This window comes from Ixodes scapularis, unplaced genomic scaffold, assembly GCF_016920785.2.
Source record: "Ixodes scapularis isolate PalLabHiFi unplaced genomic scaffold, ASM1692078v2 PGA_scaffold10__122_contigs__length_95168666, whole genome shotgun sequence".
Taxonomy (NCBI): domain Eukaryota; kingdom Metazoa; phylum Arthropoda; class Arachnida; order Ixodida; family Ixodidae; genus Ixodes; species Ixodes scapularis.
Genome location: NW_024609836.1, coordinates 92,724,723 through 92,795,689, shown reverse-complemented (window position 1 = coordinate 92,795,689; position 70,967 = coordinate 92,724,723). Strand labels below are relative to the sequence as shown.

Below are 70,967 nucleotides of genomic sequence, written 5' to 3'. Positions count from 1 at the left end.
CAGGCCAAAGTTTCTGTTTATTCTTTCAGGGAACTCCTTCAATAGAAACACTTCTCGTTTCCTACCAACCACGTATAAAAAAAAAAAAAAATTCAAGGAGTGGGCACAATAGGCCTTCACAAATTTCGCGAGTTAATAATGATACCTACAAATACTCTTCTTTTTTGTTTTTTTGTTAGAGCACTAAAAACTTTGAACAAGGTTCCTGGAAATGTTGGAAATTGCGGTGCAATAAGATCATTCGAAAAATATCAATTTTTCGAATGATATTATTAATTTTTTTTGTATTAATTTTTTTTTTGGTTCTTACGTTCATGTACCCATTATAACATTGCCTACCTTTGCTGTTTTTGTGTGTGGTATGGTGCGAGCCAGTGCGGTTGTACTCTTTGTTTTTCCTCACTTGTGCTCCACTCCTGTATAATCCGCCCAATTCGGTTCACGGTATTTATAAATAAATAAAATGAATAAATAAATGAGTTCGTCGGACACTTGTGTAAACCCGTATGGCTAATATTGGTCTCATCGTTAAGCCCACACTCTCTGCTTGTATACATCATACAAAAGACACTGCGTTCGCTGCAAACATGATTATAACATTATCTTGGGAAACACGTCAAGCATTTTCCAAGCATGTTATACACGCTTCGAACATGTTTGCAGGTAGTTTCTGTATGATTAATGTTACAAGACCGTCACACATCGAAGAAACACGCCTGAATTAGTTTCTGCAGACTGTTTCTTTTTTTTTTTTTTTCGTTTTGTACGAAGTATTAGGGACTTTTAGGGGACCGTCTTTGCACGTCCGATAAGGTATACGATGGGCCCTGCAATATGAACTGCGCATGTGCTAGCGCAGAAAACTTACGCAATCGCAGTTCGTACGGGAGGGCCCATCCGTATCGAATGTGCGAAAACGGTCCCCTGAAACTCCCTGTAAGCAATTTAACCGCGGCTTCGCTCACATTGTCGGCGAGGGCCTTGAGTTGGCCCGTGTAACTTCCGTTGGCGAGCTTGACACCCCACTGCAGGTCCTCGGCAAACACGAGCCTGTACCTGCAATTTCATGTGACGTTGATAGCGCACCTATAGAAGATTCCATTCTGTTCACCGTTCCGTATACCTTGGGCCCTTGGCTTTCATCTGTTCGTTTATCGCGCGATATGGCGTGATAAATTGATTATTCATCCGACGTGTAACGTAAATCTGTATTTCAGTTGATTTTACGTGGGCGACTCGTTGAAAAATATAATGACGTAGATAGGCAAGGGAAAGTGAGTAAAAGCTGGCGAAAGGGCAGGAGCCAAAATTCCTGTCGCTTATGCCAGAAAGGTGCGTTGCTGGGCTAGTTGGTTAATCTTAAATAAACATATCAAATAGATTGAAAAAAAAAGACGGGGACACAAAGTAAACAGGACACGCGTTAATATAAAATATCTCTTGTCTTGTTTACTTCAAATCCTTGTCATTTTCTGCACTAATTTATATGTTTAGCTTCTCCTAGAAAAGCCAGCGTTTATCAGAACCGGCGTCTACAAATTGCTATCGCGTCTGGAGAAGAATACTTACAAGATATCATTAATAAAATCACATTAGACGCAAATTGATTAATTAATTAATTTATTGAACGACTAAATTTCCGATGTTTATTGTTTTCTACGAAAAAACAAGTTTTTTGACGTACGTATGTCGGTGTTTCGAGGTAAATACCGAAAATCGCCTCGCTAGACATTTCATAAAATGCTGTGAAGGTGCGAAGCACTTGAAGGAGGCTTTTAACGAGTAGCAATTTGAATTTGAAATGCCTCCGCGCCTGCTAGATTATTATATAATACGCATTCCCTACTCTACTGCGCAGTAGGGAAGGGGGGGGGGGGGTAGATGAGTGTGTTAGCTTGGCGCAGTGCTTAAAGGGGTACTCCGCCGATTTTTGAGCTACCTCAACTAACTATATTTTCTGACTCCCAGGCCTTTACCCTTTCTGGAATGCTATTTAATATCGTGAAATTCATAATAGTTATTGCGAAATCGGCAAATGAAAATGATGCAAAAACAGACATTCAAATATACCCGCCCTTTTCAGGGCCGTGACGTCAGTGGAAGTTCAGCTTGCCAGTCGGGCGAGCAGTCTAAAAAATAGAATATGCCAATTATTTGTTCCGTGCTGGAGCGCGGGGACTGGAGCGAGCTTTCAAGGCATTCATTTGACACCATAAAACTGCTTCGAATCAGTTGGGAACAAATTCTACAGTCCAAAGAGTGAACCCCGGCACTTCCAATGACGTCACTTTTTCATTGTTGCCAGTAGAGACTTTCAGTTTGACAAACACGGTGAGGACCAAAATTGTAAATTCAATAACTTCGTGAAAAAAAATTATTTCGACCTAATATTTGGGATACTATTTTGGCGATGTTGTTTGGCGAGTTTAGCAAAATTTCAAGCAAATCGGGGACCATGAAGAAATCGGCGGAGTACCCCTTTAACCCCCTCCCCCCTCTCCCCTCTGCTGGGTTCCGTTGCTGACTCTACCTGGCCTTGCTACATTGTGACCCCCCCCTTCACTCAAGCAAGCAATGTCCGCGGAGGGACATGGTCCGTTCAAGGAAAATACAGATCTGAGAGTTTTGAAACGTAATAACGCTTCATAATCATGGCTTTTGATAACAACTTCAGTAACGAAACCAAGCCATATAGTGTGCAATAACCAATTGTTTATGAAAGGTCACATTTTCCCACGGGAGCTGCGGGCACTGGCAGTGCCCGCAGCTCCCGTGGGAAAATGTGATCTGTGCATGCTGCATGCACAGAAAGTGGGTGTGTTGAAGGGCGATGTGTTTGCGCGTGTGGCGTTTGAAAGTCGGCGCCATCACTTTGACGAGCTGTCAGAAACAGATGCTGGTGCATATCGGCCTTTCTGTTCGTGCAAAAAATCTAGAGGGCTTGCGTCGGAAAGCTCTTGCTTGAACGCCTGTTTCCTATCAAGCATAACAGACTGAGCAGTCCACATGCTCATCCCACAGCATTGCAAGCCGACGTACTAGAACCCGAGACGGAGGCTAATAAGAAGGACAAACTCAACGTAACATCGCAAACGGCAACCTGAGTTTTTAGTTTGAAAAGCGATCAATCGCCGCCCGTACTACAGTATTGCCAATTTAGCGGTTTTCTGCTAAATTTAGCGGTTTTCTGAGTTGTCTAGAGGGAGAAATTACCATTTTGCGGGTGGCGAGATTTTTTTAGCGGTTGGAAGAAAGCACGAGAGAACCAATAAGTGGCACTGTTGTCGTGGCGTCCCAACTCTGGCTGCCGAAACTCCCGTGGACTGACAAGCTGAAGAGCGACCTGCAGTGGAACAGGCGTCTGCCACATCCACAACCGCTGCTGTCACACCGCCAGGATCGCGGCCGGTGACAGCATGACACTTGTATGACGTCATCAAGCTAAAATCGAGGGGCCATTTTGTTTTTTTGACACGGTAAGCACATCAAGCACGTAAGTCGGAGACGCACGTGGATAGGTGGATAGATGGTAATGGCTATACCCTTCATAACGGGCGGCAGCTTGCTCCACCTTGCCTAAAATTTCATCACCTCTTCGTCTTTTCAAGTTTGTATAAGTTTTGTTCGAACACAACCCTCCCCCCGCTTGTATATCTCACGTGATGTTCATGGCGGTAGTGATGTTGTCCAGAACTGATCCAGTAATGCCAAAGACATGCGTTTGGTTGTTCCGTTGTTCCTCAATGACGTAGAGGGGAAACTGGAATTGAGAAACATTTGATAAGAATGTAAAAATAGAAGATCAAGATTTTCAGAATGTTTTGTAGCACTAAAATAATGATCTAATTCATATGATGGATCAGACATGTCCACAGCAACATTGTCATGCTTGATGATCGTATCTCCTCTACTCTATGTTATTTTACATCTTTTTCAAAGATGTAATAAAAATAATACCAACCCGTTTATAAAAATCAGTAAAAAATAATATTCTTTTGCCGCTCGTTGGCTACCTTATAGGGTTGTTCTAATGTACGCTAGAGGTTCAACTGGCGCTAGTGTTTATGCGACTTTCGATATGCAAATTGAAGCAGGCAGCAACCGGTCTACTTTTGCGCTGCTCCTGTTCACTGGTGGAGCAAAATACTGTAACTAACGCAATTACACTTTTACAATCTCAATAAAGCTGCATAGTATTCGCTACGACCCATGAACAAAAATGATTCCTGTTGTTCTCCGGCATAGAGACAAAATGCACGCGTTTTCCCATAGGAACGCACACCCTGTGCTTAAGGGAAAACGCGTGCATTTTGTATTTTGCTCTGAATGAAGTTAAACTTCGCTCTAAGGCCCAAACCTCTATTCTATAGCAGATGTGTAGAAACGAGCGACGATTCAAAGCAAAATAACAATCGAAAGGAATGTAGACTCTGTTGAAGGTTCGTCAGCATTCCGATGATGCTTATACATTGCTATTATGCCCGTCCTATCACTATATGAAAATGATCCCGTCGTGCATCTTCACAAGCGGTTAGAACATTCAAAACGTAACGTAACGTAGCAGCCGAACGTTTTTCTACTAAGGCTCAATTGAGTTGAAAGCGATTTTAGTGGTTTTGCGCAGGGCACACCCTAATCCAGTGGCGACGGGCCCCTTTCAACGCAAGGTTTAAACCGGCATGTACACACTATACTCGGTTTCGTGCAACGCTGTCAGAGCTACTGGCGCGAGCGCGTGGCTTCATCTATGGGTTTGTTTGCGCGAGAACGCGTGCAAATAATCAACAAGGTCAAGCCCCATGCTCGTGCCACTAGCTTTGACAGCGTTGCACACTAAGCATGAAACAGAGTATAAATGCATTTCGAGGCAATAAGCTCGCAGGTGTGACTGCATATTCAATATTGCATGACCTTGGTAGAGTTGGCTACGCACGCGGTTCGAACAAGGTTCGAACCCCGCCGGACCCTGTTTTGCTTTCTTAACACGTATTTTTCTGCTAAGCTCCAGCCCATTCTCGGCTGTCATCGAGTGTTCTTGGTTCGGATCATTCCCGAACGTATCGCTCTTTGAGCGCCGACGCCAGAGAGGTTGTATACTTATTTCTTTAAGTCTGTATACGTTAGCCTAATTGTATATTTATATGAATCCATACATTCGTCTATCATTTTCCGTCGGTGACAAAAGATTACTGAAAAAAAATTGATTATCTATTTTTTAAATTATTTGGAGCTATTCCCCGGGACCGACCAGATTCCCTCTTCATACAACCACTTAATGAAAAGAGTTACGCTTAACATACTACAATCACTGACAGCCTACGAAACATAGGGCGTGGTTTCTTATGTTTACGACTTTTTGCTTCGCGATTCATCATTCGCACTCTTATCGGCTAAAAGTTGCAATCTTATTGGCCGCGGAACAATATTTAGACGCTCATGACTCGCACCGCCCTGCTTTTCTTAAACTGTCAGCGGCTATAACATTAGAGCAGCCTTCTAACACGCTGGTTGCTCGAAACAAAACGTACACTAAAATGAAAAAAAAAAAAAAAATTAAAGGGATTATAGTTATTTGCAAATTTTTTTTCACGAAATTTTTTTTTTCTTCAAAAAGCGGGTAACTGAATTGTTGTATAGGTCACTTGACGCGATTTTACCGCTAAATTTAGCGGGGAAACTGAATCGATGTTTTGGCAACAAGATGTGGATTTTCCCGTCAAACTTAACGGGGAAACTGACTTGACGTAAAGGTAACGTGCCGTCAATTTTCCCAAGGTGTATACGTCACGTGACGTCACTTTCCCGCCAAATTTAGGCGAAAAACTGAATTAATGTACCGGTCGCGTGGTGTCAACTTTTCCGATAAATTTAGCGGGGAAACGGAATTGGTCCGTATATCCCGTGACGTCAGGTCACGTGGCATACAATTTTCCCGCTAAATTTAGCTGAGAACCTGAATTCGTGTCTCGTGATATCAATTGAAAACGATAGGCCTCGTGATATCAATTTATCCGCTAAATTTAGCAGGAATTTCACGGACGGACGGACAAAATTTTAGAATTGGGAGATAGCGTTAAAAAACTTTTTATGCTTTATTACGTATACTATTTTAAGGAAAGAACACAAGCAAACTTACAGGCAGGTAAGCTACCCTGAGGATGAAGTCAGGGCTGTTGGTTGGAGACATGACGGACTGTCCTTCTGCTCTGGCAACTCTGTCGCGCTTGCTAATCCAAAGCCGGACTTTATAGAAAGTTTGCTGGATCAATTTGTCCCCTCTGTATACCTGGGAAACTCGGGCGTCTGTAGACAACATCGAACTACCAATAATGACGAAGTTGCATTAGGCGTCAGCGATCGCACCCTGATGTTTTACCTTAGCGGACAATCGGGGATCAGATACAGGTCTAAGTAAAAATAATGGTCCTCCAATGCAAATTCTGTCGGTGGACTTTATTATTTAAATAGGCCTATTATTTTCGGTTCTTCAGCGAAACACGAAAAGGAGAGAAGGCTAGCTGTTGTTCAACCTCGTGTTTTTGCGTATAGTGACCCTCTTTGGCGCCTAAAAGTTTTGTGCATCCTGACCTTTTTTTTTTCTTTCGGATTTTATCAGTTTCTGATGTATCATCGTGCCATTTTTAAAAAATAATATTTAACAAATCAACAGTTCAAAGTATACAGTTGCTTTCGGAGGTGGCAGTAACAGCAGAGTCACTGGGGAAACTGTTTGCCTTACACAACGTGGTAAGCAATTAAAATGGTAGCTTCGTGAAGTGATCATGAGTCACGGTTGTGCCTACTTTAAGCGTAGCTATAATCTACGCTTAGAGTATTGGTACTCCATTCCTAGATATCTTATCGGCGTCGCCATATTGGTGCTTAGCCGCTGAGCTTTAGACTCCATTGCAAGTATACAGACAATTCTAGGCATCGGCACAGTTTACACAGAAGGGAATATTTTTTATTCATGAAAACCCCGCAGCACCTATACAAGCATTATTGCAGGGGGACATAATGATAAAAAAAAGAAAAAAAAGATGCATAGCCTGGCGGCACACCACTTCCGCCGGTAATGAACTCAATTCTGCGATGTGCGATGGTTCGTGCAAAAAAAAAAGAAAAAAAAAAAGAACGAGTGTTTTCTAATGTTTTTCTTGGAGAAATACGGCTCAATCGTATAACAATGTCTGTACAATGGTCTGTACAAGGATGTGTGAGAAATGCTTGCTTAAAATATCGTTTGTTTTCCCTACAGCCATCAGAGAATGGAACAGACAGCCGAGTGACACTGTGGCTTCTACATCTTCTGTGGCCTTGCTGAAGAACATTGAAAGCGTTGTAATTTGTGCAAGTCATTAAACACTACTCTGTTTAATCACTACGTGCCGGCATGCGTGCACGGCTTTATTTTTTATTTCTTTGGGTGGACGTGTATGTATAAGTGTGTTTTATGAATTTTCCTTTCTTTAACAATACCTCCCACTCCTGTAATAGCCCTGTGATAAGGCTAATGGTATCAATAAAAATATCGCATGATGTTTACCATACTCAGTGCCACCGCGCGTACTGTTTCCTGGTAAGCTCTAAACTTATTTTCAACCCCGTCATGCATCCATCTCTCTCGGTACATAGCTGCGATTGGTTCTCCCAAGTGGACTGTCCAGATTTCTTGGAGTGCAGGCAACGCCTGCAGTGCGTTTAGCCAATGAACTTCCCCCGTTGTTCTTTCGGTCATTCCAACGAGTGTTCGGACTCTCGTCATCGCACGGTTCTGCATAATCTGATCATCTGTAAATGGATGTGCCCTTTAGTCATTCACACACGGCGGTCCGGCCTTGCGATGCGTTTTGGCTGATATCATCATTCCCGAAGTTTCAGTTTTTGCATCGACCTTCTGACAACGATGAAGTTGTCTGAAAAATGATGCAAGAAGGATTTGTTTTAGATTTTGTACGAAATAAAAATCGACGGGCGCGCTACGTGGCCGCCTATATTTTTCGCTGTCAGTCCAAAATAACACAATGCGGGGATCATTACAATGGCTTTCCTTCAAAGATACTTGAACGATACATTTAAATATGTGCATTCGATTTAATTCATGTTCGCGTATGTGAGGGGGCTCGGAAAGTCATAAATGTTGTTGTTCCCGGAATCTTTTTGATCGCACCTCGTACAGTTGTGCTAATCCGTAACAAAGATACCCCCATGTATACCAATCATTGCGTCGCCGGGAGTGGGCGGCTTGTGATTAGTCCCGAGTCCGAATCCGGACGGCGTCATACTCGGAACCAATCACAAGTCGCACACTTGAAGCGACGCTCACAGTACGGCCACCGCCTCAACGGATTGGCGGAGGCCATATTCGCTGGCAGCCTGATTCCGTGGTTGCTGAGCACGGCCAGCTTCTACATTGTTTTTGCGACGCGCTCCTGAAGCTCAAGATTGCCAGCCTTAGCAGACTGGTTCACACACTTCCGACTGCTTACAACCAAAGAGTCTAAACACCGGTTTCAAGCCTCTTGTGATTGCTTACCCTCCCTGCAGACGGTTGTCAGCAGTCACAAGAGGCTAAAGAACGGTTTTAAGTCGCTTACGCGCGCAGCAGTCACAAGAGGCTAAAGAACGGGAGGCTAAAAACCGGTTTTAAGTCGCTTGCGATTGTCAGCGCTGCCGGTCGTAAGCAGGTAGAAGTCTAAAGGCCCGTTCACACTCTTGCGACCGAGTAAGACCGAGAGAGACCAGACCGGTTTTTAAGCCTCTTGCGATCTCTTAGGACCAGCTCCGCCGCAGCGCATCCGGTCCTAAGAAGTCACAAAAGGCTTAAAAACCGGTCTGGTTGCCCTCGGTCTTACTCGGTCGCATATATGTGAACGGGCCTTAAGTGGAGAGAATTAAAACAAAATTGAAAATGAAAGTAAGAAAAAAAAAAAAAAGCAGTCATGCAAGGCTTAAAACCGGTTTTGACTCTTTCCTGACCGCGCCCATAGGCCATCGATCACCGGTGATCGATGGTTTCCCAACGCCGTGAAGAAATTAAATTGAATGCGGAGAATTGTGTTCCACAATCTCGTGGATGGCCGAAGAACTCTAGTTTCGGTTCCACGGTAGGTTTAAACTTTATCACAAGGTGGTGCTCTGTCAAAACATAGTCCTCGGAACGGCGGTTGCACTTGTCTAACATGGCTAACTGCTTGCACCAGTCGTTGTAACAAAGACAGCATTATTGACATACTTCAACTGTATTGTAGCATATTTTTTAGACCTCGAGAGCTCTGGGGGCACCTTAAATTATGCCAGAGGCGTTGCTTAACACATAATTGTCGGTAAGCATCACTGTAATTTCCAAGGCTGTCCTGAGTCTGAGTGCACGTTTTATGTTTCCAACAAGGCGCACAAAAATTCTAAATATAAAGAAACTGCAATCAAGGCTATGACAAAACGAAGGAAGACCAGAAAGAAAGCATTCTGCTGGGGATCTGAGGTGTGCTATCTGTGTTTCACCAATATAAGCAATTCCTTCGTTTAAGAACATACGTGCTACGGATTGTAACTCTCCGATGAACCAAAAACACACAACATTAGTTAAAGTACACTAACTTTCAGAAGCAATAGCCGTTTGTGTGGGACACATTTTATATATTCTGGAATTTTTCTTATTTGTCGTTTATTTTACATAGCTGTAGAAGTTTCGGTGTTTCTGCGCCTTCCGCGCGTACATTGCATTTTCAACAAATAAAATTTTAACATCTTTTTTCCACATCATATTAACCTCAGTTGCTCCGAAAAGAACAATTAATTGGGCACATTTTGATGTATGCCATATTGCTCCATACTTAAATTAGTTAGGAAAATATAAGCGTTTGCACGGATCCTTTAAAAATTGCTTCTTTTCTTGTTGTCAGGATAGTTAAGGACCGTTCACACACTTGCCACCGACTACGACCGACTGGGACAAGGCCGGTTTTTAGACTTGCGGCGACTTATCGACCAGCTGCATTGCTGCGCAGCCGGTCTTAAGCCGTCAAAAGACGCTTAAAACCTGTTTTGTCTCAGTCGGTCGGTCGTAGTCAAGCGCAAGTGTGTGAACGGACCTTTTGCGCCTCCGGTCGTAAGCAGTCGCAAGTGTGTGAACCAATGAAGTCCAAGATGGCGTCTGGTGAATATCCCACTATGCGGAGCGCAAGTTCGTCTGCTTCTTGCACAGGGGTTGCGATGATGTCAGAAGGCCGAGCTCTTATTGGTTGATTTAAAAAATCCTTTCAACCACAGCCAATCAGAACTCGGGGTCGTTCTGACGTCACCGCAAGAAGCAGACGAACTTGCCCTCCGCATAGGTCAGCAACCTCGTAGAGCGAGCAATCGGCCGAGATGATCTGCGATCGCGTCCCGACCTTCGATGCCGATTATCTCCTGTTGTTCGTGGGTGGAGGTCGACGCCAAACCGATGAGAGTCGCTCGCTCTCCAAGACCGAGAGACCTTCAATGAACGATAAGAGGAGAAAGCGACTCGATCAAGGTTTGACCGTTGGCGTGGAAGTCATATATATAAGACGACGACGAGGGCCGATCACTCGATTCGTGCGGTGACTATATAGGTTCCGCAGTGTCCCATCGCGACTGAGAGATGATGTCGATCAACAGCATCGTGCCCGCCGCTATCTTGTGCACCCTGGGTAAGAGAACCCTCTACGTCCATGTTACGCATACTTCTTTCGCTTTATTTTGTGTTACGAACACCTCTTTACTCCGCTTCAGCCATAGTAAGGGCTATATTCACAGACGGCGTAAAACCGCGGTCACACTGCTCGTACGAAAGACCATCTGCAGACACTGTCTGAGGCGTGTTTCTTCTTTCTGTCACATTGGTCATACAAAAAGCTGTTTGCAGACATGTTCGAAGCATACGTGTGCATGAAGCAAAGGTGCTTGGAACGTGCTAAAGGCGATGTCGAGTCCTCTCATTGCCGCTCCACAGTCAATAAGAGTGTGGCTTCAGCCAACAAGAGCGCCGAATGACCAATCACGAGGGAACAGGCGTGGACCCAAGTCGCTCCCCGCGTATCTTGGGCCGTCAGCGGCTATGGAGGGCATGCGTACAAATACAGACGCAAACACTAAAAGCGCAGGGACACGGTGCATTCACTGCGGTCCATTGGCTTAGCCCGAGAGCGCACACCCACACACACACGCCGAAAGATGGCGAACGCCGCGACGTTGCGACTTTGTCACTCGCCTTGATTGACCCAACTGAACTCTGTTTCACATCATGTCCGACCACCGCCAAAAGTGCGTCGCGTCGCTTGCCGTCTTTCTGGGTTTGCCGGCTACACCGGCTAAACCAACCACACGAAAAAGAAGAGCTCAGGCTTTCTTTTTTTTTTTTTTTGGCATTTACTGGGCGATGATTGGTTTATCCGCGGATAGCAAACGGCCAATAGCGACGAGCGCCGTGACGATGCAACTTTTGGGGCTGCTTGATCCAGCTGAAAAAATATTGTTCGCTTTCTTCCCATTCCATTGCACTACTTTGTGCCGCGGTTGCACGGAGTGGAGCAGTGAAAGGAGTAATATGGAAGTTTGAGCTGCGCACCTCGTACTTGAGGTGCACAGCTGAAGAGAAGACACTCCAGTTTCCCCCTGTACCCCTCCCCCCACCCCTCCCATAAACTCTAATGGCTCGTAGCTTTTCTCTCAGATGCACAAATAGTAGGGTCCAAACTAAATGCCGGAACAGTATAGCTCTTTTCTTTTTTCATGCTCCAGATCAGAAGTACAATGACCCGCGCTGTCCTGAATGAACCTTGACGGGATAAACGTAAACACCCTTTTTTCAATGATCCAAGATTTGAAAGGAAACTGGACTGCCTCTTTTCAGGACCTGGGACGCTTTTATTCCTTACAGAACACCGTCTTATTTATTTTTTTCCCTACACTGTGACTTCAAAAATCGACAAAAATATTTACCAGCGAGTGAAGTGATTTATCCGATAACACGGAAGAGTTTTGAAGCGCGAAGTTGCCACTATAGGTTAGCCATATTCGTTAAACCTCTGCACGCTTTGTCTTCGGAAGTGGAACATGATTTGTCAGAAAATAATCGCGTGTGTTGATGGGACGCCAGTGACCCCAAGTCCCGTGATTTTCACAGCCTGGGGACTAATGGCTGCTTCCGTAAAGCGTGTCAAAAAGGGCTGCGAGCGAGATCTTCTGGACAGGTGTTCCGTCAGCCTCTTCTTTTTCACTGGAAGCGCAAGGATACCCGGGAGTGCCCAAGAGCTGGCCAATACATGCGAGTGAGTTTTGTGCGCCTGAGCATCACGGAGCACGTATGTAAGTTACGGGATTAGTTTGGAATCTTAGTTTTTTCTATATGAAGTTTGCTTTTTTGGATATTGAGGGCCACCTTATACATAGACCATAGCAAAGACTATTCATTCTTTCATTCTGTGGGATATTATTTTATAATGTTACATTAATATACAATTCGTGGCTCGATCCACAGCCAAGGTCCGGTTTAGGTTCCAATAATGAATAAATTTTTTGACTGCCACAGGCAACACGCAGAACATAAAATAAATAACATTACAAAGTAGTACCGTAATAAATAAATCTACATCTTACTAATCTGAAACAAAGTAGGACACGTTTCTGATCTTAACTTTTATCTGGCAATTCAAGGGCAAAAAAAAAAAACATATTTTTTTGCTAAGCACAAGTTTTTGTTTTTTGTTTTATGCTCTGTTTCCTCATAGGGTGCGAACGAAGGCGGTGCAACAAGCATAAATATGTCTCGACTGACATCTCTACTCCATGAGCACTTACGCGTCGCAGATCCCCTCAAGATGCTGTACAATACTCTGAGCATTCCGTCAACGCTAACGTTGAAAATAATTGTCACCACTAATGGTGACGTGGGGGGGAGGGGGGGGGGGGAGGTTCGCTTGTATTTGCTGTACTCTTTTATTGTACCCTCTCCATTGCTCGCCCGTGCAACGAGAATATAAAGCCTACTATCTTCCCGCGCGCGTGTAGCATTTGCTGGGGATCACGTCAAGGTAATGTAGAATATTCGCTTCCTTGTAACCGAGCTGAGTACCTCCCTTTATCGACGGACCATCGCGCATTCCCGTTTTTTTTCATTCTTTTATTTTTTTTATTGTTTATTCCTTTTTTTTTTTCTGGCTTTAGAAACCTATTTAAGTTATTTGTTTCCCGAATAATTAATAATTTTTCCGTCCGCCTCGCACGCGCGTCTTGCCGCGTCTTACAATGAGGTCACAAGCAGGGCTTGTCTTCTAGGTGGTCTTGGTTTGAGTACGAACCTCCTATGTTCAAGTCCGAGTCTCTTGCCGTTAGCCAAGTAAGGGTAAAAACACAGGCAAGCGGGTGAATAACTTGCATTACAAACCCAAAACGAGGAGCAATTAAAAAAAAAAAAAGACGCAGCATACAAGGGTTTTTTGTTTTTGTTTTTCTTCCGGTGAAGAGAAGAGCAAAAAGACAGGCAGTGCGTCACAGACTACACCCAGACATGCCTGGAGGGCATCCCAAGGGGCATGGTGCAACTCGTGCTTGATGGCTCCAGCACCGTCGGCAGGGAGAAGTGCACGGTCGGCAGCCCTGGACACACACGTAAGCCGCTACCAGGTGGCGCATGCTAACGCCCGAAACGTAGAGGGTATTATTCACCCATGGCTCTGACACATGGTAGGATGTATTGTACTAAACTGAGGGCGCGCTGCGATCGAGGTCACATTCATATTTGCTATACTTCGTTTCAGCTTCGGTCCGAACGCGGCCGATGTTATGAGCCGAAGGGCCAATCAAACAGCGCAAAAAGCGCAGCGTCATGGCGTGCTCTCTGCGCTTGATAGGACTAGGCGGCGGAGGAGCGCGCACAGAGAGACGGCGCATACCGGCTTGTCCTATGAACTGCAGAGAGCACGCCATGACGTTGTGCGTCTTTCGCTTTTTGATTGGCCCTTCGGCTCATAACATCGGCCGCGCTCGGACCGAAGCTGAAACGAAGTATAGAGGTTGTTTATTAAGGACTGTCCTCCCAGATACGTACGCTTGCCTCTTTTTTTTATTATTATTTCGCGAACACGTTTTTTTTTTTTTTAATTAACGAAAATGACGTCGTTGAAATAATTTTGAGCTCCCGTCATGTGACCATAGCCAAGTGACTTTTGTCATGACTCACGTGCCGTTTTCAGCGGCAAGCACAGATTTCCACAAAATATTGTGCGCAGTGCTTGGAAGCGACCAAATGTGGCTAAAAAACGTAATTTCCGTCCACATAAAAAAATCCACAAAAAAAGAGAAGTAAAAAAAAACAAAAAAAAAAAACGACGGTACGTTTGCTGTGTGGTTGGTACGACTCCTTTTTCAGCGTACACCATAACCACGTGATGTAACACTATCTTCAACCATATTTCAAAGCCGTTTAAAAGTAAGTGACGTACGGTATACATGAAGCGAAATTGCGACAACGAGAGAGCCGCAAATCGAGCACACTGTGTTCGCGGCGATATATATACAGGGTGTCACAAAAGAAAATATACACGGTCTTTTTTACTGCAAAAATAAACTAGGCATTGCCGAACGCTCATTCTCCGCCCAAAGGTAGAGCTAGAGGTCACAACCAGATGCCAAAGTTTCAGCTCGATCAGATAACTTAATCAAAAGTTATTAGTGATTTTCTGAAAATTACAATGGGAAAATGGAGCCCATTTTAGTCTGTTTTCGGTTTCTGGTGCCATAGAGCCGCATGTGTTTGAAAACACCGTCGGCCGCCATTTTCCCAATGAAATTTTCAGAAAATCACTTATAACTTTTGATTAAGTTATCGGATCGGGCTGAAACTTTGGCATCTCGTTGTGACCTCTAGCGCTACATTTGGGCGGAGAATGAGCGTTCGGCGATGCCTAGTTTATTTTTGCGGTAAAAAAGACCGTTTAAATTTTCTTTTGTGACACCCTGTACAATATATGGAGTTTCGGAAACACTCGAGGCCTTATATACAGTTGCACCCATGTTTGGCCGTTCCTGGAACAGGGTACATGAAGCACGCCGAGTGCCTCAACACCGCCGGCGACAAGATCCATCGCTGCATGAAGCGGCTAACGGGGATTCTCGAGGCCAGCGCTGAACACCACGAGAGGAAGCACAAGATCGGACTGGCGTGCTGGTGAGTTCGTTAAAAGCCGGAGTCATATACTGCTAATGCATCATACAAGAGACAGCCTGAAGTGACATTGTCCGAGACGTTGTTCCTGCTAGTACGACGCTCACATCTCATACAAAAACTCTCTGCAGACCTGTTCGAAGGAGACGTATGTATATGAAGCAAAAATATGCTTCGAACATCTTTGAGGCCTGTTTGCAAATAATTAAGAGAACATCGTGATTTTTTTTTCGTTGTATAATCATAACTCTGCGGCTTACATAGGGTCGGACAGTCCCCGCAACACACTACAAGCGTAGACCCTTGCATACATAATTGTTGTATGAATGACGCATTACTTCTTACTCTTATTATTTTTTTTTGTAATGAACTAAGGCAGGACTAGTTTTACGCGGACGGGAAGGCCTAACGGATTTGAGTTAAAGGAATGGTGAACCGAAATTTGGATTTCAAAGAAACAATGCAGGAGCTGTAGGCGGGACGCTACAATCCCTACAACACTACTCGTAAGGCAATATCTCAAATGGACGGCCGCATTTTCGAAAAAAAAAAAAAAAAGAAAAAGGTCGAGATTGAATGAGGCCGACGAGGCGCATGACGTAAAGATATCTCGTTTCCTCCTCTCTTCACTTCGCCCCCTCAAGGCGGCGAGGCGAAGAAGACACGAGGCCGTTCCCTCTCCTTCTCGGAGAAATGTGACGTAAACATCTCTGTCAAATGCGCCTCCTTTTTTAAAAAAAAATACAGTCATCCGTTCGAGATATCGCTGTATGAGTGATGTTTTGGTGTTTGTAGCATCCCGTTGCATGTTTTTGCCGCCGTGTTTTGTGGAATCCAGATATCAGTTCAGCATCCCTTTAACGTTTTGACCGAGCAACAAGTATAGCTATTGGGACGCCTACAGCGTTAACCTTGTCCTTAAGTAATTCCAGAAGGGAGAATGAGGACGGGTATCTTTAGTGTTATACAATACGACGGCGCTTGTTCGGGACGCGTCATTTCGACCCCGTAGTTCCTAAAGGCCCGTTCACACGATGCATTTTTCTCGCGCATCTACCTTTTCGGACTCGTTCAGACGGCGCAACCATTTCGCGAAACTACGTTTCGCGACACTAGATGCGCGAGAAAAATGCATCGTGTGAACGGGCCCTAAGAGTGCATGGTACTTCGCGCTTGCAATCCTGGAGCACCGGACAAAATTTCCCAAATGAACGTGAAGCTGTTCAAAATCCAAGGCACCTACTGTGGATGCGTTCTATATATGTACACCTTTTCCACAAGGGCTCAGCTATCTTGAATGTCGTCACTTCTGGTATTCGGTAAAGCATCGTTTTTATCTCTCCACGCCGCTAAAAGGTGTTTACGAAAAACGCGTGAGTGTCACAGATTCTTGTTCTGCCTCACCTATATTTTCTCGCATATTACAGCTTGAAATATTTTATTATGTTTTCGTTTCACATACTAGATACGGAACCCACTTGACTGAGAACGGTAGGAAACGGAAGATGTCTATATTAGAAATTAGAGTTTTAAGAAAGCGACATCACCGCCGGAATGGTCTAACACTCTGGTTAGAGACACGAAGACTTGTCTCCATGGCTCTAACACATTTCTGCTATATCTTCGGTTTGCATAAATATATGCCAGAGTGTTATTACGCTTTAATTGTTTCCTGCACTAAAATTCACTCGCGCCCCTGCTAAGTGGGATTATGGCTCTTCACGTGGATGTTGCACTGGTTTTCACGCATGCGGCACAAGCCAGGAGGGCCACTTGCGCTTTGCCAGGGACCCTTTTTCAAACGTGCACATCATCTAGAAACTGCAGCGGCAATTATCTGAGCCCGCCATTGTTGGGGTGCGTACTCTGAACATGTATTGGACACGAATGCCGCGTCATCGTTCGGCAAAGACTCGGGATTCATTCGCACACTTCGTTCCCAAGAAACGGCGACCGCCAATGTCGCTCGATGGGGGTTTGAAAAAAGTGCCTAAATCTGTGGGCCCATATGTGACGCGAACGCGGACTTGGCACGCTGCGTCTGAAGTTGTGCCCTTGACTTCCGGCAGCTCGTTCGGCGGCTACCGACAGTGCATCGTGGACGCGGTGAAGGGCAGTTGCGACGACAGTCACGTGGCATACGCGCACGAGCTGATCGAGACCTACGCGGGAGTGCTCCTCGACACAGTGTGCATCAACTACAAGGCCGAGGACGAGTCGTGCAGAGGCCTTCCGACCCTGCTGCCCAAGGATGCGCCAAGGTCACTGTCGCCGATCCCACCGCTCACCGACGTGCTCCAGGTCTTCGTCTGAAAGGTGCTGGCGTCTTCTTGCATATCTCGCTGTTGTCGTTTGGCGTCACGTCATCTGTAATTCACTGTGTTGTGTGTATCATACACACTTGTAAGTAAGGCGTTGCTTGTACCTAGTTAATTTTTTCGGTGACCAAGTAAAACCTAGTCACCCTTTAAGAGAACGAACGATGTTACGTATTTTCGCTACTTTTTGATGAGGTAACGATTAACAGTATATTTTTACTCCTGGGTCTGAACGTGTAGAACAGAAGTGCCCAATCTAGTTCTCACGTCAGCTCGCGCCTGGAATTTGCTCTATGATAAAACTCTAGATAGACGATTTAAGGATGTGCACAAGGTATGTCCAGAGCCCTTCATACTTAGAGAGTGTTTGGCCATTGGGCAGAGCTTAATTGTTGCCCGCTATACACCGTTTCCCCTTGCGTCCTAGCGCAGTGGATGCTACGAGCCATCGGTGCCAATCCAAGGCCGTGCGACTTTCTTGTGACCTTGGAGAGGGTGCACAGCGACACGCGAAAAGCGTATCACGTGCTACTTCCACAGAGCGAGATTAGGGAGTTTTCGTAGATCGTTTTCGCCGTCCCGCAAGGCCCTCCGCAACCCACTAGGACAGCGGGAACTCCACAGTCAAGGCTATCGGCGCGCAGGCGCAGTAGCAACTTTTTCGTCGCGGAACGCTTAGCGGAGGGTGCAGCGCGGTCTACGAAAACTCCCTATTGGCTAAGATAGCTCGTAGCGTCCGCTGCGTCCAGACGCAGCGGATTTCGCGATAACACAAAATGGTGTTACTTCTTTGTCTCGTGTATTCCTGAGAAATCCCATAGGGCTTTTATGAGTCAGAGCCACAAAATGGCGGAAGGAAGTAGTCATCCCCCGGTTGTCAGACTACGCAGCTGTGGTTGCCAGGCTGTCAAAATATCCTTAAGGCCAAACTCTCTCGGTATAAATGGCTCTGGGTATGTCTGTATGGCCACAGTTATCCCTGAATGAATCCGTTGAAAAGAAAGCAATTATAAACGAAGATAAATATTGGAAGCTGCTACTGCTTCATAAAAACGACAGGTTCAGAGTAACGAGGAAATACCGCCTTACTTTTCAGGTGAAGTAACCCCGTTCTTTTTAAATCGTAGTAACGAGTAACGTATACTTAGTTACCTTTTGAGTGAGTAACAAGTTACGGTATTTAGTAGCTTTATTTCAGTAACGTGGACATCTCCGTGTGTATGTGCGAGAGGTCAGTCAGCCTCAATGGACCTTTTACTGAAACCCTAACACGCAGCAGGTCACGTACTGCACTCTCCTTCTTGCCGCCGCAGAATCTACCACGGTAGATACGTGACACACTGAAGAGAGCCAGAGGGTACCGGAGTTGGTGCTTGCCCTGGCCAGCTCCCCGTCGCTTCCAAGGTCGCCTCTGTCGTCTGCTAGAACCTTGAACATGGGTTGTGTTTTCGGGAGCGTCTGACTTGTTAAAGGGGCCCACCAACACTTTTTTGACCGGTTTGAAGTTGGCGCTGAAAAGGAGCTCCATGAAAGCAGGAACACCGAGGAAAAAAAATATTACAGAAATTCGCAATATTTTGTGAGTTATTAGAAAACTAAATATTGCAGAAAACAACTTTAAATAAGCAAAACATTGCGCTTCATGACGTAAAATTAAATAGTTTAGCGATTGGAGCAAAGCGGTTGGCCAATGGGAGCAAAGCATCGGCCCGGACGATTGGAGCAAAGCGTCGGGCCGGTCGGCTCGTCGGCCATTAGGCCTAGCCGCAACCATCGTAGCTTTGGGATCGGGTTGCGATCATCGATGAATTTACCGGGCTTATCGGATTTTGAGTGCGGAGCTGGGCGTCGCGCCGTACGAGGACACTCCACGCATGCGCCGCGACGCGTCTCTGCATCAGTCCGCTTCGACTGCCGCGGAAGACTCGTCTCCCGCAACTCCGCCACCGGAGCCACCTCGGCGAGTAGGAGCTACAAACTGGTGAGCGGTCCCGTTGGGCAAAAGCTGGATCCCGTCGCCGCACTTCACTCGAACAGTGAAAAGTCTGTCACAGCATTAAAAGAAAATAAGGGTTCCCCTGGCTCCTCTTACTGCTTTTAGTTGACCGGGACCGGGGGCGCACAAGTGAAAATACGATGCGCGTTGTGTGCACGGATCACTTGTCGTCTGCTCACGATGGTACGTCGCGGACGCCGCTGGGAGGCGCGCATGAGCAGAGCCAGAGTAGCGCGTTCCTTTTCCTTTCGCCGCCACCTCCGTATTGGCGGAGGAGTGGTCACGTGGGCAGAACTGGATCCGACCTCCGTGCGGGAAAGCGGCCTTCCAGAGCGCCGAGTTTCGGGGGAACATATTTTCCGCTTTGAGTTCGCAAGATATAGATTCTAGACTAAAATCGAACGAACCGAAAGCTTCCTAAGTCATTGAACATTATGTGTATGAACTGGCTACAGTACAGTCCCGTTTTTTTATAACGCGAGCGATGTTCTGGGACATTTGTTTTCAGGGTATGTGAAGCAGACGACACGGACGGCGATCGCGTTCCCCGCGTCTGCGGCTCTCGCGGAGTGATACGCGATACCGGTACGCGACCGGCACATCCGGCCATCTTGGCGAGTCGGCGAGCTCTCGTTTGAAAGCGTGGGGACCGCGTTTTTGTCGGCTGCTACGTCGTTTGCAGTATTAAATTTTGCATGCGCGTAGAAAGAGCCTCGTGAAAATGACAGGCTGTAGTGTTACCAAGTGCACAATACGCGCAGACAGTGGCAAAAGCTTGTACCGGATTCCGACGACGAGACACGATGTGAGACGCCGCCTCGTCTGGCTTTCTCGTATGGGAAGGAGATCATTTTTAATTATTGTCTGCCCTTTTACAATACCCCAAAAGATTTCTGCAGGCAATTGTATGGATAAACGTGTTTTAGAGACTGTTAGTGCTGTGCCTGTTCGCAATTTCTTCAATGGACCATGTCGGTGGTAGTAAAACAGTTTAACAGGTTCAGCAAAATGTTCAAAATAGAAGAGAAACCGAGATGCATGTTGGTGTCACACACTGAAAGTAGACAGAGCTCTATCGCCCTATTCTCGGGGCGGAATAAACTGGTCAATAGGAAAACAGTCAATCTCGGCATCATTCTGGTCCCCGCAACGAATTGGACTGCGTTTTCAAAGCCTTATCCGCAATGAAAGTGGAACGTAGGTGGACTTTTTTTATATTACGCAGTTTGCACCTTGCGGCATCTCCCAGAGTTCGGAGCACCATCTAACATTTATTATTCGCGAGCCCCTAATGTTTGCGATTCAAGCAAATTCAAAATTTAGCCCAACTTGAAAACATGCGAAAATTCCAGTCTCCAAGAGCTCTCAATTCCTGCGTCTCGAATTCGTGAAATGGCAAAAACTTCAGATAAAAAAGAAAAAAAACAAGAAGAAAAAAAACAGTTGTTTATTATTTTAGCATAAAAGTGGGGGTGCTCGACATTTCTCAGGAACGCACGAAGGTAAAGCACCTTTCCGTTTACCTAATATCTAGTAAACTGTCTGCTGAAAAAAAAAAAAAAAAAAAGTCAGGTTGAGCAGCGGCACTTGCTTTTCGATTAAACACAAGAGGAAAATAAGCAGGCCTGCGTTCTTTTGCTTCTTGCGATCGCTCGAGGGGAAAGGTCCTCAAAACGTTGGGCACACAGCGGGCTCACGACGCTATCTGCGTCCCAGCAACAGCGACTTGACGACTTCATTTCACACGCGACCCGCGGGACCCGCGGGTGCGTACGCGGGTGCGCTTTTTGCGGGAAGGAGACAGGAAACGACGGGACAACGATCACGGCGTATGCGCGGCTCGTCGCCGCACGCCGCACTATTTTCCTTCCGCAGCGCACCGCAGCACGCCTCAGCACGCCGCCTCCTCGCGTCTGTGCCTTCGTGCCCCTGCAAAAACCGACCGTGGCTTCCCGCAGTGCTTGGCTCCAGAATGGCACCATTGCGATACTCTGCTCCGCAAGCGGAGCATATACAGTTACTCTAACAAGGCCAACGTTGGACAAGGCGTTGTTTTCGCCCTTTTTGAACTTTACTTTGCAACTTTATTAGCTCTATAAAAATGACTGGTTGGAGAAATAAGGACGGTTAACGTGTGATATACTTTATTTCGCTTCAAAATTCCTGGGACGGCTGTCGCCAATCACGAAACCCAGAGAATGTGACGTATAGTGAAAGGGAGCGCCGTTATGCGCGCGCATTCGGCACCCCGCGACGCCACCATTGGTGGAGGTGTTTCCGAGTTGTCAAATTAAAATATGATGCGCTAATATTTTCAAACTCTTTCGTTGTCCACTGGCTTTCCGGGACCACAAGCGTGTAGAAACCGCAATAAAAAGTCGACGCTCAAATACTGTTGGAGGGCCCCTTTACTCGAACGAAGAACACTGTAAAATGAAGTAAATGGATGGAGGGATGAATGTATACACGGCTGAACCCTCTAAATTGGGCGGCGGTTTGTGCCACCTAGCCAGTGTTTTCCGCTTAAAGACAGTGCCTAGAGGCGGGCCTGCGAACTCACTTCGCAGGAACACATCAACAACTCTTGGAGGCCGTGGCACGAGCGTCCTTGCTGCTCTCCACTCCGGACAAGTCAACAGTGCCCCGAGAACAGCCGACGCCATTGTCGCCTGCTTGTACTTGCCTATGCGCACTGCTGTTCCCCGAAAAAGGTTCATCAAGGATGACTGCGGAATGAGATGTGTGTGTGCTCATGATCATAATTGACCTACGTCCTGTAAATATTCTTGAGTAAATGGCGTACCACGAGGTCTTTGAGTTCGTGTCCTTTTTCGTCACTGTCTGTTTTGCTCTCGGTTAAGAAGCCATTTTAAATAAATGAACGAATGATTGAATGAAACGTCTTTTTTATGATTAAGGGGATACGACCATATCGTTTGTACGTGGCATGAGTCTCGCGCTTTCGCACAACGATGGGTGACGGTACTTGTAAGAAACGCGAAGTGTGAATTTCATTAAGGGGCTTTAGATCCTGTGTATGGTGTCGCCATTCAAATTTAGCGGAAAGCACTTCTCACCAAATTTAGCGAGAATCACAGAGCCACATGACACTCACCGCACACAAAGCGTTTCACCGTTAATTAAATACAGAGGAGAGATACTTCCTCGCTAAATTTAGTGCATACATGTTTTCGCTACATTTTCGGGGGAATTTGACATCACAAGACGTCACGTGACAATGTAACTTCACAAAGCTTTCCCTCGCTAAATTTAGCTGATAAATATTTAAGTTAAATTTAGCGGGGAAATTCAACGCCAGAGGACGTCACGTGATACTGTGGCGTCATGTAAAGCGTCCTCGTGACGCTTTACATGACATGGGGGTGTCGCGGCGGGCTACCGCCTTGGGGGCCGCTGACCCTCGTGACGCCACTGAGTGGCTAACAATGTCGCCATGTTCTGGCAGACTAAACTCCTGCCGTATAAACAACTAACGACTAATTATTTTTTCTCGTATATAGTTCAAATTCAGTACCTTTGTTTAATTTTTAATATTTTTGTTTTGGTCAACTGTGTTTTAGTAACAAGCTCGTTTCTTAAAACGCCCGGGCTAGAAATCGAATTATTTTTTTTTTTATCACCCAGCCACTTCCTACACTTTCTTCTTTTTCGTTGTATATAAAACCGTCAGTTGTGAGTTAGCGCCTGACCCGTCCACTTCTTCGTCTGTCCTTGTCTTAGCGCTATTTGTAAACAAGGAAACGAAGTATATAGTGAAACTAACCTCAGGTATGCCTGTACGACAGCTATATACAAGTGCAACATGGGGGATTGATAGACAAAGCTCCGCTTTAATACTCCCCTTTTACAACCGCTGCTTCAAAGGCGTACATTCAACTTATATCTTGCTGTAGGCGTAAGCCAACGTTACTAAAACACTCAGTTGGGAAACTCATGCCTTGAAACCCGGACCGCTCGCGTCCACTGAGACCAAACTACACACTATATAGTCCAAGTATGTAGGCTCCCTAGACGATAACAGCGCCGCCTTTGAGCGACGTGTCAAAACATAAAAGTTAATTTATATAGCTACTGCGAAACGGCGCCCTAGATTGGAGCCCCCGATCTAGGACGCGCTTAGGTCGGGACGCGTTACCTGAAATCATCGGTGAGGCATGGTTGTATAAAAACGATTTTAATTGTGCCGGAAAATCCCCCGTCAACAAGGATTTTATAAAAACATCTCGCTCCTGTTATTCTGTACTAATCTCCAATAAAACTTTCTTCAAAACGTGCTTTTTCCGTTTGTTATACGCAAAAACATGATTTTGAAACGCTCCTATTGACCACAGTTAAACAAACTGAGCAGCCATCTTGGCGCCATCGAGCCTAGAAGTGTCGGTACCCTGACCCCATAATTTCGCAGCGCGTCCGCTTGGTAGACGGGGGTGGGCAACCCTGAAGCCTCTTCCACCGTATATGTTTCTGCGCCAAAATGGCCGATCAAAGTTGAAACCAACGTTGGCTAAAATAGAACAGTCACAGCACAAGCTATCGAATGCAACCAATACGTGCAGCCGTGCAGTTTCCGCAGTGGCCGCTGCGGGAGAAATGGCGGCGTTGCGATCGCCTTTAGTTCGATTCTCGAGTATGGATCGGAGCCATTTTTTCGAAGCCGGTTCTATGGCAGTTTCCAACTGTGTTGTTTTTGGTAGCGTTGGTGTAAGCTAAAGCAGTAAACTAAAGCCGTATCATGCCAGGGTTTAGCCCGTTACAGAAATATGTAACTAAACAGCGTCCCTCGTTAATTCGTCGAAATTTAAAGCATTATCGAAATTCGTCACCGTCTTGAAAATGTGGCGAAATACCGTTACACTCACTTCCAAAAACTAACGAACATTATAATATGCGTAAAAGGTTATCTCATGTTGTCAGATTTATGAAATGGCGGTGCAGTTCCATAGGAATATTAAAATTCACTTTATTTGCTCCGCCTGCCTAGAATTTTTAACACAACATAAATTCTACTTACTTCCTTTCCTTCAGGCACATTCATTGGGTGCCAACAGATCCAACGACAAAAAAATTCCCACACTAGAGCTATGGGCAGAATTCTAAGTCAGCGTTAACATTATGGAATGTCGGCGTCTTTCCACAAGTCCATGAGGTCTTTACCACGTGTCTTGAACTCGATGCGCTCCTTGAGGCGTTTGACCTGGTCAGCCGAGAAATGATTCCTCCAGTCGCCAACAACTCCCTTGCGCACAAAATCGCCGTTCATCGGGTTCTGCAACACGTCCTCACCCATAGCCTTTTTCACAAAACTGAACCACTCGGGTCTTTCCCCTTCCGGGATCGTCTTGATGTCCTCGTACAACTGTTTGAAAGAACCATTCCCCTCTTGCTGCATGATTCGGAAACTTGTTTTGTCCAATATCGCATCCAGAGCCCTCTGATCCTCTCGAAGTTTTCTGCCGTATTCCTCCCCGACGAAATCGGCGATCTTGAGCACCCACGCAGCGGTATTCTTCTTGAGGTCTTCGTATGTTAAAAAGAGTACGTTGGGATCGTTCCGGTGTTCGTACCAGGACAAAACGTGGTCGAAGTAGTCGCCAAAGTCGGCAGTGCCTTCGATGAACATCTCGAAGAACTCGTCGAACGTACCGTCTTTAAAACTGTACTCGTGCATGGCCTTGGTGTGGTAAAAGAAGGAGACGCAGCAGTCGTACGGATTCCTGGTGATGTATATGTACTTGGCGTCCTTCGAATAAGGTTGCAACTGAAAGGGCATGTGAGTCTTGATGGCTCCTGGTCTCGGCATGTCGCTTGCTGAGTCCGCTCCTTGGAATTCTATGAAGGGCATCTCTCGGTAATAGGTCAGGACGTCCTTCGGCGGCGAACGACCGTGGAAGATGCCGTAGACGATGTGTTGCATCCAGGTTGTTCCGCACTTCGGGTAGCTGACGATGAAGAGATCTCCAGGTCGAGGCTCGTACCTCAGGGCTGAACGCACACATTCATCTGGAAACGCAACGTGTAGGTAGTAGCCTTCAACCTTTCTGTACATGGTGTCTGCCATCGCCACCTGTGGAAATGATATTAATAAAACAATGTAGCGATGAATGCGCGGGATGCAAACATTGAACGCTGAAATGTTCAGAATGCAGCAAGCTGTTCTTTCAGGCGAGTCTTCAACAACAGCCATTATATCGGCAGCATTCGTACGCAGTTATCCTTCTGCGTGTTGGCTGTTCTAACGTTTCTAATGTCTCGGCCAGTAAAGATTCGTTTGTTGCTGGGTATGGCAGCTTGACACAGTCTGAGCTGGTCCATTCCATGGCGTCGACAGTGAGAAAGGGGACTTCGCATGTTGAGATTTAGGCGGGTTTACTAACAGGATATGTACAGCTCACTGAGTTTGGATTGGCAGAGCAGTGACTGTATACATCCAATACCACCTAGTGGACAAGGCATGCACATGACGTAATCGTTACTGGATCCCCTACATACGCCCAGCGGCAAACACGCTGAAGTTCGACGAGAGACGCCGCAAGTGAGCAGCAGACGCGTCAGTCTTGGCGTCACCACGTGCTAGCGTCGCGCTTGTGCATGCTGAGACGCTGCACGACGCACTGGCTGCGCTGCTTGAACCCTCTATTGATGAAGTTCGAGAAGAAAGGCGCTGGCGTTTTCTAGGTGTCATTGCCAGATCTCGCTCCTCTGGGGAGTTCTTCCTGGTCAGAACAGGCCAATTAGTTTAAACTTTGCCGGTGCCACGTGGTGAACCTCTATAGCCAATAATTGACTGAAGGCCCGTTCACACTCTTGCGACCTAGTAAGACCGAGAGAAACCAGACCGGTGTCTAAGCCTCTTGCGATCTCTTAGGACCAGCTCCGCCCGGTCCTAAGACATCGCAAGAGGCTTAAAAACCTGTCTGGTCTCTCTCGGTTTTACTCGGTCGCATATATGTGAACGGCGCTTTACAGTCAACATAAACGTCTTTTGAGGTCCCAACGTACATTGTGGAACTCCTCGTAGACCCGAGCGTGCGTTGCTCGCTGCCGCTTTGGTGCCAAGCCGTGATTTTAGGGAGTATTCACTGGCGGCCATAGCTGTGTGCGTGACTGCTGAGTGTGTGCTGATGACGAGCTTCCATAGTTCTTTGGCACGTGCATTCCGCAGCGTCGAGATTGCCAGTCTGTGCAGCCTGTTAATGTGAGCTCCTTCTAAGCGTGCGCTCTAAACATCGCCCTCAAATATGGCGCCCAGTGAATAACCTCTATACAAGGATGAAATGGCTCGAGCCTCGACGAACCGAGTCGACGGCGCCGCGAACAACAGCAATTCAGCACACACAAAAATAGAAACACGCTTAGGTGCAGCGCATGCGTGCCGTGTGCACCGTGGCCGTGAATAAGGGGGCGCACGCGGTCTTACACGGCTGTTGGTATGCACATTTCGCACCAGATATGTGCATGTTAGTAAAATGTAACCAAGTACCCCTACTCATCGCTGTCTCAAATAGTAAACCACGTTGAATAAACCTGAGACTGGGGCCGAAATGAACATATAGGTCGAAGGAACAGAATTAAGATGTCGTCTTGTCCTTTCCTGTTCCTTCGACATATATGTTCATTTGTGCCCCAGTCTCAGGTTTATTCGACATAGTTATAACATTCACCAGGTCCGCCTGCACAATTACTATATTATCTCAAATAGTAAGATGTTACATCCACCGTGTCTCAAATGGAACGAGTTACGCGTCCCATAATTAGGAAATCTTCGTAGATAGCACGCAAGAGCTTTGGGTGAAAAGCGAGCGAGACCTTGTGGCGGACGTCACTTTGATCAGGGATAGAGCACGCACCTGCAGGGTCTGCCAATCCGCACCTTACTATCTACGAAAAATCCCGATGTTCACCTTAAGCCGTGCTACCGAAACGTCAGTGTAAGACGGGTTCATTTATTTGCAAAAAGGATCGAGCGTCTGAGCTCCTGCAAAAACGGGGCTTTGCAGACACTTTGCTGGTTCTGATACGCCGAGCCATTAAAGCTCTCAACGTCACGTCATGACTAAAGCTTTATTATACAGGAAATGTGACCTTCTCCTCAAACCGCCGTCGTCGCTTTTCTGGATACGAAATGTTACTCGGAGCAAAGGACAGAGACGCTGTAACGAAAGAACTGTGCATGTGTAGAAAGACTGCTTGAGCGATGGGAAAGCACGCTAGACCTAAAATCTATGTCATCTTTACATTCGGCGCTCATCGCAAAGACGACGGGAAAAAGGGTTGATTTGTGTGAACTACAGAGCCTCAAAAGTGCAAACGAAGCCAACGTTTGCGTACTCTTACCGTTTCAAACTGTGCATGCGGCCGTTGCGGCTTTGATGTGACCAAACCTGGCAGCTTCAGAGTCAGGTTAAAAAGTAAGCCGACTGCATGTGGTCGCTCATTTCAGTTACCGTTTCTACCACACGTGCTCTACTTCGCGTCAGAGACTGCATGGGGAGTTAGCATGAAGTTATTTTTCCCCGGTACACCTGCCATCGCATGCCGCTACACAGCTGCAACCCCCCAGCAACAGCTGGCTTTAATGAAGCGACAGAAGAGTATATCGTAGTAATGCGAGCGTTAAGAAAACCGACAGTTCGCTGAAGCGCTCGCCGTTACGTACTACGATGCGTACGATACGTCACTAGGGAGTTTTAGAATAGCGTACGCCATTTTAGTGCACGCTATAGCGCTAAAATTTAGAGCTTGCGTTAGCGCACGTAACGCAAGAGAGTTTTAGAATAGCGTTGCTTCGTTGCGACGCAAAACGCCAAGCATCACGAGCTTCCAACGACACCAGGACACAGTAGCAATTTTTTATTTCTTTTATTTATTTATTTTAAAATACAATCAGTCTCTTTGTTAGAAGGGACTATGATAGGAGTGAGCAAAAACAGGAACAACACAATCACAAGTAGCAGACACACCGAGCACACCGAACACCGTAAAATGCCAAGATAAAGACCAAACTTTACACAAGGTCTATTAGTTATCGATAGGCACTTTGTGAAATCAGAAACACTTTCTGCCCCAGCACCCTTTCTGGCAAGGGATTCCACTCACTTATTATTCGGGGAAAATAATAATTCTTTAAAACATTCATTCTTTGTATGTTGTTTTCTTTTTTGTGAAAGAAGTGTTTCACCTGAGCCCTTTATAAAAACTGTCAGTCTTTTCTCTCTGGTGAAGAAGGAAGGGCAGCGGAGTTGTAGCTTCTGTTCACCATGATTTCTATTCCCCTTGACCCATTTCCTCAGTCAATAAAGTGTTTACTGTCACTCTCTTTCGGCGGTGGCTTTCCAGGCGAGCGATCTGCTCTTCTTTCGCAAGGGAATCTGAAGCGCTCGACGCACTGGAACTTGAGGCGATAGCGGCCTCGCGGCGGTGCTGGGGAAACTAGACCTTAACAGCTCCGCCGTAACATATATATATAGCGAGCCAACCCTCCTCCTCGCCTTTATTGGTATTTTTTTTGTGTAATGTAAGTTTCTGTTGTTACTGTTTACTTTGCAGGACTACGGAAAAATCATGCCAGGTTCCCTCAATCGTCATTGTGAAAGGCCTCGCCTCGAAACGTCAATAAACATTTCCTTGTTTTTGTTCAGTCCATAGATCTTGTGTATTTCGATTATCACCGGCCACACTGTGTCGCCGGCCCACAAGCTTCAGTCATTATGTCTTCATATATCTATATATATACATATATATATTTCATTCTTGTGTTTTTGTAAGGCTCCAAATCGGCTTGTCCAAGGCCTAATACCCTAGGAGTGTTACGGCGGCACCATTATGATGCTCGTTAAAGGGGCCATGAAACAAATTTTGGGTTGGGATGAATGATTTTAAATTGGAACTTTACTAAGCGCATATCGCTTAGTTGGCCAAAAGAAAGAGGCTAGAAAGTCAAAAGCCAGCTTTTCGGTACGAAAATTTGAATATATAGCGGACTATTTTGTACCTTCTTGCCTTTGAAAGCTCTCCGCCTTTTCACTATGATGCATCCGCGGTTCCAAAAGCGCGTCACCGGCGCCAAACTGACGTCAGCAGAGTCCAGATCACGCATTGGACACGAGAACTGCGTCACTCGGACGTATGCGCTCGTAACAATCAATCTGTCGATGAATATTTGGATTCGCGTTCGTGGCTAATGAGTGCCCTGACGGAACTTATCGTCACTGGGGAATGACAAGTTCTATGGTGTGCATAAGAAGCACGGTGGAAGCTATACTTCGTTTCAGCTTCGGTCCAGACGCAGCCGATGCTACAAGCGCGAGCATGTGGCCCAGAACAGTGCTTGCACTGCACGAGCGCGCGTGCTTGGCAGGGATGCTGAAAGCCCGGAGCTCGCGCTTGTAGCTTTGGCTGCGTCTGGACCGAAGCTGAAACGAAGTATAGGAGTCATCGCACCGGTGCCGAAGGAATGTCACGACCACGTGATTTCACAATTCGCATTTGAGTTGAGGATTAAAGCTAAGGAGGAAGAAGTAGGAAAATCGTTTCATGACCCCTTTAAGGTGGGAGCTTGGGCGAGCTGGTGATTCATTTTGAGATTACAGCGCACTAGACAAGGACAAAACGAGAGACACACAAAGAGACAAACTCAAGCGCTGACTTACAACTCCTTTGTGTTCTTTTCTACTTCTACTTCCCCTTCACGACACTAGTTCAAATACCAGATCAAATGAAATGAGGGAAAAACTAAAATTCTTCTCACAAGCCACTGCGATCATCTCGCTAAATATTATTTTTCTTTTTTATGATAGCGTTAGGGATTGGCTGCTGACACAATTATCTTCTAGGCGCGCGATCATCTCTGCCTTTATTATTTCTCTGGTGATTTCCTACTCCTAAACTCTGTTTCACCTTATGATGTACCGCAGGAAAGGCTGCAAGCGCGAGCTCCCTGCTCTGGGGCACATCTCGGCGGCACAAGCTCTCGTGAATTAAGAGCAGCTGCCAACGCTATGAGCTCGCGCTTCTAGCCTTCGCTGCGGTACAGCATAAGGTGAAACGAAGTATAGCTATGACTAGTGCCACTAAATAAGCTACGCTTCAGAGTAACGAGACTTGTCCATCTTGTGGCTGGAAATTATGGTTGCCAGTTATCTGAAGCTTCATCTGAAATCACAAAAAACGCCTTTACGGCCTCCAGAAATGTTTAAACAGTTCGCGACAGAGCAGAACTATATTGCATGAGCTTCCTAACACCCAATCTAATGCTGACGAAGTCACACTTTTGAATAACGACGATCGACAGTTGCGTCTGCTCTGCGCAAGCACCAAGATGGCGGCGCCCACAACAATATCGGGAACAGAGTGCCGATACTTTGAGCGCAGCTCATATAGTGGCTCTAGCCATGACGGTACGTTTCTCGAAATCTGCTGAGCATCCACAATTCCTGCAGTAAATGCCGAGATGTCCAGAAATGATTTTGTGGATGTCATAATGATTTTCTCTTAATCGATCGTTCAAGCACCGGCCTGTTTGTCCTATATATTTCTTCCACACAATAGCGAAATAGAATGATCCAATCTTGTGCAAATTGTGCAAACCAATCTCGTGCAAAACATGTTCGGTGTTTTTTTTTTTTTTTTTTTGTTTTTTTTGTTTTTTGTGTAGCCGAATTGACGGTGTTCAGATTGATTTGCCTTCCTACACAGGCTAGACAGATGTTTGGCGATTTCCTGTCTTATTAAGACCGTGTGAAACCTTATACATATAGACGACACATGCGCCAAATTACAGCCGCCATTGCCGACCTTCACCTGTCTTCCCGAGATACCAAGCCACTGAAGAGGGAAACGCCGGGGAGAAGGACACAGTCGAATCTGAAATGGCACTAACCTGCCCTGCTGTGGTAGGGATGGAGGCAAGTGATAAAAGTAAGAGGAAACAAAAACTGAATGTCGGTTATGGCGGCGCTCATGCACAGCTGCTGTAAAGCATCTATAAGAAATAACAGCTTTCTTTTTATTTAACTCGCATTTTTTAGGTTCACTCTTTCTTATTTTTGGTAAGCTTCTGCTACAGCTGTTAGTAAGTATATAGGGTACCCCGCCGATTTTAACCTGAAAATTGGCGCTTCAAAGTTTACTTTGAAAACATACTCGCTAAGGGCATTGGTGAGGCATAACTTCAATATGCCTCTTTTCACAAGCTTCGAATGTGCCGACTGGAACCGAAGGAGAGGTTTTTTTTCCTTGTGGTTCGTACATCCAGCACATGTGATTATCTAACAGATCTAAACGTAGGTCCAAGAAGCGTAGGGACCCTTCCTTCGGAAGCTCATGCGTTAATTATAGAGGTTTCAGACAGTTATTAAAACTGTATTGTTGTGAAAGTGTTTCGCTTCGTTGATGACTACCGAATTTTCTTACACTGTTCAGACACAGACTTCTACCTTAACGTAACTACTGTCCTATCATGTTTTAAGAACTGTGTAAAACCTCTAGAATTAGCGCATGAGCTTCCGAAGGGAGGGTCCTTACGCTTCTTAGACCTACGGTTAATTCTGTTAGATAATCACATGTGATGGATGTACGAACCACGAGGAAAGAAACCTCGCCTTCAGTTCCCGCCGACACATTCGAAGCTAGTAAAAAGAGGCATAGTAAAGCTAGAACTCGCTAATGCCAGTCGTGGCTTTGTGCTTTAAAAGTAAGCGTTGATGCACAAATTTCCAATTTACAATCGGCGGGGTACCCTATATACTTATTAACAACTGTAGCTGTCATAGATGTTGACTCGGTTCCCCGTCAGGCAGCTTTGCACCTGGTGCGTGCCACGTGGAAGGAGAAGGTGACGGCTGACTGTCATGTCGGATGGAACGCGCATGCCTCGGGGCAGGCGTTCCACTTGTAAATAGACTTGTAACCCTTCCGCTATTAATTATATAACATTAAGGACGAGGATTTATTTTTTAAGATCTTCTTCAGAAAATAAGAAGAATGAACCTAAAAATTACAAGTTGAGAGACATAAAAAAAAAAAAAAACAGAATGTGTTTTTTTATATAAATAAGGTTTCACACGGCCTTAAAAAATTAGATATGACATTAATATTAACGTCGCCTTCTCAGCATGAAACAAGCTGTCTAGCCTAGTTATAAAAGTAAATCAATCTGCCGACGGTAAATTCGGCTGCACAAAAAAACAAAATACACCGAACATGTTTTGTGCCTTGCTCGGAAGGAGCGGGTTTATTCTATTCCACTCTCGTGTGGTAAGAAATTTATCGGGCAAACAGGCCGGTGTTTGAACGATCGATTAAGAAAACGCCATTATAACATCAGCAGAATTCAAGAAATGTATCCTCATAGCTAGGAGTAAGAACCTGACCACCAGAGAAATGACACAGGCATGCAGAGACGATCGCGCGGAGATAATTGCCATTCGCGCATCCCTAACGCTACCAGAAAAAGAAGTGAATATTTAGGGCGATGATCGCAGTGGCTCGTGAGAAAAATTTTGGTTTTTCCCTCATTTTATTTATAACCGATCTGTTATTGAAACTAGTGTCGTGAAGAGAAAGTAGAAGTAGAAGAAGAATATAAAGGAGTTGTAAGTAAGCGCTAGTGTTTGTCTCTTTGTGTGTCCCTGGTTTTATCCTCGTCTATAGTGTGCAGTAACCTGAAGACTTTATGATGCGTTCAGCATTTTGTCCCTTTTTCACAGCCTTTCTATTCCCTTTAAAAATTAAGGGTGTTGAATGCGTCATCACCGTATTTTAGAATCAAAAAGGGTATGAAGTATAGGGTGCTGAAAAGGTGTGAGTCACATAGGTGTGAGATCCAGGAAAAGTCTTTTTATGGGTGCAACATTTCTTTGTGGGTGTGCGTAAGGGTGCTACATTACCGTTCCGGGGGGAAGCGACAGCAAATTCGCTGGAAAACAGTTCGGAAGGGGTTGTTTTTGGCAACGTTTGTTTCCGCGAGCCCGCACATCGAGAACTAATATTCCCCGTGAAACATTGACGACACACGCGACACACATTGTTGTTGCCTTATAAATTGCTGACGTGCTCACGGGCACATTGCTTGGATTTTAATGAACCATTCGCAAAGCACGCAGCGCCGTCCGCGGCACGGCATGGAACGCCGGGAACAGCCTGTGTAGAACTAAGTGTATAGATCCAACGACGGAGGTTATCGAAGTGATCGGGCGAGGGCAGGCGAGCAACTGCTCCGCGTCAGCACCTTCCAGATGACAAGGCCGCAGTGCTAGATTTTGTACGTCACCCGCTAACATACTATTGTCGATAGCCTTTTAGTTTAATGCGAGAATTCAGGAACCACGTGCCTTTAAATTTTCCTAATGATCCTTGGCTTACTTCGGTCTGCCTTGCCGTGCGCTCTTTCATTACGTTTACCTGATTGTTACTGTGATTTGTTTTGCCTTGTACCATCCCAACGTATCAGGATCGCCAATATGAGAAACCTACTAATACAGGTGACTTTTGCCTTCATAGTCGGATATGAAACGAGATGGGACTCTTGCAGCCCCTTCTCTCAATCGCATTCACCAAACAATGTCGCAGAAATCACGTGACTTGGAAGCATAATCGTAGGATGGATTGTTTATGAAGCGCGTGAGCGTCGGACTCGTCTTCTCGCCCATTGAACACGACTCTAAAAAAAGAGCGCTGACCCAGCGCTCGTGTCCAACATGTGGACCGCTCACCTCAGTCGTAAAATCTCTCGGCAGAGCAGACACGTTCGAATGATACATATGCATGAAGTAAACGTGCTTCGAACATGCTTGAGGTGCAGCGGAAACCGTGTCTTTTGTAGGATGTCCACAAGCAGAGTACTGCGGTTTTAGGTAAGGCCTAAAAGCATTAGCATTCAGCATTACGCCTTTCTTATCTAGGAGGTGTTGTCCGCGATCGATAACGCTGTAAGGCACGGCGGACAGAATAGATAGCGACGTCTACTACCTTCATTGTCTAGAAGATAACGTTCGGGTAGACTGAGAGCCTCTGTCCAGGGAGAGCCGTATAGGCCATCACGATAACGAGTTTGTATAGAGCTCGTTTTTGTACGCGCTTCCTAATCAGAAGCCAGAGCAAGGAACAGATGGTGAATGAGCCCAGCGACAGGGTTTGGCTGAGAATTGTGTTGGATCAGTGAGAACGCGAGTCCGCACCGTGTGCACCTTCCTGAGAGCGGACGTGTTGCACTGTTCCATCAGTATCCAGCGCTGGACTACAGTTGGTGACGTCACAGAAATCAGCAGCGCGGCCTTGTTTTCTAGGGGGTGTTGCGATGGGCGCGTAATGATCGAGTGAGTTCGTTCGTGTACGGACGCTTCAAGGTCGCTGGCGCGGCGTTGACGTGTGAGCAGAAGCAGCTGCGTTCGAAGGCAGTTTCGTGTTTGCAGCCGTCCTTGTACGCCGGACCCGGAAACTTCAGCAGGCCGATGCAAAGGTACAATCGCGACGTTTGCGTTTCCTGCGCGCTGCATAGCGTTTGACGGGAGCTCGTGAGAGGCGGCGCGTTGTTTCGTCTTTCCATTCCGTTTAGCAAACATCTGCAGTTCTGACAACGGGACAAACGCGAGCACTGTGGCGTTGGTTGCTGTTGCTGTTTTACTGTTGAGCAAGGGAAAGATGACGTGCCTACGCGTATTACTAACAAACACTTTACTAGGGGGTATGCAGGACGTTCTCTTTATTTGGATTAGAGAAAACGAGGGCCGCGCCGAATCCTTCCCTAGTGGTTTAACTTTATTTGGAACACCTCTTCCCTTCACACCCCTCTGCTCGCCGTTAGAGGACGTGAACAGGCCACGCCTCGGAATGCGGTGCGGTTTACGAGATCGCGCTAAAATCCCTCGATGAAATTCACGCTTACAAGTACCGCCAATCATAGGCGTAGACTTTGGGGGGGGGGGGGGGGGGGGGGGCATCGGGGCTCGTGCCCCCCCTGGTGAGATCCGGGGGGGGGGGGGGGGGGGGCAGAGCCCTCCCGAGGCCCGGGCCATGATCCTTACCAAGACGCTGTTTACGTGCCATGTAACGAGCTTCTAGTAGTGGCATGTAAACAAAATAACGCCCACGTTGCCTTTATTGACAAAATACATGGTAAATAGAATCCCAGCATGCTTTCGTCAGCTTCAATGTCCAGTTCTGGCGAAAAAGTAACGAGGGAGGGGGGGGGGGGGGGGGGGTGCTGTGTTCGAATCTCGTGTTCGAATCTGTATGCAGACTGTCTTTTGTATTATGTATAAGGAGTGTGACCCCGCTTTCACGCCTTCTTGACTGCATAATTTTGCTCAGTGATGGAGGTAATCAAATCTTGAACTCTCAAGCAGGCATACATGTGCTAAAGAGTTTTTGAATAAAACCTTCGTCGAGGCTGCTCAAACAAAAACGAATAACAGATAGCGCTGATGATGGTAATTAGGCAAGATACCGTTTCTTTTGAAGATATAGTTTTCGCCTCTCTAAAACACACAAACACACATTTCTCATGTGTAGAAGAGACCCACACGTGGTCACGTTTTTTTGCATGAACTCTGACAGCTTCATAAATGTATAAATTATATTGTTCACGCGTCTCGCTGTTATTCGTTGCTCGGCATTCCAATTGGACAATGTCACAACCTAATTCACTGCGGGGCGGTAATAAGGGGTTCTTAGTTTTCTTGCTATTAAAAATTCGTTTATATTTTCTAGGACGCCATGCCGAGAGCAGTGTACAAGAACGTAGACGGATACTGCGTTCCGCAGGCCTTCAATGAGGAATGCGTTCGGTCTGCACTAAAATACGAGCCGCAGCCAGAAGACCTGTTCATCGTGAGTTATCCAAAATGCGGCACCACGTGGACGCAGCACATTGTCTACAACATCTTGAACGATCGACCACTTCCAAACACCATGGCAGACTTTCAGCGAAAGATGCCGTTTCTGGAGTTGAAAGGCGCCCAGTCTGTCAGAGACATGTCCCGACCAGGTGCCATCAAGACCCACATGCCTTTCCACTCGACACTGTTCTCGAAGCATTCCCGGTACATTTACGTCTGCCGAAACCCATACGATTGCTGCGTGTCTTTCTTCTACCACGCCAAAAACAAGCCCGATCACCAGTTTGCGGACGGAACGTTCAGCGATTTCTTTGAAATGTTCGTTGAGGGTGCGCTGGCGTACGGGGACTACTTCGACCACCTGCTGCCCTGGTACGAGCGTCGAGACGATCCAAACGTTCTTCTCCTGACCTACGAAGGCCTCAAGAAGGACACCACGGCGTGGGTGCTGAAGATCGCCGACTTTCTCGGGGAGAACCACGGCACGAGGCTCCGAGCCGATCCTGTGGCTTTGAACGAGGTTCTCGCGAGGACAAGTCTGGAGACGATGAGGCAGATGTTGAGCGACAGCGAGAAGACAGCGCTCAATGAGCGTCTGTCCTACGAGCAGAGAAGACCTCAACGGGTGAAGGATGCTGGCGAAGTCACAACGTTGTTGCGCAAGGGTATAGTCGGAGACTGGAGAAGTCATTTTTCGGCCGACCAGGTGAAGCGCCTCAAGGAGCGAATCGCGTTGAAGACTCGTGGGACGAACGTCATGAGCTTGTGGGATGACTGTGACCTACCATAAATTATTAACCCTGGTCATTTTTTTTTTTTTTTTTGCTGCTGGAACTGCGGTTGATCGTCGAGGCTTCAATTCGTGGTCCCGGCCAAAATAAGCGCACAAATAAACACTGTATACTATACGTGTTGTCACAAAAAAAAAAAAAAAAAAAGAGCATGTTTTTTGCGTATAAGTTGCGCGAAGTAGATCTTACAATACTTGGTTGTCGGAGGAAGAAACGATGCATTTCGATGGGCGGTCTGTGAAACTTCGTTGGAATGCCGCCACGTCACGGGCCCATAAAAAGCAGCGCCAGTTCGCGGCCGTACGACTCGCTCGTGAGTTACTTAGTCCTGAAGGTGACTTGGTGGAGGATGCTATAGAGTTTACTAGTGCTTCTGCAACGTTCATTTCACATCATCAAGATCGCCGTCCTTTGCAGACGGTAGGTAGGAGCTTGATCTGAGGATGTGGCGACCTCTGCCAGACTGACCACGCCACTCCATTTCCCCCCTTCCCCCCGATACGCCCTGAATGACGAGCTCAAGTATGGCACCCAGTGAATACTACCTGAGATACATAGCTTACAGGTCTCGCTATTGCTGGGTATGGACGGTTCTTTCTACTTACTGGTTTCCTCGAGCTACTATATGTGTAGTGTGAAACTAACGCGGTGAGCCCAACACTCGTGGCACATAAAATACCGGCATGGCCGCGAATGATGCTACTGGCAGGCCAACGTTACTAAACTCAGTTGGGAAACTGCCATAGTTGATAGGAGCCTACTTTCAAAAAGTGACTCCGCGATCGCAATGCCGCCGTTTCTCCCGCAGCGGCCTCTTCGGGAACTGCACGACTGCACGCATCGGTTCAGATCGGGTCACGCGAAGACCGATGCCGCCATCTCGCAGCGCGATCTCGCAGTAGCTAGAGCACTATATAGACCTTTGTCCGGAAGTGCTCTTTTTAGCCTCGACCGCAAGGAGCAAAAGCGAACAATAATCTCGAACCCAGACGCTCACGGGGAGGGGGGGCTGCGTCGGCCTGCACCGCCGCTTCCCGTTGAAGGCTTCTTCGCTGGTGTGCCGACTGCAGTTTCGCCGGCAGCGGTCCTGTTTACCGCGGTATGTGAGTATAGTGCCCGTAATGTGAGAGCCGTTTGTCCATACGCCACTTTGCCGCTGTTGGTTTCCATCTAGCCGAGCCAGCAAACATCTCGCGACGAGTTGATCCACTGATCTCAATGACAATTGCTGGATCGCGCTTGCCGCTCCCGCAAGTGAAGCCACCGGGCCTCACTCGCTTGGGATACGATTTGCCGTTTTTGCTAGCCTTTGCTGCGGTTTTCCAGCGTGCTGACGACACGTTTTCTACTCGTTCGTCGTCATTCGCCGAAGAAGTTTTTTGAAGACTCTGTGTATTGTTGAGACTTGCCGTTGTGAACACGTGGAAAAGTTTACGAAAGTGCAGTGTCGCAGGAAAAAGGCACAACGCGTCGAAAGGAAGGGCTGGTGGCGTGTTCAAAGCATCCTTGGCACGCCGAAGTGCCGTGTCTCTGTGCCTTCGCGCGCTTGGATACCGACCAAGAACCGACGCCGTGTGAATGTGTTTAGCGAGTACAATGTGCGTGAAGCCGTATCAAAAGGTACAACTCGTCGAAAACGTGTCGCCGGTGTCGCGGCGTGATCAAAGCTTCCTTGGCACGCCCAGTGATGCATCTTTGCGCCTTCGCACGCTTGGATACCGGTCAAGAATTGACGCCGCGCCAAAGTTCTAAACGTGTGTCGCGCGTAGATGCCTTTAGATCATTTATATATATCGGCCACGGAGTTCTGGATCGTCCAGCTGTTCCGGTGAGTTGCTATCAATAAAAGGGGGAGATATGTACGTGTTCTTATGAACTATATTAACCATGGCTGTGTCCCAAATCTACTCTAATAGATTCCGTGGGAGCACGAATAGGGCAACGTTGTGGAGCCAGGGGGGTTTTCGAAAGCAAAAGTACAAGACGGCGAGAATGAAAATCTTTGAAGCGCGGCCGATATGGTCGTGTGCAATCTGTTGACCAATTACAATTAGGCGAGCCGCGCTCAAACGTCAAGTGCAATTAAGTAGGTTGATAATAAGCCAGCACTGATCAGTGATGAGGAGCTGTTGTGCACGGTATTGTGTAAATCGTCTAAGGACGAAAAAAAGACGTACCTTCTCCCCATCTTCCGTCGCTAGTGGACGCTGCAGATTAAGCTCGTTCCTAAACCGCGAGAGGAAAAGACGCTGATCCAGAGGCACGAACAGCTTCACGCACATTGCACTCGCTGAACACATACACACGGCGTCGGTTCTTGGTCGGTATCCAAGCGCGCGAAGGCACAGAGACACGGCACTTCGGCGTGCCAAGGATGCTTTGAACACGCCGCCAGCCCTTCCTTTCGACGCGTTGTGCCTTTTTCCTGCGACACTGCACTTTCGTAAACTTTTCCACGTGTTCACAACGGCAAGTCTCAACAATACACAGAGTCTTCAAAAAACTTCCTCGGCGAATGACGACGAGCGAGTAAAACGTGTCGTCAGCACGCTGGAAAACCGCAGCAAAGGCTAGCAAAAACGGCAAATCGTATCCCAAGCGAGTGAAGCCCGGTGGCTTCACTTGCGCTGCAGCGAACAAGCGGGGAAGCGCGATCCAGCAATTGTCATAGAGATCAGTGAGTTGATCGCACCGTGAGTGACGAAGAAGCAAACATGGCGACGGTTTGTGCGATTGCTTTGGTGGCTCCGGTGTTGAGTGTCTTCAACGTCCTCGTGAGAAGATTCCCCTGCCCTTCGAAGTTATCGCAGGCACCACGAGTGGCACGAAAGATGTGGAATCATCGTCTCAACTACAAATAAGCAGGCCTGCACGAGCAACAACGACGCCGAGCAGGCGCTCGGCACAGTTGTGTCGTCAGATGTTCTACAACGCCGAGATATTTTCATTTATCATTTGGAATGGCTTCAAGAGTGGGAAATTAATCTATTTCGCAGATTGTTAACGCCGAGGTGAGTGCCCTCCGTTGCAGTGCCGTTGTCGCGCTAAGTGCAGAGAAAACCGGGTGGCGATGGCGGCGGTGCTCTTTGATCGCTTTGATCTTGCGCCGTCGGGTTCATGGAGTCCGGAGTAAACGTACGTACGTACGTGCGTCTGCTGGATCGGTGTTTTGGACTGCCACAAAACTCTTTCTCGCGGGCATTTACCTTGTGAAGCTTAGTAGCTCATTACATTTCGTCGTCGACTGCGCTCATTTGACTACGACGGACGAGTTTGCGTGATGTGAATTTCACTGCCTATAGGATCCTTGGTGTGCTATAACGAGGGCTAATAAAATATCACCGCGAGCTTCTGAACAAACGAGTCGAAGTTTCGTCTGTTATCATAACTGATCGCCTGTCACAATATTAATCAGTAGCGTTCCTAGACTCCGTCCCCACAGGCACCCCGCTTCGTTGCCCGATAGTAAGTGTCTCCTGGTACCTCGTAGAATTCCAGCTCCCACCTCAAGTAAGTACCATCCTTTAGAACTGGCAATTAATAGTTTCGAACCCAGGCGCTCGCAGTGTGTGTGTGTGTGTGTGTGTGGGGGGGGGGGGGGGGGGGGGGGGCGTGGGGCGTGCTAACACACTCGGAGCCCTCGTTTTCGCCGCTTCGCGGCGGCAGACAAGGCGGCACATTACAAAAGAAAGCTAATCCGAGCTGTCTATGGAACTAAACCCATTTGCTAGTCATTTGATGAAACGTCGTGGTCTCGTTTTCATTCGCTAAAACGGCGTTCGATCAAGTAAACGCCTCCCACTTATTTCGGCTCGGCAGAGCCGCACAAAGGCAAGCAGATCGCGAAAATCGGTCTCAACCGTGCCACGAATGTAATGTCGTATACAAGAAGCCGACAATCAAGCATTTGAAAGCTACAAGAAAGCGGCAGCGAAATATTTACTACGCAATGAACCCGGACTGAAACACACATGTCAAGGGTCAGCAGACACCGATAACATTTAAGAACAGAAAGGTTTTCTCTTGTTTTCTCGATCGAGATGGGTTCTCGAATGTTCACGACATCTTATCTGTTGAAGAACGGGCCGCGGAGGCTTCTGGTGAAGACATCTTTCACGATATGCCGGTGCATTCGGGCAGCCTGCCGCATCCAGCTCCCGAAAGGAACGCCGCCAACGCAGCCCCCCCCTCCTGCCTGCCAGTTCTCTCCGCGTGGTGGCGCGAGCGTAGATAAACATGGCGGCGCCCTGGAATTGGCGCGGACACTGGTCTATAGCTCTTACGGAGCAGAGTAGCGCAATCCTTTGATCCGCGTGTTTCGCCGACAACATGGCAGACAGAGCAGCTCGGCGCGAGTCACGTGGTACTCAGGATTCCAAGGGGCGGCCCGCTCTATGGGAGAATACATGGAGATCGACTCAACACGGCTGATTAAAAAATAAACGCCGAGTTCACACTTTTCAAAACTAGTCTGTCGTGAAGATGGTAAAGCACTAAACACTTTATCAAAGTTTTAATAATATTGGATGCGTGTGAAAATTGCGAAAAGGCAATTTCCATGGCAATGGCGTTTGAAGCAGACGATTGTTTTGCGCAGCGGAGATGGACTTTATGGGGATTGGCCGGAGCGGGTCACCACGTGAACGGTGTGACGTCGCCGCGTCGTCTGCTGCATGATGCCGCTCAAGCATTTTTTTAAAAACGTTAATACATGGCACACAACTTCGCGAAAATTATTGTAAACTGTTCCTTTATTATGTCAAAAATTATTGTCCTTCCGTACATTCCCAAAATACTCAAGAAACGGTGATTTTCTCACGTTCCCCACGCATTTGTGACCGGAGTTCAAGGAGGATAGAAGGGTGGGAAAGGGCATGACGTCGGCCGCGTAGCCTCCACAAGCCATGCTCCCTTGACGTCTCGCCTCTTTCTCATTTTCCTCCTTAATCTCCTCACTTACCATGCCAACGTGACCACATCACGTGACAATAGCTAGCCTTCGTCTAGCTATGGGGTACTAGAATACACCACAGTCTAGCCTTCGATCTGATAAAACCTACCGGACGGAGCGCGCGCAAGCAGCGCAAGCCTGCAGGAGTCCTTCTACAATCAACCATCCATCTCACACGTGACATGTCACGCGCACCAATCGCCAGACAGATCTGCGGTCACGCTGGGCACCACATCGTTTAAACTTTTTATGACTAGGCTTCATCAATATTGCAACGTGCCCCCTCCTAGTACTTCTAACCTCCTTGCCGGAGTTGGAACCCTCGGGCGTTCGCCGCTAGTCGCCGAGAAATGGCGTTCTCGATTGCGCTACTCTGCTCCGAAGGAGCTATATAGTGCTCTAGCAGTAGTTATACAAAGCAACTTTAATACTTTGACTCGCCGCTAAAGGACGCCGCTGTTATCGCATTTACATTAAAAGCCTCTCTATCCTGGGAAAAAATGGCGTCATGCTTTGAACCATAGAGATCATACATACTCTTTGAACAAGCTGCCGCGCACTATTGGCCAGTCGTCGCGTGACATCCTGCTTTCGGTTTTGAACTTCCGGCCGCCATTACTTTCCCAAGCTGTTTCCAACGCCGCAGCTGACGGGCCGCTGCGCCTGTGGAAAAGTCGGTCGGTGAGCTTTTGAGTACTCCCTCTGGAAAGGAAAATGAACATCGGAGGAATATATTCCTTCATCGAATCGGTCGAAAAGATTTCAACCCTACCGAGGCCGCAAAGTTGTGCAATGTAGTGCTCTGTATCATGCAAGCTCACCAGAATGCAAAAAAAAAAAAAAAAAAAAAAGACAGCTGTTTAGAGCGAGTTATGCGCTCCACTCCACCATAAGCGCGAGCGATGTAATAGCGAGCGCAACAGTACGACTTGGCATGCACGGACGCCCGTACCATGGACGTACGCGTCGTTTAAAGCCTCTTGCTCGTGCTTGGAGCATCGGAGCCGCTTCCACTTACGGATGCGTGCGGAGGTGCGGAGTATACGCTCGCTCGTCAAGTGTTGCGTACGTGCTTGCGTACCAGACTTTGTTTTTTTCGATCGCTCACCAGTCACCTAGCTGTGTTTGGAGATTTATGTTTGTCCCTTGTCCCTCTTGTTCCCCTTCTCCAGGGATTATTTTCATCATTATTGTCCAGCTCGCTTGCCCCTTTGCATTTAATTGCATTATAATCATAACACTTTGTTTCGCACAAAGGTCATAGCTTGCAACGCTCTCGCGGCTGCGGAGGCGTGCATGCGTATGTATCTATACACCGTTTACACATAAAGGCGAGCGAAGACAGTACGACAATCACGAGTATGCTTCCTATCCACATATTAAAAAGAAGTAGTGGATCATCTGAAATCGTGGAGAATATAATTGCAAATTGGAGGTTTGATATCATGATTAAAAACGAACTGCGATTCCCGTGAAGATGAAGGGGCAGACAGGCACTCACGAGACACTGACTTTAATATTTTACAAAGAGAGAAGACTTGACTTGGACGCTGGGTACGAATATTGACTACAGCCTCCTGCGTGCTCGGAAGCCCAGTCCCGAGACAAAGCAGAAGGTGGAACGCTGGGTGGAACGAGTGCCGAGTATTAACTGCCCGCGCTATTAGCCCCGAGTAGGGAGGCTCAAGTGAGGGTGGGTGCAACTGCTAGATCGGCGATCACGGGACATGGACGCCATTTAATTGCTAAATTTTGCTGGGAGTCTATGGGGCAAAGGGTCGTTTCTTTCCTAACTCGGGTCATAAATGCCCATTAAGGTGCTTGAATAATTTACACAAGGTATAAATGATTACTTTTCCATAGCCACCAGTTTTGTTGCGATAGGTTAAGTATTTTTTTAACGCGAAAAATGGGAAATTCCGCCATCTTGGACGTTGCTGCTTGTCTGGCAACTTTGCTTTCTCCGCTCGACGTTTGCAATTCTCGGAGCGAGAAGGAAGCGAGAGAGGCTGCGCCAAGGCGCTCGTTGCTTGCAATGGGAGGCGAGAGGAGGAAAGGCGCATGGAGCAACAGAGTTGCAACAGAGCGGGCGCCTGCTCTCGTGCAGGCAACACTGGCGCATATCCTTTCTCGAATCCTCTCCCTCAGGCGCCGCCATTAAATTGCAAACGCTCTCCAGGTTTTGAGTTGCGCCCACCCTCACTACAGCCTCCCTAGCCCCGAGAAGTTCGCGTGGCGCCCCCGTACGGCGAACCGGGGTGACGTCACGGCGAGGAGAGAACGTTTCCCCGACTCGGCCCGCTCGCCCTGCGGAGGCTGTGAAGACGCTAGCTGACGGCGCGCTCGTTTCTATTTAATTTTTTTTGGCGTGTTTTTCGTAGGAAGTGTAAATTTTTATATGAACCTTTATTGAGGTATGGCCTGTAGCTACAGGCGAAACTTCAACCAACATTTTAAGCATGGTTGACAGGGCAGGCAACGCATGAATCGGAGCTGGTATATGAAAATACAGAAATATGGCCACAATTGCAGGAGCATCACTATAGATTTACATCTCGCGCAATAAATGCTGCTGATGAGTTGGCAATGAACTGGCAGGTTATAAATATTATTTTTTTTGTATCTGTTTTTAAACAAGATCGCCGAAGCAGAAAAGCTGCATGCTGCTCGAGCAACGTGTTAAATACAGTCTGGGCCATCAAGAAAGAATCACAGGTAGGACAGCCCAAGTGCAGGGGAAAAGTAAAAAAACAAACAAGGAACATTTATTATATACATTGCTTACATTTGACCTTTGCTAGATTTGGATAGTATTGCCGCGCCCAGGGCTGAGAAAGCAACGCTCGGTCGCGGTCCTCCAGAAAGCTCCCGTTTATTCATGTACCGCCCGTAACTTCTATCATTTATCCTGCTTTTGTTTTCTAGAAAGTGCGTGTTCATTCTCGCCCGATCACGCGACGCTCGAGCCGCTTTCGCCGAATCTTCGAGATAGCGACGCACTCTAGATAAGAGGCCGCCCGCGACCTTGTCGAGTCAGTTTTCGCCCCAGCGTTCGACTCTGCTGACACGCCGACTTCGACGCCCGCGACGCTCTGCTTTCTTCTGTTTCCTTCTTTATTTTTGGCACAAGTTCGCCACATTAAACGTTTATTTATTTCTGTTCATTTCTTGTTTATTCGTCACCACCCGTGACATTCTGGTGGAGGTGCGGGGTAGTCACATGTCCGTACGGCGCAGCCCTCCAAGTTCCCGCAGTACAAGTCCAAACCCCAGCTCCGGAGGACCCGACGAAGACCAGATCGAGACCCGGTCAAGTCGCCGCATCCGAGGTCTACCCCCGGAACACGGACTTCTGCCACCCACGACCAACCCGAAGACGACGATGGCCAACCAGGCGCAGACCCCGGCCGCTTCTGCCGTTGTGTACCTGCCGGTCGCACCCAGGACTCCAACGCCTTTCCACGGAGACGTCCACGAGGACGTTGAAGACTGGCTACAACACTACGAACGTGTAGCCCGCCACAACGGATGGACGACTGAACAATGCCTCCACAATCTCTACTTCGCGCTTGAAGGAACTGCGAGGCATTGGTTTGAAAACCACGAAGCGTCCTTCACTACGTGGGAGTCCTGCGCCGCGGAATTGAAGCGAACGTTCCTCAACCACCACCGTCGGCAGCGAGCGGAAGACCTTCTCCAAACAAGGGTGCAGGGCCCCAACGAAAGCGTGACCAGCTTCGTAGAGGATGTCATGCGCCTATGTGCCCGAGCCGATCCGGAGGCGGCCGATGAGAAGAAGCTTCGCGTCCTCATGCGTGGCGTGAAGGCTGAAATTTTTGGGGGCCTTATCCGCCATCCCCCGACAACCGTCGACGGTTTTGTGGCTGAAGCCACTAACATCGAGCGAGCGCTGTCGGCCCGAGCAAGCCATTACCATCGACTCGCCGGCGTGCCTGCTCCTCGAACCGCCGCATCTTGCCGACTAGACCTGAACGCCACCGGTGTCGACGGCCTTCGGGAAATCGTCCGCGACATCGTCCGGGAGGAGCTCCGCAAGCTTCTGCCTGCTGCCAAACAGCCGGCTGAGCTGTCGATCGCCGAAGTGGTGCGCGAAGAAGTCCAGCGAGCAATTCAACCGGAGGCTCCTGCCTGCGTAGCACCACCCGAAGAGCCCGCCCTGACCTACGCCGCAGTGGCCCGACGGCCACCGCCGCCTCGCCGCACCTATGTCACGCCGCCCCGACGTCAGTCTCCTGCGCCGCAGCACGACCGACGCCACGACGACCCAACGGCCGGACATCTCGGCTACAGCAGGACCCTTGCCCGGATTCGTGACAAGTACTACTGGCCAAAGCTTCCGAAGACCGTCCATCTCTACACACGATCGTGCCATGAGTGCCAGCGACGCAAGAAACCACCGTCAAAGCCAGCAGGTCTCCTTCAGCCGATTACCCCGCCAACCAAGCCCTTCCAGCAAATTGGAATGGATTTGCTGGGTCCTTTTCCACCGTCGACGATGGGGAACCGCTGGATAATCGTCGCCACCGATTATCTCACTCGTTACGCCGAGACGAAAGCCCTTCCTTCGGGGACTGCTGTCGAAGTCGCCAAGTTCTTCATCGAGTCCATCGTCCTCCGCCATGGCGCCCCCGAAGTACTGATCACAGACCGAGGGTCATCGTTTATGGCACAGTTGACCCAGGAGATCCTGCGTCTAAGCCACACGGAACACCGTCGAACAACGGCATACCATCCGCAGACCAACGGGTTGACGGAGCGGCTCAACAAAACAATCGCCGACATGGTCTCTATGTACGTCGACGTGGAGCACAAGACCTGGGACGAAGTGCTGCCCTACGTCACGTTCGCCTACAACACAGCCGTGCAAGAGACCACAGGAGTGACGCCCTTCCAGCTGGTGTATGGCCGGGCGGTGACGACTATGCTAGACTCAATGTTGCCGCACGAGTCAGTCAATGACGGGAGCGATGACGCCCAGGTGGTTGCTCAACGGGCAGAAGAGGTGCGCCAGCTAGTCAGACTACGAATTCAAGACCAGCAACATGTCGACGCTCACCGGTATAATCTTCGTCGCCGCGACGTCCACTTCCAGCCCGGAGACAGAGTTTGGGTGTGGACGCCGATTCGTCGTCGCGGTCTCAGCGAAAAACTCCTGAAGCGCTACGTTGGGCCCTACAAGATCATCCGACGCCTCGGCGATCTGAACTACGAAGTTCTACCCGACGGAACGCGCCCATCTGCAAGACGTCAGCCGCGACCCGAGGTGGTGCATGTCGTCCGGCTGAAACCGTATTACGAACGATAGGACTCTCCACTCTCGTCGACGAGTGAACTGTGGACTGTGAACTCCGGCTAGCAATTCTGCTGTCCTTTTGTTTTTTTGTTTTCCGTTTTTGTGCTGCATCGGGACGATGCACTTTTAAAGGGGGGGATAATGCCGCGCCCAGGGCTGAGAAAGCAACGCTCGGTCACGGACCTCCAGAAAGTTCTCGTTTATTCATGTACCGCTCGTAACTTCTATCATTTATTCCTGCTTTTGTTTTCTAGAAAGTGCGTGTTCATTCTCGCCCGATCACGCGACGCTCGAGCCGCTTTCGCCGAATCTTCGAGATAGCGACGCACTCTAGATAAGAGGCCGCCCGCGATCTTGTCGAGTCAGTTTTCGCCCCAGCGTTCGACTCTGCTGACACGCCGAGTTCGACGCCCGCGACGCTCTGCTTTCTTCTGTTTCCTTCTTTATTTTTGGCACAAGTTCGCCACATTAAACGTTTATTTATTTCCGTTCATTTCTTGTTTATTCGTCACCACCCGTGACAGTATTTCAATGGACTACACGGGTGGTATCTGTGAACTTGTTTATATCAACCCTCAAGTAATGCATAACAAACGTAAGCGAAGGTGTCTAGCTCGTTATTAGCCCCTTAAGCCCTAAAATTGAGATTTCACTTAATTCGAATTGTCCTGAAGCTAAAATACCAGAAGCTTTTCTCACGCAGACTGTCGCCCTTCACAGGTTCCACATTTTCTGCTGCTAGTGCTGCATCTACCACTGGACAGACGTTCGAATGCTTGCTTTTACTCCTGTTTTCCTCTGATGTCAGAGAGTCCAGCTGTAGGGAGTTTGGAGGCTGAGGAAGCTTTTTAAGACCTGCTGCAGTGTCTCTTTTAATTGGAAATGACAATTCAGACTAAACGGTGTATTTTCGGAATAGGCTGGAATAAATAATGTCAGGAAAAAGTATAAACATTCCATATAACGGCACTATTGCCGTGCATAGTTTGGCAGTTCAATACATATCATACAGACAACTGGGGGCAACTAGGCTGTTTTTGCTGCTACCATACAAACTAATTTCCAGTAATTGTGCAGCTCCTAAGAAATATGCCTGCATACGTGTATAAACTATATAATTAATTCGCGAAGAAGCTACATTTATGTAAAGCAACCCTTTTCCACGATTACTTTCAAAATCATCAGACGCACGGCCTTTAAAACATCTGCGAACCAACGCATGCAGAGCGGCAGCGCAGAGTCAGGGTCGCGAGCTAATTTGCCGACCACCCAAAGGCCCATGATATAAATGCCACTTCAAATGCCTTGAAAGCGGGATCTAATATCGTCTTAAATCATGAACGTGCAAGGAACAGAATTCCAGCGTCTGAAACACTTGCGCCATCGCTTCACCGACCCCTCGCAAGATTGCCTTCTGTCGTGTGGACGGACGGGGAGGTTCATCGGCGGAATTGCCTCCACCGAAAGCTTTCGGGATTTGTAACCCAATTTTAAAGGTAAAAGGGACAAGCAGGCTTATAAAATGTACGGAAGCACGTCAATATCGGACTAACTCAACGTCTTGCACACCAGGTAAACGAAGTCCAGCTCCACGAAGAGCTTGCGGCACACAACGCCTAACCAGGAAACCGGTGCTGGGAGGCGAGCCGATGCGAGATCGCGGAGCGGAGTACTCCCCCTGACGTCACAGTACACCTCAGCCAATCCGGGCGCGGCGACCGCAGCGACGCTTGTGCTCGCTCTCGGGGCTACTACAAAGAAAGACGTGATGGCCGACGCGCCGGCGGGCGGCTTACGGTTCGGAGGACCCGGCTGTCCCCATCGTCGCTGGACTCCGGGCCGGCGTGGCCATCAGAGAGAGGGGGTTCCAGAAGAGCCAGACGAAAGAAAGACACGTCTGATCCCGGGCGTGGGCTGGTAACGACTGCTCACGAAAACTCGTGAGCCCCAGTTTATTGACAGGAAAACCCAGGTGGCGCCAGTAATAAGAAATAAAAGGAAACATGGCGCCATCTTTTAAACAAACAAAATAACACAAGAAGATAAAGCCCCTCGATGTGTTTGCGCAAAACACATCCACACGGCGTCGATTCTTGGTCGGTATCCAAGCGTGCGAAGGCACAGAGACACGGCACTTCGGCGTGCCAAGGAAGCTTTGAACAGGCCGCCAGCCCTTCCTTTCGACGCGTTGTGCCTTTTTCCTGCGACACTGCACTTTCGTAAAATTTTCCACGTGTTCACAACGGCAAGTCTCAACAATACACAGAGTCTTCAAAAAACTTCTTCGGCGAATGACGACGAACGAGTAGAAAACGTGTCCACAGCACGCTGGAAAACCGCAGCAAAGGCTAGCAAAAACGGCAAATCGTATCCCAAGCGAGAGAAGTCCGGTGGCTTCACTTGCGCTGCAGCGAACAAGCGGGGAAGCGCGATCCAGCAGTTGTCATAGAGATCAGTGGGTATACGCCACCAGGCGGCTCTGACGTCCCATCGCTGCGGTGGCGCTGCTGTCGGAACGGCGCATGCGCAAAAAGCTTCACTTGACGCGAATCTGGAACAGCGTGTCGCTCTGTGTGCCGAGAAACTGAGGGAGAAGCCGAGAGTGCGCGGCAACGTCAAAACGCCGAGCTCTGCCTGGAATGATTAGTGGGTAGACCCATGTAGACCTAAAGGTGCACTATATATAATCATTCCAACCAGAGCTCTGCATTCCGAAGTTCCCGCTCGCTCTCGTCTCCTGCTCTCCCACAGTACTGAAGCCAGCTGCGGCTCCGGCGTTGTTGCTGTGTGACGGCATGCATCGGGAGATGCGGCATAAAAAAAACACTACCCTATAGCATCCGGGAGAATTGTTTTATTGGAATGTTACTCGCGTACCCTGACGGGAAGTTGAGCACGTGTCGGAAACGGCAGATGGAATCAGCGCTCGAAGCCGGTGAGCTTGTTGAGTTCAAATCCCTTTCGAGCCGGCAGGTTTGATCACATCGAAGCTACAGAGGCCGTGTTTACTTCTTTTTTTGAAAAGGTAAGTGTATAGACGCCATATTTGTGGGTGCTGTTTAGAGCGCCTGGTCGGAACGAGCACGCTTTAAAAGGTTGCTAAGACCGGCAATCTTCATGGTGATAGAATGCGCATCGCAAAAGAACCCGGAAGCTTGCCATCGGCACGCGCCCAGCAATCGCGTAGGCAGCTATGGCCGCCAATAAATACTCCCTATTAGCGGCGAGATGTTTTGGTGACGCCCTCCTATGGTTTTATCTCGTGACGTCATTACGTTGCCAACAACAAGTTCGATGGCGTTTGTAATGAGCATGGTGGCTGCTTGAAATCATAGCGCTCTGAAATCTGCACTGCCAACAGCGTCAAAATTGAAGTTCTTACACTACTCTTATTCCTGTCGATGAGAAGTCCTTTGCTGACGTCATAGTCCGCATTTGGCCAATCGTGGCAGGCCGCCCGCAGCGACGCTTTCGATCGCGCACATCGCCAATACACTTTTCCATAAAAGCGTACGAGGTCCAGCAATGAACTGGCCCTCGTACGCTTTGTTGTTACGCTTTGTGTGTCGTACGCTGGTTGGCCGCAATTACGAGCGAGCACTGGCTGGACTGGGACTTAGTGCGTGTGGACTGCGATTTTTGTAAATAGTGAAAACGTCTATACTCGAAAGTTGCGGGATTCTTTCGCAATTTTGAAGGCCCGCCGCTCAAACAAGGCGTCTCTTTTGCCCGCTGTCTTTGCATCGAGCGTCGCACGTAAAGGTGGCAAACAGTTTAGCTTGTAAAGCTGCAGTCAGACTGCTCAGTCATCATACAAAGCACACGGCCCTCGCTGCGGACGTGACGACAGAGGTAGAGCCCCTCTACCTCGTTGCTGCGGACACTCCCCGATGGATGGATGGTTGTGAATCTGGTTGTGAATGTGAATACCCTTTGTAACGGGCGGTAGCTTGCGCCACCTAGCATATGTTCGGAGCATGCTTGCTTCATACATATGTATGCTTCGAACATGTCTGCGGCTAGATTTTGCATGACCAAACGAACAGGACGGTCACAAGAGCGAAGAAACACGCCTCGAACAGTGTCTGCGGATAGTTTTTTTGTATAATGGACGAGCTATGGCACCTCGGTTGGTTTTATTCGGGCAGTCTGCTCTAGATGTCTTCCTTTGTTCCTAGCGGCTATGCCCTTGCCCCGAGTAAGCGTCTACCACGACAAAAAGCCTAGTGTGAATGTGACGGCTTGGCCGTGAGGTTGTGTTACAGGTGCCTTCAAAGCCACGTGTTTACAGAAGCTCACACGCTCTTGCCTCGCAAATAGAGTTCCTGTATGGGCTCCCTACGGGAGCCAGAGTTGCGCGTTCATCCACGCAGTGCCGGCTTTTCTGCACAACCCGGAATTGTGCTCGTCACACGTCTAAATTCGGCTAATCGCGCCACGGGTTGGCGGTGCGCGGTGCTTTTTCTCCTCCTTTCCAGGAGAACAGGAAAGTATAAGGAGGAGGAAGCAGGGGAACCTACGCCGGGGCGCGTCGAACGTCGAACGTCAGGCCACAGGACTCCTACAAATCGTTCGGCGCTCCGCTTCCGGCCCTACTCTTTGCCGGGGGGAAATTTTTCCTCGTCAAATCTCGCCCTCGCAAACACAGCCAACAGAGCGGGTGAGTGGCTCTCCGCACCCACGTGATGAGCAGCGCAAGGCCGCCGTGGAGGAAGCGAGGGGGAGATTTGACGGGTTATAGTTTCCCCCTTGCAAAGAGACACAACCGGAAGCGGAGCGCCGAACGATTTTGTCGGAGTCGTGCGTTTTGTAGTATCCTGTTTGGACACCCCTTGAGGGGTGTCCAAACTGGATACTACAAAAATCGTCGGGCGACACGACTCCGAGAAATCGTAAAACGCTCCGCTTCCGCCCGCTTTTTTTTTTTTTTTTTTTCTGCCGGGGAGAGAGTTCCCTTCGTCAAATCTTGCCCGTCTCCTCTACGTGAGCTTTGATCTGCTGATCACGTGGGTGCGGAGGGCCACTCACACGCTCTGTTGGATGTCGGTCAATCAATCAAGGCCTCCTCCGTTTTTCAAGTCCCGAAAACGGGAAAGGGAAGACTCGAGGGTGACAGGGCAAGCCAGTCAAGCGCGCATCGTGTCCAACGTCGTGTCGTCTTCCAGCAGTTTTGTGGATTGGATCGGATTCCCGCGGCTCTTATGTTCCCAACGTACCTGGCATAGACAAACAAACCTGGTTGGTTACAAGTTTAATGAAATAAAATATATATCCTTAAGTTCTCCGTGTTTATACATACACCTAAAAGTCAACTGTTGCGCACTGTACTTTATTTATTTATTTATTATTTCCGAGCTACGAACGGTGGATTTTGACAAAGAAAGCTGAGCCCGGGCGGCCGAGACGCGCGCTTGGACGCAGGAATCTTTCAAATACATCCGAAGCCGGACCTTTTTGGCCTTCCTGCCCCGAAGCCACTCCTCCCGCGGCGACTTCGTGAGCCGCGGGAGACAGCCAGGCATCAGGCACACCATTGGCAGGTGGCGTGTGACCTCGAGTCTGGCGAGCACCGACGTCAAAAAAAAGTGGAGGAGGCGAGTACGAAAGTCGTGAATTCGGCTTGGCCGGTGTCCAAACAGGCATAAGACCAACGACTCCCGGACGCTTCGATGTTGACGATTTTTGCACGAGTCGTGTTGCCTGACGATTTTTGTAGAAGCCTGTTTGGACAGGCCTTAACTCTGACCTCCGTAGGGAGACTGTACAGGAACTCGACTTGTAAATATCTGAATGAGCCCTCTGATGAGGTTTCAGCGCGGCATAGCCTTAACTAGGGAAGTTTTGTAGATTCAACGGTGCGAAATGCGGGCCCTCCTATACGGGTGTTCACTCTGCGCTCACAGTCGGCACGCAATCTCCGCGCTAAATCTCTCGCGTACTGTCTACGATACGTCTCTTATAATGGCACGCATTACTTTTAAAGTGATTAATGTAACGCGTTTCGTTTGACGTTCGGTAAAGGGTAGCATACTATTTTTGAGAAATCAAGGAGCAACAGTGCTCGGGTACACTTTAGTTGCGTTCACATATGTGGTGCAAACTGCCACAACGACCAGCCGAGACGGCAGAATGATGAGAACGGCGAACACATAAAATAACATTTGTGTACGTATGTTGTCATTCTTTGCATATAGAGGCACGTTGCTCAAGACTTGCCCGGAAGAACAGCTTGCTGTACGCATTCGGAAGACGCGCTCATGCGATGCGTACATGTCGCGCATTTATTAATACATACTTCTTTTTTTATTTCTTCAGGTCGCCATGTCAGAGCCCATGTACAGGGAAGTCGAAGGCTACTACGTTCACCTCACGTTTTCCTATGAGTGTGTGCGTTCAGCTCTGAGATACAAGCCCCAACCCGGAGAACTCTTCATCGTCAGCTACCCGAAATGCGGTACAACCTGGATGCAACACATCGTCTACGACATCCTTCATGGCCGTTCACCGCCGAAGGATGCCTTGAGCTTTTACAGAGAGATGCCCTTCTTAGAATATCAAGGAGCGGATTCAGCAAGAGACATGCCGAGACCAGGACCTATCAAGACCCACATGCCCTTTCAGCTACAACCTTATTCGAAGGATGCCAAGTACATGTATACATCACCAGGAATCCGTACGACTGCTGCGTCTCCTTCTTTTACCACACCAGGGCCATGCCCGAGTACAAGTTTCAAGACGGAACATTCGAAGAGTTCTTCGAGATGTTCATTGAGGGCACTGCCGACGTCGGCGACTACTTCGACCACGTGTTGTCCTGGTACGAACACCGGAACGATCCCAACGTACTCTTCCTGACCTACGAAGACCTCAAAAGGGACACCGCTGCGTGGGTGCTCAAAATTGCCGATTTCATCGGAGAAGAATACGGTAAAAGACTTCGAGAGGGTCAGGGGGCTCTGGATGCTATATTGGACAGAACGAGCTTCAGATACATGCAGCAACACGTGAATGATTGCTTTAAGCAACTGTACGAGGACATCAAGACGGTTCCCGAAGAGGAAAAACCGGAGTGGCTAAAGCAAATGAAAGAAGCCTGGGGTGAAGATGCGCTGCAGTACGAGATGAAAGGCGATTTGGCCCGTAAGGGAGTTGTTGGCGACTGGAGGAACCATTTCTCGGATGACCAGGTCAAGCGCATGAAGGAACGCATTGCGTTCAAGACACGTGGTAAAGACCTCATGAACTTGTGGAAGGACGCAGATACTCCATAATGTACCCTCAAGGTTCAGTTAGGGTTTCGGCCCTAGCTTTTGTGCTGCAATATCCTTTCCCCTAAATAAGTAAATTTGAACGAAATGAGGCAGCTGTAACTTGGCATCTATTAATAATCTTGTAACTTGAAAAAAGGAGGATGACGCATTACGTCGGTAGCCTCGTCACCTGCCGAGGTCACCGTCGAGGCGCTAACACACATACCCACTTCAAACTGGCAATAAAAAAGGACTCAACCTGACTTCATAAATACAAAAAGGCTAATAATGCGAAAGCATTAACTGTCCCATGGAACAAATTCTGCGTAACACGAGAACGGCATCTAAATTCCCATTGACTGCGACGCGTCGTATGAAATGCTTCGTCACTCAAATTCAAAGCGAACGCGCCTCAGAAGTAAAACGCAAAGAAAAGCGCAGCAACGCAGATGCATCGTCGCGGAAGCCGTGGAGCCGGCGTGGGCGCTGTGCCTGCGCAGTGGGGGTGCGATGTCACCGCCGGACCGCCGCGTGAAAAGGGAAGACGTGGCGCGTTGTTGGTAGGAATGCTCTACGTGTAGGAATGCTTTCGCATTCCTACACGCAAGCAGCCTTAAGTGTCTGTAATTGTTACCATTTCTGAAGCGGGTACTTATGGATGTTAGCGCCCCGTCGATGGCGTTGGCGTTCTGAAGTATCCTGTCTGGACAGCGCTTTAGCGGGTGACAAGATGGTTTTTAACAAGAGGTGCGCTAAGTTCGCGTAAGCTCGTCTCGGCATGCTGATAATGTTCTATCGGGTTGATTGTTTTATTCCTATCTTTCCCGTTTCTGGTTTACTTTCTGTTTCGTGGAGGAGTAAAAGATTCAGATGCCAGTCAGCGCTGTGTTTTTGTGCTCCTTCCTCTAGTCCTAAATTTCTTCTCTTTTTAAATTTTATCGAAGCTTTGCTATACCCAATATCCAAACCCCACGCCTTGATGTAGCTATTAAGAGGTGAGCGTCGTATTGTGGGCACCTCGACGGGATAAACCCACCAAATGAGGACCCGTAGGTGGGTGCATTGCCTCGGAGACACTGATACTTTTTTTTTTAATACATTACTTCCAGTTTAAAGGCACCAAGACGACTATGAAGCAAAATATAGCGTGCGCTCAGGTTTGGTGCGCTCAGGTTCGGTGCAAATTAAATACAGTAAAAAAGTCGAAAAATTTTTTTGCGGTTATATCTCTTGCTTACATGAGGTCTATGTTGTGCCGGTAGTCTGGAAACACTAGTGTGGACTAGTGCTCCTGGGCTGCCGATAGAAAAGTGAAGTAATTTTATAGCGAATGAACAAATTTCAAGATTGCGCCTGGTGGCGGTCTGTGAAGCTCCGTTGGAAGGCCGCCACATCACGGGCCCATAAGAAGCAGCGCCAGGTCGCGGCCGATGGTTCGCTCGCGGGGTTTCTTATAGTCCTCAATGTGACTTGGTGGAGGATGCTTAAAAGTTTACTACGTTGTATGTTAAAGCTTCGACAGTGCTTCCGCAACGTTCATTCCACACCATCAAGATCGCCGTCCTTCGCGGACGATAGGTAGGAGCTTGATCTGAGGATGCGGGGAGTTCTGCCAGACTGACCGCGCCACTCCACCTCTCTCCTATGGATTCCGAGTCAAGAGGTCCAACGCGTCAAGAGGTCCAACGAGTCAAGAGGTCCAATATTGGACCTCTTGACGCGCTGGACCTCCTGACGCGTTGGACCTCTTGACTCGCCGTGGATCTCTTGACTCGTTGGACCTCTTGACGCGTTGGATCTCTTGACCCATATTGGATCTCTTGACTCGTGCCTCGATGTGTCAAGAGGTCCAACGCGTCAAGAGGTCCAATATTGGATAGCTTGACTCGTTGCATCTCTTGGTGTGAAATATGTAAAGGCAAGGGGCGTGAAATAAGTACAGGCAAAAAATTAGAACAAAAATTATGAGGGCACCTATAAGCTTTCTCTTACGATGTGTGAATGTGCGAGCACTAGCTTTTCCCAAGTTATGTTACCGCAACGGATAGCGCGCTAGTTGTGCGATCAAGAGGGCCTAGGTTCGAAAGCAGGCAAGGAATGGTTTAGTGCTCACGTAACCAGGGAGGTCACGTGACCAGAGATTTCTTTTTCTCAAAGTGACCACAGACCTTTTTTTTTTTTTTTGTCACATGACCAGATAGCTCACGTGACCAGAGAAATAACGTGACCAGGGAGATCATGTGACCAAAGATATCAAGCAACCTGAGTTTTTTTTTATGTTGGATTGTGTTGGACAAGTCACGGATTTTGACGACGGATTTTGCCGACGGTTTTTTCGCTGACTGAGCCAGGTAATGCTCACGCATTAAAAAAAGCAGACAACAGAAATGCTAACAATAAAGGCGGAGAAGAAAAATGTCAGAAAAAGAGCAAAAAGTTGAGCTGTGAAGGCTTCCACACGGCAGGGGGTATCTCACGAACACGGCTTCGATGAATCGTTTCTGGCCGATGATGTAATCAGTGCTCGTGCGTATAACCCGTGATTTGCTTGGCTCCTAAAGCGACAGATACGCGCGCGCTGGGCTGTGAGCACTGGATTTGTAAGCACCAGAAATCATTGTTGTTATAAACTGTCAAGCTTATAGTAACATTTGTTTGTCGGGGACCTGTGTGACTTCGCTATTCTACCCCTGACCACAAAGTCGTAAATCTGCATCTCCCGTGTTGCTCTCTCCCTCGAATATCGAACACGCAACCGGAAAGGTCTTAGCGTTTCACAATTTGAGAAGCCTTTTTTTTTTTTTTTTTTTTTTTAAGAAGTGACTACTTTGACATCCGGGTTTGAAATAATTTGAACACCATTTGGAACACATCTCCCGTCACATACGAAAGATATGTCCATAGTTATTTGCTATTTCTATTTCTACCATCACATTAAAGCACTATTACTTCTTTTGACGTAAGGATAAATGAACATAGTTTTTTTTCTTAATTTTTGTGTCATCATTTATAAAAGTTGTAGTAATTAATATAATTTGTTCACGTCCCGTCCAAATAGCTTCATTGATATTTTGAAGTCTTCGGGGAGCTTGAAGAGACAGTTTGGCCAGGCGCAGATGGGCGAGTAAACTTACTCAATTTTTCCGTTCGCCGTGACCTATTTTAACTATTGCACTGGGCACACTAGATCTATCGGCTTCAAAGATCGACGTGCTTTCCGACGCGAACAGTTCTTCAATCGACTGCACTCTTTATAATCCAATTTTGTAAAAATTATTGAGCAACTAACCCACCATCTTACAATTCCAGTCGACTAACACATCGCGTAATTTTAACTAATAAATGATATTGACAGACAAGTGTTCGGTAATTTGTGTCAAGAATGCTTAATCATTAAACGTTCAGTTTCATGATTTATTTCACAGCATTCTCAAAAACAAAGAGCAGTAGATGAGTTACATATCGCTAGCATAAATATTTGTGGCTGCTCCGTGCTTTTGAATAAGCCAACGGCCCAAATTAACCCGCTATAGGTTGCACCGGTCACAACGTTTCAAGAAGACAATGCTCGCATTCATTTGCAACACTCTATTGGACGCCAAGTGGCATAAACTGGGCTCGTTTAAAGACGCCCTCCAATGATATCTGAACTTCTTTCTATGTTGTGTTATTTACCTGCTTAGTGATTCGGTGAACTCAGTGAATAAAAACTAAAGAATAAAATAGTAGTGCATCATATTTTTAATACAAGATACGAGAACCCGGGACTGGACAAAGTTACTCGAGAAAGTATTTGCGGTTACGAATACTGAGATATATGAAAGGGAAGGCTAAACGCGAGATGCTGAGGTACATGTGTAGTTTATATCTCGAGAATTTAAGAGACACTTCTGTAGAACTGGCATAACTGAGTCCTAGAACTGGGAGACTGGAACACAGATATTATGTTCTACAAATCCAAAATATGTCACCAGGCACTACCCATTATTTAACACTGAAATACATATACCATGTGGCAAATAGTATCTGTCTACTTGTCTCCATTGGCTATGTAGTAATTGTATATATTGTCCAAAATAATTCAAATAGTTCAAACGGTCAGAAACCGGTACAAGCAGTCCCCCCATTAATAGCAATATCATTATAAACAAAGAAGATAAAAATAAGGCTCGATGGACCTTTTGACGCCTTGGACCTCTTGACGCGTTGGACCTCTTGACTCGATGGACCTCTTGACGCGTTGGACCTCTTGACACAAATTGGACCTTTTGACTCGTTGGACCTCTTGACGCGTTGGACCTCTTGACTCGAATTGGACCTTTTGACTCGTCGGACCTCTTGACTCGGCTGTCACGTGGCTATTGGACCTCTTGACTGGTTGGACCTTTTGACTCGTTGGACCTCTTGACCATAAGCGCTCCTATGCGCCCTGAATGACGAGCTCAAGTATGGCACCCTGTGAATCATACCTTAGATTTATAGCTTACAGGTGTCGGTTCTTTCTACTTACATGTTCCCTCGAGCTACTAATTGTGCGGTGTGAAACTAACACGATGAGCCCAACACTCGTGGCACATAAAATACCATCATGGTCGCGGTGTTTGCAATGGACAATCCCGAAATTCCTCCTTTCATTTATGATTTGCAGTACAATTGGTGATGTCACTGTGTATGATGAGGGCGCACTAAACATAATGCTGAATTTGGATACTAAAAAAAAAAAAAAAAAAGCCCTGGCCCGAACAACATTCATAATTCATTTCTTGTTCGGTATTCTCTTTGAACTAGTCGATACCTCGATAATATTTTTCAGAAATTGCTCTCACCTGCAACAGTTCCCTCGTCTTGGAAACGTGCAGACGTCCTTCCATTGTATAAATCCGTCGACAAACATTCGTTACCTAATTACAGGCCAATTTCTTTAAGATCTAATTTATGCAAATTATTAGAACACACAATCCACAAACACATCATGCATGGTGTTCCTTGAAACTAACAGCATTTTATCTGATCTTCAACCCGGCTTTTGACGCGGTTACAACACAATTTCACAACTATCTAATTTTACTCACGAGATCACTCAGCATCTCGACGTTGGCAACCAAGTGGATGTGATATTCATGTACCTATATAAGGCCTTTGATACGGTTCCTCACTATAAACTTTTGCACAAAGTTATGGTAATACTAAACAACCCTTCCCTCGGTAACTGGATATCAAGTTTCCTTTCCAATCGCTCACAGTATGTGCCTTAACTCGTCCAAGTCTTCTAATACCGATGTGTCATCAGGTGTGCCACAAAGCTCCGTTCTCGGTTCGCTTCTGTTCTTGCTCTACATCAACCATTTACCACGTAACATCGCCATTAAAATAGGTCGTTACGCTGATGACTGCGTCCTGTACCACACGATTAACTTTCCTGAAGACCATAACTTCCTAACGGTTCATTCGCGAGCTTCTGCACCTGGAGTGACACCTGGCAAATGGCCCTAAACTTCGTAAAACCGTCTTATTATCTTTTTCTAAGCGTAGTCTCCCTTCCACGTTCACATATTCATTCAATGGCTACACACTGGAAAGAGTTTCTGAATGCAAGTACCTTGGTCTTCTTTTCTCGCAAGACATGTCTTGGCCAAAGCACATTAACTCCACATGTAACAAAGCACTTAAAAGACTCGGCTATCTTCAGAGTACTCTACGTGTTGCCCGGAAAGAAACCAAACTTCCAACATATAAAACACTAATACAATCCACGAGTACGGTTCAATCATTTGGAATTCCTGGAAACAATCTAATATTAAAAAAAATCAAATCATTAAAAAAATGTGGTACGTTTTATTTTACGTCGTTATGACAGAGATATTTTTCCATCCTCCAACCTTTCTGCTCTAAGCTTAAGTCCCCTTTCCAATAGACGCCACACTGAGAGCCTTAAAGTCCCATATGGTCTAGTTAACTCGCCATGTCTCACCTCATTAGATACATACATAAGGTTTCACATAGCGTCATCAACAAGGAGCCACCATGACCTAAACACTTCACCGTTTTATGCACGTACTGACATGTTTAAATACAGTTTTTTTTTTCTAGATAAATTGAACATTGGAATCTGCTAACCGGTAACATTCGTTCATTACCTCCGGTCTAGTTTCTGTGTGCTGTTAACGATGATTGATGTTATTTTTACAATGTTTGATGTTTTTTCTGTCTTATGCAATATTGAATTGTGATTCCCCACCCCCAACACCTGCAATAGCCCCGACGGCGCTGCAGTATGTAAAATTAAATAAATAAATGCAATCTATATCCCGGTTCAACATAAGTGCGAGCGAAGCCAGTAGGATAACACATGAAAATAGAAAAAAAGGGTATAATCTTACACCCTTTGTCATATATATAATACCCCCAAAACTTCAGTTGGACGTACAGCGCACTGACGTTGGACCGAAGCTACCAACTTTCACGAGCGGCTCGATAGCCGAGTTGTACAACTTATTAAAACAGCTGATGTAAGTGTGACTGACTGCAAAAAAAGTAATCGGGGTTTTCTTGGCCCTACTGCAAAACCTCAGTGTTTCTTTTCTGTAGCCTTTGATACGTGGTTTGGCTGTTTAATATGTTATATCACACCGTCATCAAGCCTCTCGCTAAAGTTGGGGCAGTCACTTCGACGTAAGTGCCCTGTACGTCGATCTGAAATTTTGGGCTGTCTTATATCTGACAAGGGGTGTCATGACTACACCGTTTTTTTAGAGTGAAGTACGGGTATGCTTTCTCTCCACATATTAAAAAAGAAATACTTCTTTTTAGGCCAAACCCCCCAGAAAGCTCTCCAAGGACACGTATTAAAAGGAAGTAGTGAATCATTTGAAATCGTGGAGAATCATAATTGCAATTTGGTGGTTTGATATGATGATTAAAAACTAATTGCAATTCCTGTAAAGCCAAAGGATAGACAAACACGAGGCACTGACCGATAATGCAACTTGGTAGGGACGATTAGGATGATTATCCAAAGCATTTTCGGGATCCACGGTTGAACGAACATATCTAGAGCGGCTTCAGGACGGTCCGATGCGAATGCGGGCTCTAAACGGAGGTCATTGCCACACTTATATGGCGAGAAAAGTCCACACGACCGGCATCGCGCCGCTCGAGCTGACCGAGACGTCGAGACGCCTGGGAACATCCAGAGGGCGCCTCCGTCGTAAACCGGAAGTTAGGGGTGGGGTAGGGAGGGTTTTTTGGGAGGAAGAGGGAAGAGAAGGCGCCACCCAGTTTCCCAGATACAGGGGCTTTAATTTAGCTTGGTCTTGGTGGACTTGAGCGGCTCGGGTTTCAAGGGTGAGTTTCACAACTGACTGTTTTAGTAACAAATTGTTGCATGTAGGGTGCCTCAATGCCCTTCTGTTTAGGGTGATGCCACCCTTTGTAGTACCCGATGCTAACAGCGCGCGCTCACGGGTAAAACACAAAGAAATCGACGAAAACAAAATGTCGCCATGGCACACAGTTAGCGCCACGAACGCGTGCAGGGACACGCTCTTTCACGCGCTTCTGAACAAAGAATAAAAATAAAAAGTGTTTGACAAAAATAGGGTGCCTACATGTCTCGTGTGTATGAAGGCACTCTAGGACAAAATGGCCAGATGTCTCCACCCTAAGCAAAGCGCGCATGAAGGCACCCTAGTTGCATGTATATTGATGTAGCCGGAAGATAGTCTGCCTCAGTGGGAGTCTAGTGTTTCAGCCGTAGATGAGCAATTTAGCCAGTGCGGTACAACCTCTCTGCAACGTTCACCTTGCAGTAGTGTTACACAACCGTACGCTGGTATACGATGCTCATCCAAATCGAAACGAGCAGCGGTTGGAAATGAGTGTTTTAGTAACTTTACGGTATATTGACGCCAGTGGGAAGGTTCCTTCTCAGAATGCTATAGCGGACTGAACGTTGAGCAATTTTTAGAATGGCTCCGTTTTTATTTAAGTTCCACAATGGTGGAGTACAAGGGGTCATTGTTAGTACAGAAGGAAGGAGTGTGTCTTGAGACCAGTGTCGCGCCCGTATTGAGTCAAGTTTTTCTGTCCAGGTGTGACAAGAGAATTGCTGATTCCTCGGGAGTGACTTTATAAGGGTATTTAGATACGTTGATAATTTTTTGGTTTTGTTCCGGGTTGCGTCTACCCAAAACAGGGAGGTTGTGATAGCTGATTTGTTGAGTGTGCTCAAAGAGCATTCTAACGGATTGAAGTTCACCAAGGAAAACCCGAAGGAAGTAGTGTTGCAGTTTTTAGACATTTAGCTTGCCTTCTCTGAGTCTCATGTGTGCTGGAGCTACTCAACATAGGTCGAAAAAGGCTGTTCTTCCGTACGATTCGAACCACTATTAAGGGGGCACACCCCCTAGGGGGGTCAACTTTTGAACCCTTGTCTTAAAATTAATGAAATTTACAGGGTAGGCTGGTGGTCATGCTAGAGGGTGTATAACAAAATTTCAGGTCTGTCGGTTAAATGAGAAGGAAATAAGAGTAGCTTCTATCAGCAACACGCCTACATTGTTTAGTTTATCTATCGTCAGAAAACTATTGCGATATTCAAGATTTTTATTTGCTAGGTATGTAGCAGAATGCCTAGAGGGTGCGCCTATGGAACGTTTTTTTCTAAAAAGTAATTCATTTTTATAAACTTTCTCTTCTGCAAAATTGGTAAACTTTTTGGTCTTCTGTGCCTTTGACAAAATGTCAACATTTTTTACAAAAGACATCCGTAAAGTGACAAAAAAGTTCCATAGCCGCACTCCTTATTAAATTTCAGTCAGGAAAAGGGAAGAATGAGCTTTCCCTGTTTTGCCATTATCAAACGATAGATTGACTAAAATGGAATTTATACCAAAAAGTGGAACGGAGAAAAATGTGTTCAAAGTGCTCCAAACCCTACCTTTTCTATAGCTTTGGTGGACAGAAAATAATTTATAAAAAAATTAACTATACAGTGAAAATTAATGAAACTTTTTGGGAATTCTCTCTAGATGTTGGTGGATGTAAAGATGTCATTTTTCAAAATCAACTTTTATTGCAGAAATTTTTTTTTCTGGGCAGTGTCTCCCCTTAAATAATAAAAAGGGTTATTATAAATAGTAGTTCGTGGCGGTCTCTTACGAGGTGGTGTCCGCACAAGATGATCACGACTTTTTGCGGGCAGGACAGTAAATATTTGGAAGGTGGGTACCCTAAGAGCCTACTATAGTCTGTTGCAAGCTAAGAAAAAACCGGAAATACCTCTCAGAGGAAAATGTAATCCTACGCCGAGAAACGCCAGCCAATCGTTTTCATGACGTCACGATTCCGTAAACCAATCGCGATCCTTTTGAAAAAAAAAAAAAAAAAAAAAGCTCAACATGGCTGCTGGCCTTAGCAACGCGATGCTATAGTTTCTCGTGACAATTATACTGCTTTTTTGCACCGTGTTTTACGTGCCCGAGGTTACGCCACGAAATCTTGATGGTATCGGCTTGCGTTTGCAGCAGTTTTTGCGCGGCGACGTGAGAATCCAGCGACGCTATCGCCAACGAAAATTTCGAAGCGGGCGCGAGGCTTAGCACTGCTGAGAGGTATGTTAGACAGTATCTTGGACAGAAAATGAATTGGGAAGACGGTACATTGGACATGACTTTCTTTCTTTCTTTACTAAACAGCAATTTCGTTGACAAAAACGTATTCTAACTTATTTAAATGTCCGGAATGAATTAAATAAATATTGTAGTAGTTTAAGACAGGTCTCCTGGAGGAAGAAAAAGCAACGTTGCTAGCGAACTACTTTCTCGACGGCGGAGGCACTTCAGATGGGCGCAATGCGCTTGTGGGTGGAGCTAAAAGATTGTTCTTAGGTTGCATCCGACTATAGTAGGTGTAGCCTAGTGCCACTAAATAAGCTACGCTTCAAAAGTAACGACACTTGCCCATATTGTTGCTTAAAATCATAGTTGCCAGTTATCTGAAGTCACAGGAAACGCTTTTCTGCCCTCCATTAATCATTAAACACTTCGCGACTGAAGGAATCAATATTACATGAGCTTCCTAACACCGAATCTAATGCTGAGGAAGTCGCACCTTTGAATAATGACAATCACCAGTTGCTTGTGCTCTTCACAGGCACCAAAATGGCGGCGCCCAGAAAAATGTCGGGGAACAGAGTGCCGATACTCTAAGTGCAGCTCAATTAGTGGCTCTACTGTAGACGAGAGCATCTTGAAAAAAGTGCGCAATCCGGAGGGTGGCATTGGTAAGAAGCTTACGCAGAGACATGGTACCTTACATCCACTAGGTTGCGCACAGGTTAAAGAAAGTGGCACAACGGCACGGCATTCCTGTAGTTTTTTTCGTCTCCTGGTAAGCTGGGACATTTATGTGCGAGAGTTGTCGGAGGTCGGACCCCTGTCCCTGGTTGTGTTAAACAGCATAAAAACAAGTTGGTTCCTTGTGTGGGTGGGGTGGTTATTCCGCTGACGTGTAAGAAAGTATACATCGGCCAAACAGGCCTTTGTGTATAAAGTCCCTAGATAACAGCTTCCTACAAGTAGCGACATTCCTTGAAGCGCCAAATGCGCGACGGTGCAGGTTTATAGGAAGCGAATGCCGGCACACAGTAGAGGTTTGAACTGAATGCCGCCATTTTGTTCAAGCGGAATGTGCTTTGTCATTTGTGTTGGTTGTCGTTACTTGTAAAAGAACTATCATGGGACATTAGTTGTGTAAACGGCGGATTGCGGGAACATACGTGCTCGATGAAGTCGTCACCGTCAGGAAACTTGGCGGTGCACTGTGATAGCTGCGGGTGCACTCCTGTTTTAATTGATACCGAGATTCTTGCAAAGCATCGTCAGAAGAGAGAGATGGTGGGAGCATTCTTTATTTCAAAGTACAATGATAAGTGTGTCAGCTCTCCCTCGATTTGTTTATATGACTGCGAACTTGCGCTTATCAGCGGTTTTCAACGCAGTGGTAGTGACATGATGTTATGTACGTGATGTGATGTGATTGGATGTATCTGGACACGAGGGTGGGCGTCTTTAGCTTTCGAACCCCCCCCCCCGCTTTACTCCTGTATACGCCACCACGCGGCTCTGATGTCGCACCGCTGCGGTGGCGCTGCTGTCGGAACGGCGCAGCGCCACCGCATCGGGCTATGGCGCCTGGCTTGACTTCTGGAAACGCAGTGCTATGCATGAAATCCGATGTGCATGCAAGATTAGAAATAAAAAAGCGTGGAGTAGGTAGACTGGCTTTGGGGGCACATTGCAAAACGCCGGGGAGTGCAAGGAGACATGGGATGGGCGTCATTTGAGAGCGGGGAAGCGGTGAGCAAGATGGAATTTGAGGATAAGTTGAGGCAAATGGATGGGGAGCAATGGGCACGAAAGGTTTTCAGCTATTTATACATGAGGAGTGTAGACACAAAGTGGAGACAGCGCACTGGAAAATTAAGAGGAAAGTTTTTAGGCTATAGTGGAGATACGGAAGAGCAAGTCTCACTTAAGGAGAAAGTTAAGGCCACCGAAAGAGATCGGTGGCTAGAGGGAATGCACACAAAGACGGCTCCGGAACGCTATTGATTCAACAAAACAGTTATTTCCAAAGAAAGCATTTATGACAATTCTAGGGGAAGCTCATTGTTGTTTGAGGCAAGGACGGGTGTTTTGCGAACCAGAAGATACAGAGCGAAGTACCAGGAATTGAATTCAGTGTGTACTGCTTGTGGAGAGGAGGACGAGACGGGTGAGCACTTGATACTCTACTGTAAAGGGCTTCACCCTATGCCTACCGAAGACAACATGGATTTAATAAAGTCATTGGGTTTTAGAGACAGCGAAGGAAAAGTGGATTTCAAATAGTCTTGGGCAGTAACTAGTTACTGGTAACGCGTTGCCGGGAACATAGTTACTTTTTTCGGTAACTTTTACCTGTAACGCGTTACTCTTTAATACTGGTAACTTGTAACTGTAGCACTGTTACTTTTTTATTGGGTAACTGTGACTGTTTAGGCCGTTACAGTTATTTTTTTTTTACTATATAAATTAGAACCCAGTGTCGCGGACATAGAGAAATATCCATTTTGAAGTAATTTTCTCCAAACTCCTCGCTCAGAAAAAAAAAAAAAAGAAGAAGAAACGTGGCTACGGACTAAACAAATAAAAAATTGTCTGGTTTAGCCAACGACCTAAAATGTACGACGGACGAGCCAGCACGAAACCGGGAGATAAAGGAAGCGGCGCCCGCGTTGGTAGGGGCGCCAAACAATGTCTGTTTCACCGACTTCCGCTCACTCTTCTCTCGTGGGGACCATCTGCGGATGCCGGTGGTCGTGGGATGTCTCCGGGTATTCCGTCTGGGCTGTGTCTGGGATATGTCCTTGCTGTTGTTTTTACACCCAGCCGTTCGCCCTTTCCTCATTCCTATTAGTTTTCAAGGAAACCGTCCTCATATTGTGCAGAAAGCCGGCGCTTGTTTAACTTATTCATTCTCTTCGGAGCCGTTCGAGTGAACACGACTTCTACAGTTGGCGTTTCCGTACACTCGTAGAGCACCAGAACCTAATTGTCTCCTTTCCCCTTTTATATTTTCGAATCTGTTTGACCTGTTATGTTTAGGCCTGCGTCCGAGTGTATCCCTCCCATAAGGGGACTGTGTGACCATCTCTGTCCTCATTCGTTTCGGAGTGAAAACTAAACCAAAACGTTTATTTACACGGGCCGATGACAATTTTGAAAAACGGTTGGTTCTAAGTTATAACAATTATTGCAAATAAATTATGCACATCAAAATGCTGAAACGGCGAATGACGCAAAAAAAGAAACACCCTTCGGGTTTAAATTTTTCTAATTTCTCAGTTAACTTTTCTTCTCACTATACTGTAACAAATAAAATAATACTGTTTTGGTTTGTGATTCCTTGTGTCCAATTTTTGTACTGTAACGAGAAAGTAACGGCGTTACTGTTTTTGCAGTAACTGTAACTGTAACACGTTACTTTTTGAATCCGGTAACTGTAACTGTAACCGAGTTACTTTTTCCCCCTAGGTAACTGTAACTGTAACACTGTTACTTTTTACTGGTAACGTGCCCATGACTGATTTCAAGACAGTACAGAGATTACCAAGCAAAGATTAAGTGAATGGTGGCAGAAAGCGAGGAAAAACTAGGTATTTTCTGATTAACTAATGGCAAGGAGGTTTCATAGCCTCACTTTCTTTTCAGTGCGGAGTGAATATATTTTTCACATTTAAATTTTCTAAGCTTAAATGGTAAAACAAAATGGCTAGGTGGCGTAAGCTACCGCCCGATCCAAAAGGCTCAGCCGGATTCATCCACCCATCCACCCGCATGCGGAAAAACGCTGCACTTGACGCGAATCTGTTTTCTGCGCATGCGCGGTTCCCACATTGGGTCTGGGCAATCTCTGATTCGTTTGTTAACAGCGTGTCACTCTGTGTGCCGAGAAACTGAGGGAGAAAGCGAGAGCGCGCTGGGACGTGAAAACGTCGAGCTCAGGATTGAAGTGGTTAGTGGTAGACCCATGTAGACGTAAAGGTGCACTACACATAATCCTTTCAACCGGAACTCGGGGTTCTGACGCCCCCGTACCCTCTCTTGTCTCCTTCTCTCCCTCAGTAAAGAAGTCAGCTGCGGCTCCGGCCTTTTTGCTGTGTGACGCACGAATGCATTTGCAGGGGAGGCATAAAAAAAACAAAAAACAACAACAACAAAAAACAAACATTACCCTACCATCTGAGATAATTATTTCATGGAAAGTAACTCGGATACGCTGACGCGAAATAGAGCACGTGGCCCAAACGGCAGATGGAATGCGCGTGCGAAGCCGGTCAGTACGTTCATTTCGAGTGGAAATCTCTTTGGAGCCGGCAGGTTTAATCTCGTCGAAGCTACAGCGGCCGCCTTCTTTTTCTTTATTTTGGAAAGGTAAGTGTCTATAGAGTCTATAGAGTATTCACGTGACGCCATATTTGTGTGGGCTGTTAATTGCCCATGCTCAGAACGAGCTCGCATTAATAGGTTGCTAAGACCGGCAATCTTCATGGTGTGTAAGGCACGTCGCAAAGGAACCGCGGAAGCTATAGCCATCAGCACGCGCTCAGCAGTTGCGCACGCAGCTATGGCCGCCAGTCAATACTCCCTATTCACCTTTCCGTAAACGCGCACGAGGGTGCGTTCATTGCTGTGTTTGTGTTTTATGTACGCGCATTTTCTGGCTGGCCGCCATTAGAGTCACTAAAGAAGCTACGCTTTCAGAGTACCGCATTCCTTTTCTTTGGCATTTTGCCGACAATGCAGTGACAATGCAAGCATGGCGCCACAAGTGGTGCCCCATGCGTGCAAGCGCGTGTAACGCGCGTGTGAACGTAGCTTTGGCAAGCTCGTAATCGCACGGGCGTGCCTGCTCGAGCAGAGACATGGCGGCGGCCAGTCGCCAGCTTGCAATCGTCTATTCAACAATATTCTGGTTCGCTGCGGCACCATTGGACAGCACGGTCACGTGAGTCCCTATCATCATCAGCATCATCTTGGGTCCAGCGATTCGCTGCCTGCTGCTGCTTTACTGTTTACTGCGCGCGCACGCTGAAGTTTGTCGCTCAGCATGCATTTTTTTTTCCTTTTTACGTCGAGATACGAACAACACGACCTTGATTCGCTGCCACAGATGCGGCTACAGCAGCTGGCGCAGGCGACGGCTACAGCTCGGCTTGGCTCAGCTACAGTCACTCCTCCATCTGCGCGTGGACCCAAGATGGCGGCGCCTGACGCGCTTCAGACGCGTAGTTTGGGAGTTTCGGTACTTTGAAAGCGTAGCTTTATTTAGTGACTCTAGCCGCAATAGACCTATTGCTGAATTACCCAAGCATCAAGAAGCATCCGGGGAACGTACTAGTTATACGCGCTGCGTTCGCTCGCCTGTACCTGTATTGAAGATTGTAAAGAAATCATAACAAAAAGGCGTTTGCGGACGCACCTGCAAACTGCACCTTGGTTTAGATTCTTTGGGGAGCGAGCGCTGGCAGGACCGTGATTTAGCACGTGTGGACCTTGATTTTTGTAAACAGTGGAAACGTCTTTACTCGAAAGCTGCGGGCTTTCGAAACTTCGGAAGCTCACCGCTCAGACAAAGCGCCTTTTTTGCCCGCTGTCTTTGCATGGAGCGCCGCACGTAAAGATGGCAAACAGTTTTGGTTTTAAAGCCGCAGTCAGACCGCTCGGTCATCGTACAAAGCACACAGCCCTCGCTACAGGCGTGACGATAGAATTACCCGCGTATGCAGTCCCCGATGGTAGGATGGATGAATGTGAATGGCCATACCCTTTGTAACGGGTGGGGTGGGGGGAAGCGGCCGCATCGGTGGCTTTCCAGCACGGCACCTGGATTTTGCTCCTCACGTGATCGGATATCGGAGAATAGCGGCGCTGCGGCACGTGGAAAATAGACGCGCAGCTCTGGAACTTGCCAACAGAGCCGTAAAGAGAGAGGATTGGCCAGCTGGCATGGCCTCGTTGACAGCTCGTCAACTACGTCACTGACACGTCACGCGAACGCCATGGCCACGCCCATTTCGCCATGTTCGAGCCCAACCAATGCCGGCGACATATATGCCTGTATGCTTCGTTCTCGGTTTCCTCCACTGTATGACTGTGTTTTAAGTCATCCGCCAGCAGTGTTTGGGCTGTGTCATGTTTATTCATGAGCCACATTAAAGTTCGTACCCATTTACCGTGCCTCTTCTCCCTTCGTACGCGCCGCGTCACCAGCCCGTTCATACGCTTCGCAGACGTTCGGAGCGTCGCGCAAATCACGCCCGCAAATTTCCCAATTTTCAGTTCTAATTGACGCTTCTTGTTACTTCACCATTGCGCCGCGATAACATATTCTAATTCGCAGCTGAGGAGCTTTCCGTCAAGTGTTCTGATAAGCGAGAGTTTACGAGAATGCCATCGTTGCCCGTGTTTTCGAAGAAAATTATTTGTTAGATTGTTAAGGGAGCTAAAGCCTTTTGTCCGAGAGTTTCCCATAGTTTGTTTTCTTCCTAACTGAATTTCCTCCTGTTCATGCGTCAGCGTGTCAAACGAGATAGCTTGACCGAAGTGATCGCTACTCCTGCCTGATATGGGGACGACCACGCCTTGCATCCTTACCGCGTGCCTCCACCGAGCTCTCAGCAATGAAACAGCGATTTTGTTCTCCGAACATCTAGGAAGCTGGAAGGTTACGAAGAAATAAATAAAATAAATGAAGGT

The 70,967-nt window shown here is 47.3% G+C and overlaps 4 protein-coding genes and 1 pseudogene across 4 annotated transcripts in view; 3 read left to right on the top strand and 2 right to left on the bottom strand.

The window, feature by feature from the left end:
• The window catches only part of LOC121834818 (glutamate receptor ionotropic, kainate 5-like), a 10,906-nt gene extending 4,719 nt beyond the window's left edge, over positions 1-6,187 (bottom strand). The window contains exons 1-3 of the mRNA XM_042288633.1: positions 6,137-6,187; positions 3,660-3,760; positions 966-1,056 (exon numbers count right to left, since the gene is read on the bottom strand). Of these exons, the coding sequence (XP_042144567.1) occupies positions 966-1,056; positions 3,660-3,760; positions 6,137-6,187 (243 nt within the window). The remainder of the gene's footprint in view (positions 1-965; positions 1,057-3,659; positions 3,761-6,136) is intronic.
• Positions 6,188-12,162: 5,975 nt separating this feature from the next.
• Positions 12,163-22,237, top strand: LOC121834873. Its single transcript, XM_042288774.1, has 5 exons — positions 12,163-12,296; positions 13,490-13,635; positions 15,061-15,193; positions 17,260-17,506; positions 22,072-22,237. The coding sequence occupies exons 1-4, from the start codon at positions 12,163-12,165 to the stop codon at positions 17,501-17,503; spliced, it is 657 nt and encodes a 218-aa protein (XP_042144708.1). The 3' UTR covers positions 17,504-17,506; positions 22,072-22,237.
• A 2,367-nt stretch (positions 22,238-24,604) lies between these two features.
• On the bottom strand, positions 24,605-34,323 carry LOC121834872 (sulfotransferase 1C2-like). Its single transcript, XM_042288773.1, has 2 exons — positions 34,237-34,323; positions 24,605-25,589 (listed from the first exon to the last, which is right to left on the bottom strand). The coding sequence occupies exons 1-2, from the start codon at positions 34,288-34,290 to the stop codon at positions 24,636-24,638; spliced, it is 1,008 nt and encodes a 335-aa protein (XP_042144707.1). The 5' UTR covers positions 34,291-34,323; the 3' UTR covers positions 24,605-24,635.
• A 261-nt stretch (positions 34,324-34,584) lies between these two features.
• LOC121834841 (sulfotransferase 1C4-like) lies at positions 34,585-37,298 on the top strand. The gene is made up of 2 exons (XM_042288732.1): positions 34,585-34,982; positions 36,233-37,298. The coding sequence occupies exon 2, from the start codon at positions 36,239-36,241 to the stop codon at positions 37,148-37,150; it is 912 nt and encodes a 303-aa protein (XP_042144666.1). The 5' UTR covers positions 34,585-34,982; positions 36,233-36,238; the 3' UTR covers positions 37,151-37,298.
• A 16,439-nt stretch (positions 37,299-53,737) lies between these two features.
• Positions 53,738-55,546, top strand: LOC115316800 (annotated as a pseudogene).
• The last annotated feature ends 15,421 nt before the right edge of the window (positions 55,547-70,967 follow it).

What these genes read in the sequence shown, in the direction of transcription:
- LOC121834873 (XM_042288774.1), top strand. Translation starts at nt 12,163, where the DNA reads ATGGCTGCTTCCGTAAAGCGTGTCAAAAAGGGCTGCGAGCGAGATCTT. An exon ending in GAGCTGGCCAATACATGCGA is followed by an intron (nt 12,297 to 13,489) that starts GTGAGTTTTGTG and finishes CTTCCGGTGAAG; the next exon opens with AGAAGAGCAAAAAGACAGGC. An exon ending in CGGCAGCCCTGGACACACAC is followed by an intron (nt 13,636 to 15,060) that starts GTAAGCCGCTAC and finishes TTCCTGGAACAG; the next exon opens with GGTACATGAAGCACGCCGAG.
- LOC121834872 (XM_042288773.1), bottom strand. Translation starts at nt 34,290, where the DNA reads ATGCATATGTATCATTCGAACGTGTCTGCTCTGCCGAGAGATTTTACG. An exon ending in CGAGAGATTTTACGACTGAG is followed by an intron (nt 25,590 to 34,236) that starts GTGAGCGGTCCA and finishes TCATTTCCACAG; the next exon opens with GTGGCGATGGCAGACACCAT.
- LOC121834841 (XM_042288732.1), top strand. Translation starts at nt 36,239, where the DNA reads ATGCCGAGAGCAGTGTACAAGAACGTAGACGGATACTGCGTTCCGCAG.